The following is a 72,089-nucleotide window of genomic DNA, read 5'->3' as shown; positions in this document are numbered from 1 at the left end:
ATACAGTTCAGCGGCACATCTCCAATACATAGTAATAGTGAATGTAACTTCGAGAAAAAATACTATGTTAATAAATAGCGAATCGCGTACTTTTTATACTATGGATAGGTATAATTATGGTATGAGGGAGTAGCGAAAGTTACCATTCATAGTATTCATATCTAGTATAGCCACGATTGTTTGTTTAATGGCAGGAGATATTTCGTCTTGCCCTAGTTCACCACCAGATGCATTTGCTTTGCTTGCTTATCCAGTCTGGAGAAAGCAGAACCTTTGCGTGCTGTCAAAAGCAGCTTGAAAATCGACATACATAGAGTTGGTGCATGTCGATTCTCTTTTCACGAGTATTTTCCAAGATTTGGCGCATGATGAATATTTGGTTAGTTGCTAATTTGCGGGGCCTAAAGCCACACTGATAAGGTCGAATCAGTTTATTGATGGTGGAATTTAATCTTTCATACAATATGCTTGATAAAACCTTATACGCGATTTTGAGGAGACTTATCTCACGATAGTTGCCGCATATTGTGGGGTCCCCGTTTTTGTGGAGTGGGCAGGGCACACTTAAATTCCAATCGTTGGACATGCTTTCATCCAATCATATTCTACAAAGAAGTTGATACATGCTCTTTATCAGTTCTTCGGCAACCGCCGCCTTTTTGTTTTTCAGACGGGTAACTGATATTCAAACTTCGTCATGGTCAAGCAATGAACCGTCTGCTCCAATCGTCATCGGGAATAGGGTTTGCCATCTCCTGATGTTATGCCTTCCCTACCATTGAGTAGGTAGAGAAGTGTTTCCTCTATAATTTTAGTTTGATCTGCGGATCGGGTACAAGGTCACCTGTGGGGGTTCTACAAGTATATGCTGCGGTCTTGAAACCTTCTGTTTGTCACTGTCAGCAGTACGTAAGGACTTATAGACTTAGTTGCTGATGAATGCTCTCAGGGAGTAGGAGTGCAAGTCGAGTAGAAAACCGTTCGGCTGTGTATTGTAATTGCAGCTTCTCGAAGTCGAACCTTCCTTGTGTTTGTTGACGTGCGCTTTTTCCGCACAAAGTCGGGTGCGTTTCTTGGCTGCAACAAGACAGTGGTCCGAGTCGATGTTAGAATCTCGGAGCTTACGCACGTCTATAACACCAGAAACGTGTCTTTCGTCCATCTCAACATGTACGATTTGGTTGGTGGGTTTTCGATCTGGGGACAGTAAGGTAGCTTGATGAACTTTTTTATGCCGGAATCTTGTACTACAGATAATCATATTTCGGGCCCCGGCGAAGTAGATCAGCCTCAACCCATATGGGGATGTTTCACCGTGAAGGCTGAATTTACCGACCGTGGTTCCAAAGGTACTTTCTTTGCCTACCCTGGCGTTAAAGTCTCCAAGCACGATTTTGATATCGTGGCGAGGCAGCTCTCATAGCTGCGCTCCAAGCGCTCATAATCAGCGATATGTTCGCCTTGATGCGGATTGTGGCTTGAAGTTAATCCACCGGTGACAGTACTCTTCGACGGAGCATCTATCCCACCACGAGTCCCACACCAAATTCGCCCTCCTTTATATGGACATTCCAAGTGCATGCGCTCAAATCGTTATTTTTAATTTTTAATTCGTTTGAATTGGTCGTAATCAAGAGAGACCCCTCATCCAAGGCTGGTTGTTCTTTTTCATTGGGTTCATTTGTTTACGTCACGGGTCCCAAGCCCATCGCACAACTCTGCGACTTCTCAATTTAACTCGCTTCAAACGGATGTTCTTAGGCTACCCAGAGAATACTTGGTTAAAGACCGTGAGTTGTATGAGCCATATGTAAAAGAATCTTTTTTGACCACTCCCAAGTGAATGGCGATCAGAGAACTTTGCTCACTTGCGTGGAATGGATTAGACATTATCAAACCCTTTTTTTCAAGGTGGCTTTCAAAGTAAACAAGACCTTTTGAATCTAGTGCTTCCTGGTGGCGCCATCTATATGTCGACTGGTGCGTTAGAATCGGTTGTCCAGTAAGAATGTCATAACAATTCATGGAAGTTGAGTTATTGCGTTTTAAGTGTCAGTATGTTTGTGTTATCGGTGCGAAAATGAGCTTCGAACAAAGAGTCAACATTAAATTTTGTTTTAAAATTGGGAAAACTTTTACCGAAACGTTTCAATTGATTAAACAAGTTTGTGGCGATGATTGCCTATCCCGTAGCAGGGCACACGAGTGGTTTCAACGTTTTCAAAGTGGTCGTGAAGACATAAATAACGATCAACATGTGGGCCAATCAAAATTTGTGATCACCTTAAATTCCATCGAAAATGTGCGTGCATTCATCAAAAGCCAGCCGAAGTCATCATTGAAACTCATGGAAATGGAATTGAACATCTCCAAAACATCGATTTATCGCATTTTGACCGAACATTTGGTCTTACGAAAGATGTGTGCACGGTTTGTTCTGCACAAAATGACTGACGACCAAAAATTGCTCAGAATCCAACATTCGAAGGACATCATTAAAGAGGTCAAAAAGGACAAAAACTTCCTTCACAATATGATGACTGGTGACAGAACGTGGTGTTTCCAAAATGATCCCGAAACGAAACGCCAGAGTGCTGAATGGAAGGCACCGGACGAGCCGCAACCAAATCGCGTATGAAGAAGTCAAAAGTGAAGACAACGCTGATTTGTTTTTATGATTCCAAGAGTATTGTCCACAAAGAATTTGTTCCACCCGGCCAAAACGTTAATGGGGTATTCTACCTTTGAGTTTTGAAGCGTTTGGTGCGCCGCATTCGACGTGTTCGGCCCGAATATCGTGAAGATGGAAGTTGGCGCTTGTTGCACGATAATAGGCCGTCTCATCGATCGACGCTTGTGACCGATTATTTGACCAAAAATCACATTTTAACCCTTAACCACTCCCCGTATTCACCTGATATGGCACTGTGCGACTTCTTCCTTTTTGGAAAAATGCATTCGCATTAAAAGACTCGTTTGACATGCTTTTGGACCGTGCAATAAGCTGTATTAAAGTAGAAGGAAACTATTTTGAATAAAACAAATTGATTTTGCCGAAAAATCCATTCGTTCAGTTTTTTTTTAAGTCCTGTTTGTTTTGGAACACACTTTGTAGAAGATTTATTGCAACCGTGATTTGTTGCAGCACTCTCCACTTCATTTTCGCACATTTTTTTAACTAAATTTTGGCCCAATTAAAGAGTATTAAATACCATCACTATGTGTGACATAGTGATGAGAAGAAGCATAGATCAGCATGTAAATTGTCAAGAAAAACGTCAAGCGAGAGTTTTTTTTATTTGAATTTATAACACTGTCTGCTAAACAGTAATATTTTTATCTATTTTGAGTTAGGGTAACATATTTCCTATGGTGTAAAGAAAAATGTTGACTGTTTAAGTTCAAAACTAACGCAACTGCGATGTTAGGCACGCCAAATTTTAAAAAGCCAGAAATTCTTGATGGCAACAGATTTGCCTTAATGAGTAAAGAGCTTAACGACGATGCAAAGGGTACCACCACAGTCGTGAATGCCAAACCCCTTCCAATCTGTTTGGGTGAGCGTAACTCAAAATACGCGTACACAATTTTCACATTGTGCCCTTGAAAAAAGGTAACATAAATGAAACAAAACTAAAAATTTTAACAAAAATTACTACTCTTACCAACTGAAGAGCTTTAAAGGCCTAGTTATTGTTATAAATGGGATAGAGTCTTCAGTAGAATCTAACGATGTTAATGAAGCATTGGAAGAATGTGGTTTTAATATTAAATCAGCAGTAAATATTTTTAATAGAAATAAAGTCCCACAACCAATGTTTAAAGTAGAATTGATGTCAAATTCTAATCATCCAAAGAAAAACGAAACACATCCGATTTACAATCTTAAATATATGCTCCATCGCAGAATATCAGTTGAGGAACTACATAAAAGAAATGGTCCAGTACAATGCACAAACTGCTGTAACGTGGCTTTTACCACCTTACAATAATTTACTTCAACACTGTACATCATTTACCCTCACCATACCTCAACATAGAGCTTTCCACCATACTAGAACTATCCTACACGTACTAAACTTCACCTCACCGCATTGACCAAAGCTACGCACACAACTTACCTCACTATGCTGACGAAAGCTGCGCTATGCTGCTATATAAGCAAGCTCTTCACACCGAAGGCGATCATTTCTTCCAGCTCGCCAGCGAGGACGGTCGCCCAGCATTCAGCAGCAATAGGCAGTGAGGAGCCGGGAAAATACTGCCCTGTATTCTACAGTCAACCGCGTCTGGGAGTAACTACTCCTCACCAGAAGCCAAAGGACCATCTCCGCCGTGTAAATCACCGTGCCAACTTCAACTTCCATCTGACTCGCCGTATAAATACAAGCTGGTCTGGCTGTCCACATAAGGGGGTGTGGATACATCTTTACGAGAGTAAACACTTTTCTTTGCTAAGGGTTCGTGGGTCCCAAGGCTGACCCTGAAGCAGCTGAGCATACCTCAGCTATGGACGAAACCCCATTACACTGCCAAGAGTATGGACACACGACATCATACTGCACCCGAGGCAGTGTCTGCGTGGTGTGTTGTGATTTACATCCCACATCCAAATGTACTATCAAAAAAGAGGATTTAAATTAAAAACGTAGCAATAGTGGAGGAAATCACACTGCAAACTATAGGGGTTGCCCTGTATATAAAGACTTAAAATCGAAACTGTCTGTCGGAATTCAAGCAAACCAAATGTTAAATATTCCTCCTAATGAAAATATTGAAATCCCCGTTCATATTATGAAACCAGTAAATCTTAAAGACAATGCTACACAAGGGAGCCATGCAAACGTGGTGAAAGGCAACACTGTACAAATGCAATTTCCCCAAAACCAACAAAAGGGAAGCGTTGAAACTATGATTTTCAACCTTACCCAATGTATGACACATTTATGTCTACAATGCAAAATATGATACAAGAGATAATCAAAGCACAGAACAAAATGTTACAAACTTTTTTAAGAAAAAAATGACCGTATTAAATACTTGTTTATGGATTGCTAACGGTGTTAACCAACATAAATTAAAACTTACTAAATTTCTGGATGGAAATAATATTGATGTAATAGCATTACGAGGTTAAAGAGAGGGCGACTCCCTATCGAGCGACTTCTTCAACCTGCTTCTGGAGAAAATAGTTCGAGCTGCAGAACTAAATAGAGATGGTACCATCTTCTATAAGAGTGTACAGCTGCTGGCGTATGCCGATGATATTGATATCATCAACGCAGGATTGCTCTTGCCAACAGGTGCTACTTCGGACTGAGTAGGCAATTGAAAAGTAAAGTCCTCTCCCGACGAACAAAAGCCAAACTCTATAAGTCGCTCATAATTCCCGTTCTGCTATATGGTGCTGTACGAGATATACGACGACATTGACATAGTTCAGCGAATTAAAAGACAGCGGCTACGCTGGCTAGGCCATGTTGTCCGGATGGATGAAAACACTCCAGCTCTGAAAGTATTCGACGCTGTACACGCCGGGGGAAGCAGAGGAAGAGGAAGACCTCCACTCCGTTGGAAGGACCAAGTGGAGAAGGACCTGGCTTCGCTTGGAATATCCAATTGTTGCCACGTAGCGAAAAGAAGAAACGACTGGCGCGCTGTTGTTAACTCGGCTATAATCGCGTAAGCGGTGTCTACGCCAATTAAGAAGAAGAAGAATAGCATTACGTCAGAAACTCATCTTACGAATAAAAATAATTTCACTATACCGCGTCTTAGACTCTATGTTACAAACCACGTAGATGGAAAGGCATATGGTGGAACAGCAATGTTGATTAAAAAACGATTAAATCACCACGCTTTAGAATATCATGCTACAGCGCAGTTCCAATATGATGACGGCCATATACTGCTCACCTCGATTTAAAATTGCAGACATTAAATTTAAAGACTTTTTTTGGAACACTGGGTCATAGATTTCTAGCAGGCGGAGACTACAATGAAAAACACACGCATTGGGGCTCACGACTAATTGATCCGAAAGGACGACAGCTGTATCACACTATTATAAATAGACACAATACCCTTGACATAATATCTCCTGGTATTGGCCTAGTGATGGTAACAAAATACCGGATTTAATTGATTTTGCTGTAATCAAAAATGTTGATATATCGCACATAACAGTTGATACATGTATTGACCTATCATCTGATCACTCTCCTGTACAAATAAAGATCAGTTGTCTTGGCAACACCAAACAAGAGTTATAAGCCGCTTGGTTTCAGAAAAATCACTAATAGTGAAATAGAAAGGCTTGTAAATGAAAAAAAGGCGTGAAAGACGAGAATGGCAGATAAATCGCTCCCCTTTCACTCAGCTTTAATTGAAATCTGCTATACGTAAATTAAAACAAGCGCTAAAGCGCGAGGAAGAATTCAACGCTGAAATGTATGTAAATAAGTTACATATGTCCAAATTCAAGCAAGCGAAATTCCCTTTGGAAAGCTTAAAAGTCCACGAAGCCACTAATTGACTCCAACATGTCTATACGAGACTTGGGTGGAAATTGGGCTCGAAACGAAAAGGCTAATTGTTTTGCAAATAACCTAGAAAAGGTATTTCAACCTAATTGTCCAATGTCCTAATTTTAGCTGTCCAGCTTACCCAACACAGCTAACGAGTCACTCGAGTCTTTTAAGACTCACCTTCTAAAATTATTAGAATCATAAATGAACTTAACCCAAACAAGTCACCAAGATATGACAATTTTACACTAAAAATGCTAACTGAGTTACCAAATATGACTGTAGAGGTGCTCTCTTTGCCCTTCAATGCAATTCTGAGTTTCGGATACTATCCAACTTCATGCAAAAAGTCGCAGATTAGGTAAGCCTGGGAAAGACTTAGCACAGTCGTCTTCATACAGACCAATCAGTCTTCTACCCTGTATTTCTAAAATATTTGAAAAAGTATTACTATTAAAGATGTCTCCTTTACTCCACGGAAATAACATAATACCAACGCACCTATTCGGGTTTCGTGAAAAACGTAGCACGGTAGGGCAGGTAAATAGAATTACTAACGAAATAAGTAAATCATTTGAGCACAGAGAGTACTGTTCAGATATTTTTCTAGAAGTGGCTCAGGCATTTGATAAGGTCTGGCATAGAGGCCTTTTATATAAGACATTCTAACTTTATAAAACAATTGAGTCTTATTTAAAATAGACAATTTATGGTAAAAGTGGGAGATTTCATATCTGATGAACGATAGATAAGGGCTGGTGTACCACAGGGCACTGTTTTAGGCCCAACTTATTGACTTCAAATTTGCGGATGACACAGCTTTAGTGTGCCGTAAGAAACGCAACATTATGGTATCAAAAATATTAGCGGAGCACTTGAGTTCTGTCGAGGAATGTTTAGCCAACAGGCGTCTAAATGTGAATGAACAAAAGTGTAAGCATGTTACATTTTCGCTAAGACCAAAAATGTGCTCGGTATTAAAAATTAACAATATTTTAGTACCCCAAGCGAATAAAGTAACATATCTTCGTATTCACTTTGTAGAAGACTTACGTAGAGAAAACACATAGCGAGTAAAATAACTTGCATGAAGATAAGAGCTGCAAATTTAAATTGGCTTTTAAATAAAAACTCCAAACTTAGCCCAGACAACAAAGTGCTTTTATATAATGCGGTCATAAAACCGATTTGGATATATGGCATTCAACTTTGGGGTACGACCTGTGCAACCAATATTGATATAATTTAAAGGTTCCAATCAATATTGCTTAGGACAATCACGTGTTCACCATGGCACATGTGGATTGAAAATATCCATCTTGGTTTTTCTATGGTAAAGACAGAAGTAGAGGACAGTAGAATTAAATCGAAATCGAGATCACCCAAAGCCTTTGGCTAATGCTTTGGTACATTTCTGCGATCAAAGAAGAGATATGCCTGCGTACTAAAGAGCAAAGTATCACCAAAACAGCTTGCTTGAGTTTGTCTCGTTTTTAAAAAGATTTAAGATTTTATAAATAATTGTTAGGCTTTTAAAACAAAAAGCAAATTTAATAAATAAAAAAATATTGTAAAACAAAATTTCTTTTTTATTTTGGTTGGCTTGTAGTTGCAGTTATCGAATTTCTGCAAAATTTATGGATTTCAGCCGGTTGACAGCGAGGAATATTGTACATAAGCTGTTATATGAATTTGTGAAACTACAGAACTTGTTGAAACATGCTTCTTTTGACAGCACTCCTCGTCGTACCAGCTGTTCTTTTGCAGTTTCCGAAAGCCAATGGTTTCGGTTGCAGCTGTAGGAAAGGAGCTTGAAATACCGCACACAGTTCCCTTATAAGTAGAAATTCGTTTCGCTGCTTGTTGTGATTGCAGCTTCTCGATGTTGAACTTTCCTTGTGTTTGTTGACGTGCGTTTGTTTCTGCACAGAGGCGGGCGCGAATCTTGGCTGCAACAATATAGTAGTCCGGGTCGATGTTAAGACTTTGGAGCGCACATACCTCTAAAACATTGGAGAAGTGTCTTCCGTCTATCGCAACATGATCGATCTGGTTGGTGGTTCCGGCGAAGTCGATCAGCCTCAACCTATTAGGGGATGTTTCATCGTGAAGGCTGAATTTACCGACCGTAGTTCCAAAGGTACATTCTTTGCCTAACTTGGCGTTAAAGTCGCCAAGCACGACTTTGACATCGTTGTGGGGCAACTCTCATAGGTGCGCTCCAAGCGCTCATAAAAGGTATCTTTGGTCATATCATCCTTCTATTCCGTCGGGGCGTGGGTCAGCGATATGTTCGCCTTGATGCGGATTGTGGCTAGATGTTAATCCACCGGGGTGAATGACAGTACTCGGCGACTGATTCTCTCTCCCACCACGAATCCCACACTAAATTTGCGCTCCTTTATATGGCCACCGTAGTAAATGGCACAAGGACCTACTTGCATTTCTTGGACGGCGGTGATTTCTAACAACGAGTGAAACCAGCTGGGCAGCGTCACCTTCCCAACTAAGGGACGGACATTCGTTTGCCATGGTCGTAATCAAAAGGAGGTCTCTCATCCAAGGCCGGCATACCACCCTGCACCTTCTCAATTTAGCTCGCCTTCAAACGGATGTTCTTAGGCTACTCAGAGGATACTTGGTCAAAGACCGTGAGCTGTTTGAGCCATATGTAAAATAATCTTTTCTGACCACTCCCAAGTGAATGGCGATATGAGAGCTTTCCTCTCTTGCGTGAACTTCAACACATAACTCCATCCAACAACTACATATATACTTGTTTGTACATAAACACAAAATCAAAACAAGTAAGGAAGGGCTAAGTTCGGGTGTCACCGAACATTTTATACTCTCGCAATATAAAGTGATAATCGAGATTTCATTATACGTCATTTACATATTTTTCAAATACCGTATTTTTGTAAAGTTTTATTCCGCTATCATCATTGGTTCCTAATGTACTATATATTATACAGAGAAGGCATCAGATGGAATTCAAAATAGCGTTATATTGGAAGAAGGCGTGGTTGTGAACCGATTTCACCTATATTTCCTACATGTCATCAGGGTGTTAAGAAAATATTATATACCGAATTTCATTGAAATCGGTTGAGTAGTTCCTGAGATATGGTTTTTGGTCCATAAGTGGGCGAGGCCACTCCCATTTTCAATTCTTAAAAAAAACCTGGGTGCAGCTTCCTTCTGAAATTTCTTCCGAAAAATTTTGTGTTTCTGACGTTTTTTGTTAGTCCGTTAACGCACTTTTAGTGATTTTCAACATAACCTTTGTATGGGAGGTGGGCGTGGTTATTATCCGATTTCTTCCATTTTTGAACTGTATATGGAAATGCCTGAAGAAAACGACTCTGTAGAGTTTGGTTGACATAGCTATAGTAGTTTCCGAGATATGTACGAAAAACTTAGTAGGGGGCGGGGCCACCCCCACTTTTCCAAAAAAATTGCGTCCAAATATGCCCCTCCCTAATGCGATCCCTTGTGCCAAATTTCACTTTAATATCTTTATTTATGGCTTAGTTAAGACACTTTATAGGTTTTCGGTTTCCGCCATTTTGTGGGCGTGGCAGTGGGCCGATTTTGCCCATCTTCGAACTTAACCTTCTTTTGGAGCCAAGGAATACGTGTACCAAGTTTCATCATGATATCTCAATTTTTACTCAAGTTACAGCTTGCACGGACGGACGGACGGACAGACGGACGGACGGACAGACAGACATCCGGATTTCGACTCTACTCGTCACCCGGATCACTTTGGTATATATAACCCTATATCTGACTCTTTTAGTTTTAGGACTTACAAACAACCGTTATGAGAACAAAACTATAATACTCTCCTTAGCAACATTGTTGCGAGAGTATAATAATACTACACACCACACAATTATATCTATGTGGGTGGTCCATCTCCCAGCTAGGCTTCGCATTGCCCTGCCTCTTTGTGTTTTCAAGCTTCCACAGACGTTCGTTCGTGCTGGATTGTTTTCTAGACAGGTATCCTGTTCCTTATTAGCAGGAGTCTCTCTGAATTATTCCTTTTACATTGGAAAAATAATCGTATAAATTAATTAATAACACTGGTAAACAAGAATTTACTCGGTTTTTGTGACATGAACAGAACAAAGTGTTTACAAGTATTATATAAAAATTACCACTAATTCAGAAAATAGCTACAGCTTTCTTCTATCACCTATAGTTTTTTTGATAAGAGGATTTTTGTTAAAAAAACAGCTATACACATATTATTGATATATTATTTTATTAACCAAAGAGTACCTTAAAATGTTACTGGCGATTTTTTCGGCGATATTTTGTTTTTGGATTATTCCTTAACAATGTCCAGCAGTAATCGAGAGGCAAACTGACACTACACTTGCCTTGGTATCGTTTCTCTATAGCATGTCTTGGTGGAACCGTTCCCCACGTTCGTCACTTGCGGCCCCTAAATTTTCGAGGAAAAAATCCAGATGGAAGTTCAGAAAGTGAATTTTAAGGGATATGCTGCAACCCATTTTTTTTACCTTTGTAATTATCAGCTTTCACATTTCTAAAAAAAAGCATTCCAGGCTCGTTTTTCAGTTCGTTGAGCATTTCCTCAAATATTTTATCCTACATTAGTTCGCTTATTAGCGGACCCACAAATATGTCCTCCTTAATTTTTGCTTTACTGACTCTTGGAAATTTTTGTTTCAGACACAAGAACCAGCTTCCATTTCTGTCCATTGCCTTAACAAAATCAACTAGAGGTTCACTGGTAACGTTTTTTTCTCCCGGAGTGAATGCCTGACATACTGGCCATACATACGAATGTACATACTACTGTGATCAAAATGAATTTTGTCCATCACGCATTTTTCGATTCGGTTTTTATATCCTCAATTGAGTCACAAAGGGGTCCTCGGAGTGGTCATGTGAATTTGCTGAATAGTCAGAAGTTACACGAAGGTAAATCAGGCGAATGCGGTGGTTGCGGCACGATATTAGTTGAAGGTGTGACGAAATGACCACGAACAACCAATGCAGTATGAGATGGTGCATTATCGCACTTCTTTGTTCAATAAATTCAGGCATAGTGAAAATCGAAGAATTCACTTTTAAAGCCTCACAAAACGACGCGTAAATTAAATACTAATGAATATTTTGTTGTGAAATTTAACATTTTGTATGTATGTCACTAACAGTACTACCAACTTACAGAAAGAAATTTACCGATTCGGAAAATACGAGAAGTAAAAATTAATTCAAATTAATTCACCTTTCTACTTGATCACAGTAGTATTGTAAAATCGAAAGCCGCAGTTTACAGAATATCTGTGGGGGATTGAAAAATTCTGTTTTGAGATTTGAATTCAGGGTATCAAACTGCATTAGAAACATCTAAGAATTTTCATGTCACATGAAAAGAGTGTAATTAAAAATATTTATAATTTTAGAACTTAACAATTACGTAAATTCTTTCTCTTAAATTCGATTTTATATGCGCAACAGTTCTTTTCAAAGAGACTGCTTACCTCGCAACGTTACGATCGACCACAACACGTGCAGGATGGGATAGATACCGAGAGTTGAAGAGGGAAGCGAGACGCATTTGCAGGCAGAAAAAGAAAGATGCCGAAATGCATGAGTACGAAGAGCTTGATAAGCTGGCCGACAGGGGTAATACTCGAAAATTCTACGAAAAGATGCGGCAGCTAACATAAGGTTTCAAGATCGGAGCATAATCTTGTAGAACCCCCAAAGGTGATCTAGTGACCGATACCCAGAGCATACTTAAATTATGGAGGGAACACTTCTCCAGCCTGCTGAATGGCAGTGAATGCATAACGGCTGGATCGGGAAGAACCTTTTGGAGCCGTTCGATACCAAACGAGGTTTCAGACAAGGTGACTCTCTTTCATGTGACTTCTTCAACCTTCTTTTGGAGAAAATAATTCTAGCTGCAGAATTAAACTGATAAGGTACAATCTTCTATAAGAGTGTACAACTGCTGGCGTATGCCGATGATATTGATATCATTGGCCTTAACAACCGCGCCGTTAGTTCTATTTTCTCCAGAATGGATGAGCTAGCGAAGAAAATGGGTCTGGTGGTGAACGAGGGCAAGACGAAATATCTCCTGTCATCAAACAAACAGTTGTCGCACTCGCGACCAGGCACCCACGTCACTATTGACAGTCATAAGTTCGAAGTTGTAGATAATTTCGTCTATCTTGGAACCGGCATCAACACCAACAACAACGTCAGCCTCAAGATCCAACACAGGATATCTCTTGCCAACAGGTGCTACATCGGACTATGTAGGCAATTGAGAATTAAAATCTTCTCTCGACAAACAAAAAAAAAACTCAGTAAGTCACTCATTATTCCCGTCCTGCTATATGGTGAAGAGCTGGTGGACGATGACAACATCAGATAAGTCTACGTTGCGAGTTTTCGAGAAAAAGGTTCTGAGAAAGATTGATGGTCCTTTGCTCGTTGGCCACGGCGAATATCGCATGCGATGGAACGATAAGCTGTATGAGATATACGACGACATTGATATAGTTCAGCGAATTAAAAGACAGCGTCTGAGCTGGCTAGGTCATGTCTTCCGAATGTACGAAAACACTCCAGCTCTGAAAGTATTCGACGCAGTACCCACCGGGGGAAGCAGAGGAAGAGGAAGATCTCCACTCCGTTGGAAGAACCAGATGGAGAAGGACCTGGCTTGGAATCTCGAATTGGTGCCACCCTGGGAAAAGAAGAACGACTGGCGCGCTGTTGTTTACTCAGCTATAACCGAGTAAGCGGTTTCTCCGCCAGTAAAGAAGAAGAATAATAATAATTTGTATGTATGTTTACACATTCATAGTTATCATTATTTTATCTAGTTTATAAGCTGAGTAAAATGCTGATATTCGTATCCACCACGAAAAAACAATTAAAAGCGACTTTTTCAGTTTTCTTTTAGATAATAAAGTTGCCAAAAAATCGGTAATTTTTTGTAGGCGATTAATTTTTAATAATTATAATTTCGGAATGTTTTCACTAAAATACCATTTAAGGGGCTATACCAGTGTAACGCATGAAAAATTAGGAGATTTTCTTGAATTAAAAAAAAAGTACTCTATCGAATGTTTTGAACTTCTTTGGACGTAATAAGGTACATTTTCAGCTATACATATTTAAAATTTTTTTTTTACAAAAATATTGAAAAATAACGGAGTTATGTGCTGTGTTCCAACTTCTGGCATGATTCCGGTCGAATGAATACCTGAAACAAAAAGAATCAAACAGTTTATTAAACTTAAAGATATTTCCTATACAGGACGTAGAAGTATTGAAAAATATGAAAAATTAACAAAATGGCGTAATTTTGAAAAAAAAATCGTTTTTTAGGTAAAAATGGTCGTTTTATTAATGCCACATTGACAATTTTCAGGCAATCAAAAAGATCATAGGTCATTGTATAGCAAATGTATCCAACAATACCCAGTTTTAATTTGAAGTCGATCGGTCAATTTTTCGTTGAGTTATAATGTCAGCAGTTTTGAAAAATGTCGTTTCGAGAAAAACGCGTTCAAAGCTTGATTTATATACTTTATTCTTGTACCTGCGAGCGGTCGCTCTTTAGAACGCTGTCATTCAAAAACTACTCAAGATTCGACCTTGCCGATTTCACAGGATATTTTCGGAAATATAAGCTATCGAAAAAGTAAAAATTAAAAAAAAAAAAATTTTTTTGAAATTGCCACACTGCTATACATCAGAACCGTGAATGTATATTTGTGTATAATAAAAGAAACTATTGCTGGATACATCGCATTTACAACCCCTTCCAATCATTCACTAAAGATAAATGTACTATTTATAAGAAAATTACCCAAATATTTTTTCGCAACATTATTCTGTTAATTTCACTATAAGCTTTCTATTATAAACTTATAAATTTCACGAATTAACAAAAACGTTTTTTCTAATGCTTCTTCTTCCCATCATAAAAGAATTGCGTTAGAAGATTGCGGTAGGCGTAATCTTGTATTCTGTCATTCTTGATTATGGGTCAATATAGGTGCAATATCATAACCATATAAAACAGCTGATCAAACCAACTTTACGGGCAACATTGTTTTCAATTAGTGGTACCCTATCATAACACCATGACCATAACTATGGTTATTATGGGTATGGCGTTATGGTTTGTACCCGCTTTTTGAACCTTTATACCATGTCACGCAACGAGCAATTGGGGAGCTGCGACTGTGTGGGTGAACGCGAAATTAAAAAAAAAACCCTCTGTGAAACTACAATTTTCTTCCACCTCGACTATACTTTGGATCGGGCGCACTCCGACTGGATTCGGTGGAGGGCGTTCCTAGCTAACGAACGAGCGGCTAGTCAGTTATCCCTGAGCACCTGGAGAGTAATGACAAACATTTTCGCGCGACGTGTTTTTGTGAGTGGTGCAAGCCAAAAATGCAGCGTTCGTTACTGCAGTGGTACGCGATTAAATTCCGTGCAAAACTCGGTAAATCTGCGACAGAGACGTTTTGGCTTAGCCAAAAAATACTTTAGAAAGAAGTGGTGTGTTTCGGTGGCACCAGGACTTTTTGGAGGGCCGGGAAGAGGTCGCTAATGAAGAGCGTTCTGGGAGACCTGCGATTTCACCAAACACCGACAATGTGACTCGTATGCGCAAAGTTTTTAACTCAGACCATCGACTGAGTATTCGTTTAATTGCCAAGATGTTAAATTTATCAAGATCTGTGGTTCATGGCATTGTGACGGAGCACTTGAACATGTGCAAGGAGTGCGCGAAGATGGTCCCAAAAGTACTCACTGACCTGATGATCCTGAGACAAAGAGGCAATCTTCCGCAAGCATTTTGAGACAAAAGAGGGGATGCAAACAGCATGCAGCTCGGGTCTCAAGGCTATTTCGGAGAATGCCTTTCGTGACGCCTTAATTGCTTGGAAATCGCTCTGGCAGCGCTGCATCGACGTAGAAGGGGCGTATTTTGAAAGCTTTTAAAGAACGACTGAAGGATAGCACGTCAGTTCACGTGTGTAGTAAGCTAGCTGATAATTGTGCTAAGAAATGCCGACCATTGCTGATATGCGACATACTCCAAATAGCCGGAAAATTTTGTAACGATACATAAACCGTTTCACTTTCAAAATATGTTCCTTCTAGAAATATATGTTTACCAATGCATTTAGGTGTTACAATTTTAATTGCTTAATTGTTGGTGGATTACCTGCAGACTATGAAAAAGAGCAAGGCATGATGTAATCCCACTGGATAAAGCGATGCGGTTAACTGGTAATTAGGAATCAAAGAGCTTTAATAGTGACGAGCGAAGGCAACTCTAAAACTGTACACTGGGTGTACTTCATCCTAAACGAATTTGAAATCATAGTTACCAGAAAACGCAAAACACGCGCCGGCGACTTGCAACAAACATGCATTAAACTAGGATGAAGTTTCTACTTAACCGAACACATCTGCATGTGTTTATATACAATGCGTTTAAAAAAATATTTTTTCTGTAAAGCATTTCATCTGACTTCAGTGCTTCTGCGAAGCATTTCAAAACCCCAAATCCATGAGTAGAGAGCATTCCATAGACACGAAAACTTTGGGGGTGCTTAAAATTCCTTACTGTGTTTGCTTTTTCTCAATAAGGGGAACAAAAGCTTTGATCTCACTTTTAGAAGTCATGTGATTCCTCTCTCATCTAGCTTGTCATCCATCACAAATGCGCAAAAGTAATCCTCCTATCAGAAGATGCTATAAATATTGCAATTGACCTCTAATGTCAGTTCTGTTTTGACATTTGTGTAGTAAACACATGCGAAATACACGTAAATAAACAATGGTACGCTACACTACTCCAGAACGCGGGTTATTGGTGACTATTTATTTGACCACTAATCGGTCGGTGACTTTGGCACAATGTGAATTTCGTCGCAGATTTCCTGGCCGTCCGACGCCTACTGGTGAAACACTGCGACGTTTAGCCGCTCACCTCGAAAAGACTGGCACAACACGAGATGCTGCCAGGCGTGGCAGACCCCGGAGTAGCCGTTCTGCAGAGAATAATGTTGCTGTTGCGGAGGATGTCATGGAAGCGCCGTCGACATCGACCAGACGACGTGCCACGTAAATGGGTATCAGTCGACGGTGTTTACAGCGAATTTTGATACAAGATTTGAAGATGTTTCCGTACAAAGTCTAGACGGTGCATCAGCTGTTAGCTGCTGACCGCCAATCACGTCTAACATACGTTCAAGCCATCCTTAATCACCACCAAGAGGAAGATGATTTTTCATCAAAAATAATTATGAGTGATGAGGCCCATTTCCATCTTGGCGGGTACGTAAATAAGCAAAATTTACGCTTTTGTGGCACTAAAAATCCGCGTGTAACCCACAAAGAGCCATTGCATCTGCTCAAAGTGACTGAATGGTGTGCTGTTTACACTGGAAGAGTCGTCGAAACTTTTTTCTTCGAAGACGTCACCTGCGAAACGATTATTGTGAGTGGTGAGCGCTACATAGCAATGATCAACGAGTTCTTTTTGCCGCAACTTGATGAATTGGGATTGGAAAACATGTGGTTCCAACAGGACGGTGCAACGGCACACACTGCACGTGCCACAACCGATATGCTGAAGAATGCATTTCCCCGGCGCCTAATCTCCCGTTTTGGCGATTTGCACTGGTCAGCAGATCGCCTGATTTGATGCGCTCCAGACTTCTTTTTGTGGGGTTTTTTAAAGTCGCGGGTTTATGTCAACAAGCCTCAGGCTCTTGCAGCTCTTAAAGACAATACCGGTCAAGAATGTGAGGACCTATCGCCGGAAGTTCTGGCCAAAGTGATGGAAAATGCTATAAAAAGGGCTCAAATCAACTGTGGTGGCGGCCTTTTACATGATATCATATTCTCGACTTGTTGTAAAAAAATTTAAAATACCAAATAAAAATAATCCACAAGCAGAACCGAAGTTTTTCATTTCTTAAAAAAATTACAGCCAAAAAACATCGGAAGGTTATTTTCATAAATACCTTGCGTTTTTAATAGTCCATTTGGGACCCTTAGGATACCTTGTTAGAAAGACTGCTTTAAAAGGTTTCTCTTACTAAACACTCATTTTTCTTATTTCACAGTACAACGTGTCAAATTAAGAGGGTGGAAAAAATTGATAGAATTGTACGGATGATTGCAATTGAACATTTTTTTTAAGGGACTGTATGTATTTAGATGTATACGAGAATCTTTAGTCACATTGACACATCTGTTCTAATTAATTTTTTTTAATTATAAATTTTGTAAATTCTAATATACTATAGGCTTAAAACATGCATATGCATAGATGAATAGAACTGTTTTTATACTCCAGAGTTTGACCCAAAAGAGGAGTTGATCAGGTCCTAGCGTATGCAACATTACAAAGTGCTAAAGCAGATACACTAATACAACAAAGGAGAGTTAAAGTTGAATGGATCAGCTGCAGGCTACAGTTAAAGGAAAATATTAAAAAATGCTTCCACTGCTTCGGACCTTGAGACTTATCTTGGGATTGTAAGGGACCAGATAGAAAACTTAAAGAGTGCAACAAGCCTCCAATCTACTGTCTATGCATAGAAGGCAGGCACGGCCAACTTGGTCAATTACCCGGGTGAAGCAAATGCACATACACACATATCTTTAACTGCGAATGCACTCGTTAGGAGGATATGACAACGGAGCGTTATTACGATGTGGTCATTATACGCGAGCAGTACGAAAGGAATCTGTTTCCATTAAACATGATTAGAAGACAGTAGATGCACTGCCGCGATTCGTCTTGCCCTAATTAATTTTTATATGTGTTCCGCTATTTATACAGTAATGATACACATATTTCCTATGTGGTAAATCTACAATGTTTCTTTAGCGTTGTCGTCATCTGTTTGTGCATGAGTTGGGCACCTGATTGTGAGGTGATGCCTTTGATCAGGAATGTTTGGTGAGCTATATTAACTCCCTCAACAACAAAACAGTCATCACAGCAAGGGTTCGTCTAGGCCAAATGTGATTTCTGTGCCATAATAAGCTGCTATTTAACACCCAGCACAGTGAGTTATTGACTACCGTACAGTAAACAAGTTTTTAGTGGTTGTTTTTCTCCTATTTCGTTCGCTCTCAACAATTTTGTTGTTGTCAAGTGTAAATTTTAAAAGATAGTGACTTTCTCTTAATAATCAGTGTAAACTAAAATAAAGTGAATTTTGTTTAATTTAAAAAAATATTTTGCGTTGTGAATCAAACATGGCCTCCGACCCTGGAGGTGGTAACCAAAACTACTTTGCAGTCTTGGGAGCGGAGCCATCACCCAAACGGAAAATTCCTAACCTCAATAATCCACATGACTTCCCACATTTAAAGAAAAACAACAAAACATTGAACCTATCCCCTTCCTCTTGTCCCAAATTCCTTATAATTAAAAACAAAGACAGTCAAAAACCTTTAAAATCCATTAACATATTCGTTCTCCAAAAAGCCCTGGAATCAATTACATATGAACAACCCAGTTCTGTCTCATTTACCAGAGACGGAGATCTCCTCATTCTGACCAAAAATAATCAACAAACCAACAAGTTCCTTAAAGCTACAAAACTATCAAACATTTGTGAAATTTCCGTTAATTTACACCCAACACGAAACACGGTGAAATGCGTTATATATGCAAGCTGTCTTGCTAGTCTTACTGAAAATGAAATAGTGGACGGTCTACGCCAACAGGGTGCAACAGAGTGTAAAAATATTACAAAAATTATAGATGGTAAAACTGTAAACACCCCTCTTCACATAATTTCCTTTAACGCATATGAATTACCCAAAGAAGTTAATGTCGCTTGGCTTAAAGTTAAAGCTGAACCTTATATCCCATCCCCAATGCAGAGTAAAAACTGCTTTGTTTTGGGCCATACAACCAAACATTGCAAATCCGATCCGAAGTGTAACGTTTGCTCTTCTTCAACCCATAACCCCACTCCATGTAGTAAAGTAGAATGCATTAACTGTAGGCAACAACATAGATCGGACCACAAACTATGGCCCCCTACTTAAAAGGACAGACATTCTAACATACAGAACACTAAATAAATGTAGTTACAAAGAAGCAACTGAAAAAATAAACAACGAACCCAAAAAAATACGTTTCACCAACAGAAAATTTAGAAGAAGCAATAAATAAAAAAATCAGAAAACCAAGAAATTCTACTCGAGAATCGAGTTTTCTCGTAGAATATTCGATTTTTCGGAATCGATCTTCAGTAGTCGAAGTCGATTAAGAATCGATTCTTGACATTTGACTTTACTATTAATTAAGTGACTAGTTTCAAGTTATACATACTACATACGAGCACAAGAAAACTCGCGATTCTTAATTCTTCACGATAAATTTATTAAAATGGCGCCTAGCGCTGTATGGATTTACTTTAAAAAAATAAACAACGGGTCCAGTGTCACCAATGTGAAAAGCAACTAAAATATAATAATAGTACGTCTAGCTTAATCAAATATTTTAAATTTATTTAAAAACTTATTTTATTAAACTTGTTTAAACAACTTGAATTAATTAAAGAAATTTTATATGAAATGTAATGTTATTGGTACATTATTTATAGACAAAAAAATATAATTGTTTTTAACTATTTTTGTGTTTTATTTAATCGATTTGAATTATTCATTCAATTTATGCCTTTTGATTTAATAAATAAATTTTTGTCTTTTTAATTCAAAATCGATTAAAATCGAAAGAATCGATTCTTGCGCTCAATTAATCGATTCTTAGAATCGAAAGATATAAAAAAATAATCGGAATAGAGAATCGATTCTGTAAACAATCTATCCATCTCTGATTCAAATAAACACTCACATAACATATCCTCTTCCAATCTTTCTTTACCAAACAACAACAATAACCCAATCTCCCTTTTAAACGCACGTACTCTTCTCACACAACTCTTAAACAATAATACAGTACTACAAAACACCGAAGACAGAACTGTTATTCAAAATACTCTTCTTCTACAGATTCTCTTAGCTCAGAAATCGTTGACGATATAGTATTATAAAAAACTCTTACTACTAAATATTTCTTTAATAGTGAAGTTTCTTCTCACCTAACACTCATTGATTCTCTATGGTACTTAAGACTCTGCAGTGGAATCTTAATGGTTATTACAACAATTACAATGAGCTCACTTTACTTCTATAAGAAAATATGGTTCATATAGTTCCTCTCCAAGAAACTCATTTATCTAATAACCCAACAAACAGTATGATACCGCCTAACTTTTCTATTTACATAAATAACGACATAGCGCGATACACTTGCTAAAAGGGGAGTAGCTCTATTAATCCATAACTCACTTGAACATTCCAATCTTAACATAAATACTAATATCGTTTCAGTGGCTGCTAATATTAAATCCAACATTACTTTCACAATAATTAACGCTTATACATATATCGCCAACCGACAATTTAACAGAAGCCGATTTATCAAATCTTATCAACACTTCATCACATCCTACTTTACTTCTTAGCGACTGTAACGGGTGGAGTTCTCTATGGATTACCCCTAATTATAACAAAAGAGGTAAAATCATTTCCATCTTCATACAAAACAATAATCTAATACTACATAACGACAAATCCCCTACCCATTATTATATGGATATTATATTAAAAAACTATGGAGAAACTTTTAGCCGACTTAACCTTCAACATTAACATTAGTAACCAGGCAGCAGCAGCTATGCTAAGAACCAGTTAACAAGCCCAGGTTTTGCAAACGTTCAACTTACTGGTGGAATGAGCAACTTACTTCCCTAAGGCTTCAAACAGTGGATTTATGGAAAATTACCAAGCGTAATCCCACAAATGAAAATGTTTTAAATTATAAAAAAAGCCAATGCAAAGTTTAAAAGAGAAGTTAAAATCTCAAAATGAGAGGATATTAATTACCAAACCAGCTCCCAAATTCTCTGGAGCAAAATAAATATCATCCATGGAACTTCCCTTCAAAAAATATCCACGTACTATAATTCAAAACTCTGAAAATTTAAGCACTTCCACTCCAGTAGAAATAGCACAGGTTTTTGCCAAAACCTGGTCAAACTATTCAAAAAATAGCAATTTTAGCGATAAATACGTAATTAGCAAAAGTCAATATATTAATTCTGTCCATATTAATGACCGCTTAAGTCAAAAAGCAAAGCAAATAGATCTTTCTTTCTCTACATTTGAACTTAATTCTTGCCTCTCTACACTGAAAGGTAAAACTCCAGGCCTAGACAAAATCCAGCCGCTTATTAAAAACCTTTCCCCCCATTGGTAAAACTAAACTATGCCAACTATACAACATAATATTTACAAATAGCGTAGTTCCTCAATTTTGGAAAACAAGTCTCACTATCCCCATAACAAAACCCAATAAACCAAAAACACCACTAAAGGTTATCGCCCAATCTCACCTATTCCATGTTTATCAAAAGGAATGGAAAAAATTAGATTAATGTGGTACCTCCTAAATAATAATCTACTTTCTCTCTTCTTACCTTCTTCTTCTTAATTGGCGTAGACACCGCTTAAGCGATTATAGCCGAGTTAACAACAGCGCGCCAGTCGTTTCTTCTTTTCACTATATGGCGCCAATTGGATATTCCATGCGAAGCCAGGTCCTTCTCCACTTGGTCCTTTCAACGGAGTGGAGGTCTTCCTCTTCCTCTGCTTCCCCCAGCGGGTACTGCGTCGAATAATTTCAGAGCTGGAGTGTCTTCGTCCATTTGGACAACATGACCTAGCCAGCGTAGCTGCTGTCTTTTAATTCGCTGAACTATGTCAATGTCGTCGTATATCTCGTACAGCTCATCGTTCCATCGAATGCGATATTCGCCGTGGCCAACGCGCAAAGAACCATAAATCTTTCGCAGAACTTTTCTCTCGAAAACTCGTAACGTCGACTCATCGGTTGCTGTCATCGTCCAAGCCTCTGCACCATATAGCAGGACGGGAATGATGAGCGACTTATAGAGTTTGGCTTTTGTTCGTCGAGAGAGGACTTTACTTTTCAATTGCCTACTCAGTCCGAAGTAGCACCTGTTGGCAAGAGAAATTATGCGTTGGATTTCCAGGCTGCTGTTGGTGGTGTTAATACTGGTTCCAAGATAGACGAAATTATCTACAACTTCAAAGTTATGACTGTCAACAGTGACGTGAGAGCCAAGTCGCGAGTGCGACGACTGTTTGTTTGATGACAGGAGATATTTCGTCTTGCCCTCGTTCACTGCCAGACCCATTTTCTGTGCTTCCTGGTCCAGCCTGGAGAAAGCAGAACTAACGGTGCGGGTGTTGAGGCCGATGATATCAATATCATCGGAATACGCCAGCAGCTGTACACTCTTATAGAAGATGGTACCTTCTCTATTTAGTTCTGCAGCTCGAACTATTTTCTCCATAAGCAGGTTGAAGAAGTCGCACGGTAGGGAACCGCCTTGTGTGAAACCTCGTTTGGTATCGCACGGCTCGGAGAGGTCCTTCCCGATCCTCACGGAGCTTTTCGTGATGCTCAACGTCAGTTAACACAGCCGTATTAGTTTTTCGTGGATACCAAATTCAGACATCGCGGATGCTCTGGGCATCGGTGACTAGATCACCTTTGCGGGTTCTACAAGAGCATGCTCTAGTTTTGAAACCTTGTGTTAGCTGCCGCATTTGTTCGTAGAATTTTCGAGCATTACCCCTGTCGGCCAGCTTATCAAGCTTTTCGTACTGACGCATTTCGGGGTCTTTCTTCTTCTGTCTGCAAAAGCGTCTCGCTTCCCTCTTCAACTCTCGGTATCTATCCCATCCCGGACGTGTTGTGGTCGATCGTAACGTTGCAAGGAAGGCAGTTTGTTTTTTCTCTGCTGCGACACGGCATTCCTTGTCGTACCAGCTGTTCTTTTGCACTTTCCAAAAATTAATGGTTTCGGTTGCAGCTGTACGTAAGGAGTTTGAAATGCCGTCCCACAGTTCCCTTATACCGAGTTGTTGACGAGTGCTCTCAGAGAGCAGGAGTGCAAGACGAGTAGAAAATCATTCGGCTGTCTGTTGTGATTGCAGCTTCTCGACGTCGAACCTTCCTTGTGTTTGTTGGCGTGCGTTTTTTGCTGCACAGAGGCGGGCGCGAATCTTTGCTGCAAGAAGATAGTGGTCCGAGTCGATGTTAGGACCTCGGAGCGTGCGCACATCTAAAACACTGAAGACGTGTCTTCCGTCTATCACAACCTGATCGATCTGGTTGTTGGCTTTTTGATCCGGAGACAGCCAGGTAGCTTGATGTATCTTCTTGTGCTGGAATCTAATACTACAGATAACCATATTTCGGGCCCAGGCGAAGTGGATCAGCCTCAACCTATTTGGGGATGTTTCGTCGTGGAGGCTGAATTTACCGACCGGAGTGCCAAAGATACCTTTTTTGCCCACCCTGGCGTTAAAGTCGCCAAGCACGATTTTGACATCGTGGCGGGGGCAGCCCCCTCATAAGTGCGCTCCAACCACTCATAGAAGGCATCTTTGGTCACATCGTCCTTCTCTTCCATCGGGGCGTGGGCGCAAATCACCGATATATTGAAGAACATCGTTTTGATGCGGATTGTGGCTAGACGTTCATTCCTCGGAGTATATGATATTACTCGGCGACGGAGTCTCTCTCCCACCACAAATCCAACACCAAACTTGCGCTCCTTTATATGGCCACTGTAGTAAATGTCACAAGGACCTACTCGTCTCTGTCCTTGTCCCGTCCATCGCATTTCTTGGACGGCGGTGATGTCAGCCTTTTTTTTCACGAGGACATCAACCAGCTGGGCAGCGGCACCTTCCCAATTAAGGGACCGGACATTCCAGGTGCATGCCCTTAAATCGTAGTCCTTATTTCGTTTGCCGTGGTCGTCATCAAAAGGGAGGTCTCTCATCCGAGGCTGGTTGTTACTGTTCATTGGGGTAGGCTTTTTACGTGGCGGGTCCCAAACCCAGCGCACAACCCTATGCAGCCCTACACATTTAGCAGTCGATATTGAGTTGCTTTAAATCATTAATTTAACATATTTAAGTTAATTAACCTTCTTCATCTTACTGAAGTTGACATAAAGCCGTAACGGCAGTGCATTTAGAACAACATTTACACATCTAGCAGTCGATATTGAGTTGCTTTAAATCATTAATTTAACATATTTAAGTTAATTAACCTTCTTCATCTTACTGAAGTTGACATAAAGCCGTAACGGTAGTGCATTTAGAACAACATTTACACATCTTCTTCTTCTTCTTTATTGGCATAGACACAGCTTACGCGATTACATCCCAGTTAACAACACCGCGCCAGTCGTTTCTTCTTTTCGCTACGTGGCGCCAATTGGATATTCCAAGCGAACCAGGTCCTTCTCCACTTGGTCCTTCCAACGGAGTGGAGGTCTTCCTCTTCCTCTGCTTTCCCCGGCGGGTACTGCGTCGAATATTTTCAGAGCTGGAGTGTTTTCGTCCACCCGGACAACATGATCTAGCCAGCGTAGCCGCTGTCTTTTAATTCGCTGAACTATGTCGATGTCGTCGTATATCTCGTACAGCTCATCGTTCCATCGAATGCGGTATTCGCCGTGGCTAACACGCAAAGGACCATAAATCTTTCGCAGAACTTTTCTCTCGAAAACTCGCAACGTCGACTCATCAGTTGTTATCATCGTCCATGCCTCTGCATCATATAGCAGGACGGGAATTATGAGTGACTTATAGAGTTTGGTTTTTGTTTGTCGAGAGAGGACTTTGCTTCTCAATTGCCTACTCAGTCCGAAGTAGCACCTGTTGGCAAGAGTTATCCTGCGTTGGATTTCAAGGCTGACATTGTTGGTGGTGTTTACGCTGGTTCCAAGATAGACGAAATTATCTACGACTTCAAAGTTATGACTGTCAACAATGACGTGAGAGCCAAGTCGCGAATGCGACGACTGTTCGTTTGATGACAGGAGATATTTCGTCTTGCCCTCGTTCACTGCCAGACCCATTTTCTGTGCTTCCTTGTCCAGCCTGGAGAAAGCAGAACTAACGGCGCGGGTGTTGAGGCCGATGATATCAATATCATCGGCATACGCCAACAGCTGTACACTCTTATAGAAGATGGTACCTTCTCTATTTAGTTCTGCGGCTCGAACTATTTTCTCCAAAAGCAGGTTGAAAAAGTCGCACGATAGGGAATCGCCTTGTCTGAAACCTCGTTTGGTATCGAACGGCTCGGAGAGGTCCTTCCCGATCCTGACGGAGCTTTTGGTGTTGCTCAACGTCAGTTTACACAGCCGTATTAGTTTTGCGGGGATACCAAATTCAGACATCGCGGCATAAAGGCAGCTCCTTTTCGTGCTGTCGAAAGCAGCTTTGAAATCGACGAAGAGGTGGTGTGTGTCGATTCTCCTTTCACGGGTCTTTTCCAAGATTTGGCGCATGGTGAATATCTGGTCGGTTGTTGATTTGCCAGGTCTGAAGCCACACTGATAAGGTCCAATCAGTTTGTTGACGGTGGGCTTTAATCTTTCACACAGTACGCTCGATAGAACCTTATATGCGATGTTGAGGAGGCTAATCCCACGGTAGTTGGCGCAGATTGTGGGGTCTCCTTTTTTATGGATTGGGCATAGCACACTTAAATTCCAATCGTTGGGCATGCTTTCGTCCGACCATATTTTACAAAGAAGCTGATGCATGCAGCTTATCAGTTCTTCGCCGCCGTGTTTGAATAGCTCGGCCGGCAATCCGTCGGCTCCTGCCGCTTTGTTGTTCTTCAGGCGGGCAATTGCTATTCGAACTTCTTCATGGTCGGGTAATGGAACGTCTGCTCCATCGTCATCGATTGGGGAATCGGGTTCTCCTTCTCCTGGTGTTGTGCGTTCACTGCCATTCAGCAGGCTGGAGAAGTGTTCCCTCCATAATTTAAGTATGCTCTGGGCATCAGTGACTAGATCACCTTTGGGGGTTCTACAGGAATACGCTCCGGTCTTGAAACCTTCCGTAAGCCGCCGCATTTTTTCGTAGAATTTTCGAGCATTACCCCTGTCGGCCAGCTTATCAAGCTCTTCGTACTCACGCATTTCAGCCTCTTTCTTCTTCTGTCTACAAATGCGTCTCGCTTCCCTCTTCAACTCTCGGTATCTATCCCATCCCGCACGTGTAGTGGTCGATCGTAACGTTGCGAGGTAGGCAGCCTGTTTTCTCTCCGCTGCGACACGGCACTCCTCGTCGTACCAGCTGTTCTTTTGCACTTTCCGAAAACCAATGGTTTCGGTTGCAGCTGTACGTAAGGAGTTTGAAATGCCGTCCCACAGTTCCCTTATACCGAGTTGTTGACGAGTGCTCTCAGGGAGCAGGAGTGCAAGCCGAGTAGAAAATCGTTCAGCTGTCTGTTGTGATTGCAGCTTCTCGACGTCGAACCTTCCTTGTGTTTGGTGGCGCGCGTTTTTTGCTGCACAGAGGCGGGTGCGAATCTTAGCTGCAACAAGATAGTGGTCCGAGTCGATGTTAGGACCTCGGAGCGCACGCACATCTAAAACACTGGAGACGTGTCTTCCGTCTATCACAACATGATCGATCTGGTTGGTAGTTTTTCGATCCGGAGACAGCCAGGTAGCTTGATGAATCTTCTTATGCTGGAATCTAGTACTACAGATAACCATATTTCAAAAAAATTGTACATGCCAAGTACAAAATGCCATTCAATCTCAACATTGGGCTAATGTTCAAGCGACGTTGCACCCTTTCGTTATTTACTACATGGAAAATTCCGTTTTGAAAAATGTGAATTACGTCATCATTTCAGAACATTTACTTCACAATGCAAATGCAGTGCATTTTTTTATTTCGAAACTGATAGCTCATTTAAAAAATGAATTTGGTTCTAACAAAATAAAAAAAAATTCGTATTTCTCGGACGGCGCTGCTTCGCAATATAAGAACAAATTTAATTTGATCAATTTGATAAAGCACGAAGAAAACTTTGGTGTCAAAGCTGAATGGCATTTTTTCGCCACTTCCCATGGTAAAAGCGCATGCGACGGCATTGGTGGTACCGTAAAAAGGCATGCCTACAGGTCCAGTTTGCAAGATGAGGACATCACTTCCCCAAAACTCTTATATCAATGGGCAAAAAAGTTTTTCAAGAAAATCGAGTTCAGTTATTCCACAATAGAAGAGCACACGACGCATAACAAGATTTTGGAAGCAAGATATCAAATGGCAAAAACTGCAAAAGACACTCGATCTTATCATTGTTTCTATCCACTTAATGCCGAACTTGCATGCAAAATATATTCTGCTTCAGAAAAATTTGTAACTGCAAGTGTTTTCAAAAAAAGGCTTAATAAAAAATAATGTGGATTATATTATTGAAATAATCATATACACTTTATGTATATTTCAATATAAGCAATAAATAAGAACATGTGTCCGACTTATAACTCGTTTCCAAAGATTATTTTTCAGCGTAACATTGCGCTTACAAAGCTCGTGACACGCGCTTCACGCATTACACATCAGGAGCAAAAACAATATAACTTCGGTTGCTTTGCAAGTTTTTATGTTTTTCTTTTTGTCAACAACGTGTTATAAAATGTACAACAATATTAAATTGAAGCGATATTGTAAATTGATTGAGAAGTTATTTCAATTTGTTTTTAACAATTGTTTATAACTTTTTTAAATAACGTTTTCCTAAAAAATTGAAATAGGAAGAGAAAGTCATTAACGATAGCTGTTTTAAAAATGAGCAAGATCGATGCTATCCATCCTGAGAAAATAAATAAATTGTAAACTCATGCAAAGAAAAGTTTATAACAATAACTTGAAAAATACTTGAAATTTTGGAAAATTGTTCAAATTGTATTTTTTATTTATTGTTGTGAACTGAAAAACGTTTATTCAACGTTAAAAGCTCGACCGTCAAAAAAATGTTGGTACACTTGAGAAATTTTGACTCATATCATATGCACATAAATAAGCACATAGCGTGCGCATATACATATGTTGAAAGGTTATTGACGCCGTATACCGCCTTTACGAGTACTTATGTATATACAAGGACACACGGATAAATCCGTAATAGAAAATAAATATAAAATCGCAACTACTTAAATACAATAGTGCGGTTAACAAAAACTATTAAAGCGTATCTTAGTACATTTACGGGAATAACAACTCTTATTTACTTAAAAGAGTTTTCGGTTTATCATATTTCATCAAATTTTAATCTAAATTCTATTTATTCTAAATGAGCACAGATTCAAAAGAATCTAAATCAGGCCAGCTTCTTACCATTCCAAAAATGGCTGACGACGATAAACAAAGCACACCTGCAGAAGCTACACGCTCAAAGCAGAGTATAAAACAAAAAAGATCAAAAGATCAGACAATATCTAGATTTATCACTGAAAGTGACAGTTTTATAAGATATTGTACAAGACTTCAAGCTTCCCCTATTACTGACATCACAGAATCAGTTTTGAATATAAAACTAGAAACTGTGAACAATCTCTGGGCTCGCCTTCTGGCAGCGTACGATACAGTACTAGATACTGACGACGCGGAACTCCCAGAAAACACAAAAGCTTCGGCAACTGCCAAGTGTGATAACTGCCATGATCAGTACGAGTTAACAAAGGGAATGATAACTGAACAAATAAGTTTAGTAAGGCCAAGTAGAGCCACTCCCCCTCCCAGAGTGGTTACAACACAAAAAGAAGGCATGTATCTAAAAGTACCAGCTTGTGATACTGAAGTTTTCAATGGATGTTATGACCAGTTGCCGTCCTTCCGGGACATATTCACTGCCGTTTATATAAACCATCCTAAACTTTCACAAGCACAAAAGCTATACCATCTCAGGTATAAAACAAAAGGGGAAGCAGGCAGTATCGTCAAGCGATTCGGTTTAAATTACGAAAATTTTAAACTGGCTTGGGAAGCACGTGTCGAAAGGTACGAAAATGAAAGGGTTATGATAGAAAACCCAATAAAAACTTAATTGCATTTGCCAAAAATCCAACAAGAAACTAGCCAGGAATTTCAAAACTTACACTCCACAGTGACCAATTGTTTATCAGTGTTAAAAACACAAAATATCTCCACAGAATCGTGGGACCCTATGATAGTAACCATTTGCGCAGAAACACTGCCTGATGTTGCGTTACTACGATGGGAACAATCTCTAGTGGAAAGGAAAATAATGCCCACCTGGCAACACATGAAAACATTCCTCACTGCTCAATACGAGATAGCTGAACGAATAGACAAAAAAACTATAAAGCCAAAAAGTCATAACAATGACTCAAGTAAAAACTTATTACCCAAGCCAGTAATAACATACAATATAATATACACGTTAATAAAAGTCACACATTCGTGTCAAATCAAAGTAGTCAATGGCAATCATTGTGTGAACTCTGTATGGGAGGTCATAAATTAAGATCTTCCGAGAGATTCAAAAAATTATCCGTTTCAGATAAAAACAATCTGGTCCGTTAACACAAACTTTGCATAAACTGTCTGTCGAATTCTCATATGACAAAAGACTGTGAAAGCAAATTCAATTGCGTATACTGTCACCGAAGACATCACTCAATGCTTCATGTTACCAATTTTCAAAATGTGAAGACAAATCCATTTCAAAAAACCACGGGGTTAGTCGCTACAACTAAATTAAGTAATCCCGAAAAAAGGGAAGAACAACCATTTTGCTCTAAAGCAGCAAAAATTCAAGCGCTTCATTCAGAAAATGAAAGCAAAATTCTTTTACCCACTGCGGTCATCACCATTGAACATAAAGGTGATTTTTTCAAACTAAGAGCGTTAATAGATCAAGGCTCTCAAAGATCCTTTATATCATCAAAGGTTCGAAATCGGCTAAAATTGCCAATAAAACATTCCAATTTTAAAATTTCGGGAATGGGCGGAAGAATTGTTCAAAATTCTAATAAAATATGCCCAATCACCATAGTTTCTCCAAATGCGGATATACGAATAGATGCACAAGCCATCGTTCTACCGCAACTTACAAATTTGCTTCCAAGCTATGAAGTAAATAAAATACACTGGGAAAAATGCTCACATCTCAAATTAGCAGATCCCAACTGTCATACCCCATCACAAATCAACATATTATTAGGCAGTGACTTAATACTTCAAATAATTCTTGAAGGTATAGAGAAAATCTCCAATAAATTGTTAGCCCAAAATACAATCTTTGGGTGGATTATAAGTGGCCAAGTCACAGAAAAAATAAATTGTTTCACAACACAAGTGGAAGATATCACAAACGAATATTTAAACAATGAACTTAAAAAATTCTGGGAAGTAGAAGAATTACCTCAGACTACTCAACTTTCAGAAGTAGATCAGGCATGCGAAGCCTATTACAAGTCCACAACAACAAGAAACGAACATGGTCGTTATGTTGTGCGATTACCATTCAAACCAACTTTCCCTGAAACCATAGCTCTAGGCCACTCTAGAATCTCAGCAGTCCAGCAATTTCTAAGCCTGGAAAAAAGCCTGATAAAGAAAAGTGAGCTTAAATCGGCATACGATAATGTGATGGACGAATATCTTGACCTCAATCATATGGAAGAAGCTGTACCATATGAAAACGTATTTAAAGGTAGATATTTATCTTTTTATCTGCCACATCATGGGGTAATAAGACCTGATAAAATTACAACGAAAGTACGAGTGGTTTTCAATGCCTCAAAGTGTACGAGCTCAGGCAAATCACTCAATGATGTACTATACACAGGGCCAACCTTACAACCTGATCTCATGCTGTTAATATTAAATTGGCGCATGTTTAAATACGTTTTTAAAGGGGATGTAGAAAAAATGTACAGGCAAATTCTGGTACATGAAGATGACCAAGATTTCCAACGCATAGTCTTCCGCAATTTTATTAATAGTCCAATCAGCGACTATAAACTTAAAACCGTCACCTTTGGCATCAATTGTGCACCCTATTTGGCGATCAGGACACTACATGAAGTGGCAAAAACCAATGCAACAAATTTGCCTTTAGCATCTTCTGTGTTGCAAACACAAACATACGTGGACGACATACTATCAGGTAGCCACAGTATCACATTAGCATGCGAATCACTATCGCAAGTGATCAAAGCATTAAACTCTGCAGGTTTTCCTCTAAAGAAAATTACTTCAAATCACCCTGAAATAATAAAATACATTAAAAAAGTAGACTTATTAGATACAGACTTCCTTAAATTTGAAAAAGCTAGTACAACCAAAACTCTAGGTATTCAATGGCGATAACAGATCAATTCTCATATACAATTGAGCCAATATCTGCTATGTCCGCCATTACAAAACGTCAAATACTTTCCTCGGTGGCAAAACTTTTCGACCCCGCAGGATGGCTTTCGCCAATAATGATTCAAGCAAAAATCCTCATTCAAGAATTGTGGCAAGATGGCACTGAATGGGATGAACAGATAAAACCTGTACGTTTAACAAAATGGGTTCAATTTGCGAACAACCTACATACTATACCAGAAATTCGAATCCCTCGATGGGTAAATTGCACCCCTAACATTAACGCAGAATTACATGGTTTCTGTGATGCCTCTGAAAAGGCTTATTGCGCAACACTTAACGTACGCACTCAGTACGATAACAAAATATCTTCACACCTCTTGGTAGCCAAAGCCAAAGTTGCACCCTTGAAGACACTCAGTCTACCACGGCTTGAACTGAATGGTACTCTTCTGTTAGAAAAATTAATTTCGATAGTTCAAACCGATCTAAAATTAAACGATCACAAAATGTATCTCTGGTCAGACTCAGAAATAGTTCTAGCATGGTTGGAAAAACCACGACATACTTGGAAGACATATGTATCGAATCGCATATCACAAATCTTAGACTTGGCTCAGCAAAATGGCAACATGTTGCAAGTGCAGATAACCCAGCGGATCTTGGGACAAGAGGTTGCGAACCACTTCACCTCACCAGCACTACACTCTGGTGGAACGTTCCTACATGGCTAACAGAATCACAAGAATTCTGGCCAAAATCTCCTGCTCGGAATATCATACCTCCGGAAAGTCGGATTGTAGAAAATTTTCATATCACTCCAGAAGAGGATGATATTCTCCACAGATTTTCATCATTTCCTCGAGCACTAAGGGTAGTCGCTTATATGCACAAATTCATTCATAAACTTAAACAAAGGGCGAAAAGAATATCAAACAATTCTTACATGCAACTAACATATTCCGACTTGTAACATGCCAAGATCAGTCTAATTTTGTATATACAAACTCGCTATTTCAGCAAAGAGAAATCAAAGTTGCTTGAAAAGCTACCTCTCGAGAAGGGAAGCTCACTTTTCGTTTTAAACCCATTCCTGGGCGCTAAGGGATTACTACGGGCAAATGGAAGACTAGCCAACTCCACCCTTAGTTACAATGAGCGACATCCCATCATTATCCCAGAGAAATCCCGTTTTACTTACTTATTTCTAATATATCTCCACCAGCTTACACTGCATGGTGAGCATCGCTTGGTACAAGAAATTGCCCGACAAGAATTCTATATACCGCGATAAAAGCCACAAATTAAAAGAACCATTTTCATGTGTAAACGGTGTACTATGTACAAGCACAAGATGGGTACGCAGATCATGGCAGCCCTACCACCTGAACGCCGCAACTATGCTTTACCCTTTACAATCACTGGGGTTGAAACCTCGAGCTATGTTCGGATCTGACTACTGTGGCTTTTCTTGCAGCATTTGCCCGCTTTGTCGGACGACGCGGATTTCCTTTAAAAATTATGAGCGACAATGGAAAAAACTTTGTCGGAGCTCAAAGAGCCACGGAAAAGGAGTTTTTACAATTCATGAAAGAAGTATCCCCCGAAGTTGTCAAAAAATATTCACCCCAAGGGATCGATTGGCAATTCATACCCCCATGTTCTCCTCACATGGGCGGACTCTGGGAATCAGCAGTAAAGAGTTTTAAATCCCATTTAAAGAAAACGGCTGGTAACCATAAATTCAATTATGAGGAGTTTACTACATTACTCGCTCGTATCGAAGCCGTACTAAACTCTAGACCTATCTCACCACTCTCGCAAGATCCCTCCGACTTCACAGCCTTAACCCCAGGGCATTTTCTAAAAGGAACACCCATTCTGGCCATACCTGAGCCAGGCGTGGAGTCGCTATCCGATGGAAGGAAGACTACATAAAGGACCTTCACAAGAGATACCGGTGGAAAACTCAAGAAAAGGCACCAAAGCTTGGAGACTGCGTCCTTATACAAGATGATTGTCTCTCTCCTACGGAATGGCGACTTGGCCGCGTAAAACAACTTCATTATGATTCCGACGGTCACGTTCGAGTAGTTGAGCTCCGTACTCAAATCGGAACGCCAACCAGACCGCTCGTCAAATTATGCTTTCTACCAACCGCCGAAGATAAAAAAACGTAAAACCGAAACCGCAATGTTAATAAATCAATAAATCTATAAAACATATAAACCGCTTACCAAATCGAAACCTCGAATAACATAAACGACACAAAAGACTTAACATAAATGTCTGATAAAAAAATGACACTCTATTCATGCCACATATCGTGGCACAAAACTCCATATTATTTCACAATATATTACTAATATCATCATTTCTCTCACAGAGTAATATGGACGTGGATATGGCATCATCGTCACCGCAACCATGCGTTCGGCAGTTTCCGCCCCTCGCTCTAAAACTGACCCAATAGCAGCACCCCGGACCAACCCTGCACCGGCAGCGCCTCGAGCAACGAACGGCTCCACCGCGACAACGGCTCCGCGTCAAGGCACGCCTGCATTACCAGCGAATCGGCAACGAATTCGTTGTCCACTCTGTCGCCGCCCGCATCGGCTATCGCACTGCGGTATCTTCAAAGGCATGCCGCCGATGCAACGCCAGCAGGTGGCACAGGCGCACGGGTATTGCCTGAATTGTCTGGCAATTTCCCACGAAACTCAGGAGGGCCCATCACATAATCGTTGCCAAATCTGTGTACGGGCTCATCATACGCTGCTGCACCGTACTATCAGACGTGACTCCGGGCGCCCACCGGCTCCTCGCACCAGTAGTAACGTCAGGCGTTCTCAAATGACTCCTGCGACACCATACCGCCGGCGCGGACCTTCTCCAGCAGAATCCCGTCCCTGGCGCCAAAACCGGGCAACATCAACACGACGCCATCATCTTAGGCCGCAATCCCGCCGGTCAACAGGTCTCAGCAGCGTTGTAGCTACGCTACAGCAGCTACAGCGGCTTCTAGGCTAAATACTCGCCTAGGGGGGCCGGGATGGCTAAATGAGTAGCGACGTCGCATCACATCTGCATCAATTCACCACACCGAATCAACCATGCACCTCATCACGCGAGAGAGCACCACACATTAACACACATACACGCACATGCACCCAAACGTGATGACATTCTAAGTAGAACAAAAGGAAAAGAGAAAGGATCTCGCGCAACTTTTGTCGATACGACGTCGAGCAACCAGCATCTTCGCTTTCCGCATCATCCCGGTTCCGATCCGCTTATCCGTCTGTGTACATACATATATATTAGGGTGTGCCATTTTGAGGCAACCTTTTTTTTCAACTGGAAAACAGGCTCAAAACTTTCGAAATGTGTAAAAAACAAGTGACTCAAAAGATGAGGTCTTAATATTAATATTAAGAGGTGCCTCTTTCAAATTTTCTGTTTTCCATATAAATTACATGGAAAAAAATCATTTTTTTTGTGGTGGTTATTGTGCGGAGGTCATTATGTGTGCACGCGATGGCTGCCAGTAGGGATGGTAAACTCGATTCCGATTCTACTCGAAAATCGAGTTTTCTCGTAAAATGATCGATTTTTCAGAATCGATCTTCAGTAGTCGAAGTCGATTATGAATCGATTCTTGACATTCGTCTTTTCCGTTTCTATAGAATCCATTGTCGGATTGGGTCACTGGAATGGGTTCAGTTAGATTTCCTACTGCTTTCAAAGATTTATATCTATGAGTGAGAAACCCGTCGAAAATTTTCCAGGAAGGTATTTCCGAGTTATCTTCTAGGGTGTCCTCAAATTGATGAAGTAGGGCCTTCGGTAGTTTCAATCCACATAAGAAGATTAAGATGGGGTCCCAGCTACTCGTGTCTATGTACACGTTGTGCAGATTAGTGAGACAATTGTTGACGGTCCTCCGAAGGTGTTTAATGGCGCTTCCACTTTCTTGGGTTGCTTGGGGTAGGTTGAATAAAATTTTCAACTACGCGTTGACCTGAACTCGTTTGTTTTCTCATTGGATTTCCAGGTCCCTCCATGCCATCAGGAAACCATCATTTGTTAAGGGTGCGTTTTTAACATTACTCTTGCTTATCCTCGGGTTTTTTTGAATTAAATGGAACAGTCTTTCCACGTTGCTGATCTTGTGATTGTATACATACATATATAGCCGTAAACATGTCTCTGAATGAAGGCCAGGTTGCGAAATCTTCATAAAATATGTCCGTTTCACAAGGGGGTAGATGAATTTAGTCCTATGTCCCGCAATGTATATTCCTCTGAAACTCGTTCCTTTATTATTGGGGTTCGGGTCTTGAGATCATCAATAGCTTGATTAATGGATCCTAATCAAGTATAATTGATGATCTTATTTTTTTTTTTTTTGATTTTTGCAAAGTCAATAGTTTCACCGGATTTTGGTGGGCATACCTCGTTGAGTTCAACTCTTTTTATTTCCAGAGTATAAATTGACTCATCTTCGGGTTAGGTGTAGTAATGTTCCTCAATGTGTTCAAATAAATCTGAAATACAAATTTTTAACTCTACCATTATTGATAAAAATTCACTTAACTGGTCGTAACAATTAATTAAACTGAAATGAAATAAATAATAAATTTGAAAAAATACTTATTTATTTAAGTTTGAATTTAAATAAGTGAATAAGCAACGAATTTATTTCTTTGTTTTATGTATATATTTTGTACCGCAAAATATGATAGGTGAAATTCCGACGAACGAAAAATTTCCTATAGTGTGGCTGATTGGGTTGTTGAATTTGTGTAAGTCCTGATGATCCAAATAATGATTAATTGGGTGGGTTTATTTTATCAAACACGTTGTGTTTCCCGGTGTGCGAAATAAAATAAAATTATTAAGATTGCATAACAATGTAGAAGTATATTTAAGTGAGTGTAATATATAATATGGGTCTGTTAGTAGATACAATTATATATTTATGTATGGGCTTATATAATTATACAACTTAAGGGTTATTTACAAATATATATATAAATTTTAAATAAAACGTGATGTGGTTAATTTTTCCCGCGTTGATATGCTGATGCTGCTACCGTTGTTCTTGTTGTTGTTGTTGGCGCTGATACCGCTGCTTTGGGTTTTTGCGACTGTATGTCTGTCCGCTGTGGTATTTCTTTTTATTGTGTCTTCATGTTCTTCGTCGTTATGTTGGCGCAGTTGAGTGTTTTTGGCATTGTCCTGTAGTTCGTATTTAGACGAGTTAGGAGGACAATGCAGGGATGTGTTCATTTGGTATGAACAACAATAAAAAAAACTTAAAATTAAATTTAAAAAATTTACTTTTAAACTACTACTAAACTAACATGATTCTTAATAGCTATTTATGAATGTGAATACTTGCAAAGGAGTATGGAGTCATGTGTAGAAGTTCAAGCAAGTGAGGAAAGTTCTCTGATCGCCATTCACTTGGAAGTGGTCAGAAACGATTATTTTACTCAAGCAGCTCACGACTTCCGGTCTTCGACCAAGCATCCTCTGGGTAGCCTAAGAACATCGGTTTGAAAGCGAGGGTTTGGGACCCACCACGTAAAAACGCACCCAATGAAAATAGACAAGACTCGAATGAGAAACCCCCTCTTTGATGACGACCATGTCAACCGAATTAAGAATTATGATTGGGGGCATGCACCTGAAATGTCCGGTCCTTTAATTGGGAAGATGCCGCTGCCCAGCTGGTTGATGACCTCGTGAAAATAAAGGCTGACATCACCGCCGTCCACGAAATGCGATGGACGGGACAAGGACTGAGACGAAAAGGTCCTTGTGGCATTTATTACAGTGACCATATAAAGGTGTGCAAATTTAGTGTGAAATCCGTGGTGGGAGAGAGACTCCGTCGCCGAGTACTCTCATTCACTCCTGTGGGTGAACGTCTAGCCACAGTCCGCATCAAAGCGAGGCTCTTCACCATATCGCTGATTTGCGTCCACGCCTCGATGAAAGAGAAGAACAATGCGACGATGAGCGCCTGGAGCGCACCTATGAGAGCAGCACCCGCCAAGATATCAAAATGGTGCTTGGCGACTTTAACGGCAGGGGGGGGCAAAAAAAGTATCTTTGGCACTACGGTCGGTAAATTCAGCCTCCACGACGAAACAACTCCAAATGGATCGAGGCTAATCGACTTCACCGAGGCCCGAAATATGGTTATCTCTAGTACTAGATTCCAGCATAAGAAAGATCTGGCTGTCCCGAATCGAAAAACCACCAACCAGATCGATCATGTTGTGATAAATGGAAGACACGTATCTAGTGTTTTAGATGTGCGTGCGCTCCGAGGTCCTAAAATTTACTCGGACCACTATCTTGTTGCAGCACCCGCCTCTGTGCAGCAAAAAACGCACGTCAACAAACACAAGGAAGGCTCGACATCGAGAAGTTGCAATCACAACAGACAGTAGAACGATTTTCTACTCGACTTGCACTCCTGCTCTCTGAGAGTACTCGTCAACAACTCGGTATAAGGGAACTTTGGGACGGCATTTTAAGCTCCATACGTACAGCTGCAACCGTAACGATTGCATTTCGGAAAATGCTAAAGAACAGCTGGTACAACGAGGAGTGCCGTGCTGCAGCGGAGAGAAACAGGCAGCCTATCTCGCAACGTTACGATCGACCACAACACGTGCGGGATGGGGTAGATACCGAGAGTTGAAGAGGGAAGCATACGCATTTGCAGACAGAAAAAGAAAGAGGCCGAAATGCGTTAGTACGAAAAGCTTGATAAGCTGGCCGAAAGGGGTAATGCTTGAAAGTTTTACGAAAAAATTAGGCGGCTATCAGAAGGTTTCAAGACCGGAGCATACTCTTGTAGAACCCCCAAAGGTGATCTAGTGACCAATGCCCAGAGAATGCTTAGATAATGGAGGGAATACTTCTCCAGCCTGCTGAATGGCAGTGATAGTACAACGCCAGGAGAAGGCGAACCCGATTCTCCAATCGATGACCATGGAGCAGACGTTCCATTACCCGACCATAAAAAAGTTCGAATAGCAATTACCCTCCTGAAGAGCAACAAAGCGGCGGGGGCCGATGGATTGCCGGCCGAGCAATTCAAACATGGCGGCGAAGAATTGATAAGGAGCATGCATCAGCTTCTTTGTAAAATATGGTCGAACGAAATCATGCGCAAAGATTGGAATTTAAGTGTGCTATGCCCAATCCATAAAAAAGGAGACCCCACAATCTGCGCCAACTACCGTGGGATAAGCCCCTCTATATCGCATATAAGGTGCTATCGAGCTTATTGTGTGAAAGATTAAAGCCCACCGTCAAAAAACTGATTGGACCTTATCAATGTGGCTTTAGATCTGGCAAATCAACCGCCGACCGGATATTCACCATGCGCCAAATCTTGGAAAAGACCCGTGAAAAGAGAATCGACACACACCACCTCTTCGTCGATTTCAAAGCTGGGGTACATTTTAGAATAGCATCCCCCGCCTTCGGGCTTAAAATGGGTATGTATGGATAGAGGAGGGCCTTCAGATAAAGAAAAAAAATATGTACTAATGAAATTAATTATGACGTCATAATCTTTCTTTTTTCTTATTGTTATTCCATTACAAAATATGGTGATACTAATTTTTTGCTTGTTTGCAACCATTTTCTTATTTTATGAATAAATGGATTTAAACAAAAGTTTGATATGGAATTAAAGTTATTTTTGCACTATTTAATCTAAAATAAATGATTTAAAACGAATTATTGAAGTGGTAGTGAATATAAAAGTATAAAATATAAGTGCAATTTGCATTATAAATCGGAGAAACACGCATTTTAAATAGTAGATTTTTTGAATTTTAAACGCAAATATCTCAAAAACCATAAGTCAGCGGCAACTATATGTATATATATTCTTGATTTGGAGGACCTCGTCTATCCGTACATACCCATTTTAACCCCGAAATCGGGGGATGCTATTCTAAATCTCAGCCCAAAGCTTCTTTCGACAGCACCAAAAGGAGCTGCCTTTATGCCACGATGTCTGAATTTGGTATCCCCCCAAAACTAAAAAGGCTATGTAAACTGAAGTTGAGCAACACCGAAAGCTCCGTCAGAATCGGGAAGGACCTCTATGAACCGTTCGTCATTGTTGACAGTCATAACTTTGAAGTCGCAGCAAATTTCGTCTATATTGGAATCAATGTAAACACCACCAACAATGTCAGCCTGAAAATCCAACGCAGGACGACTCTTGCCAACAGGTGCTACTTCGGACTAAGTAGGCAATTGAGAAGTAAAGACCTCTCTCGACGAACAAAAACCAAACTCTATAAGTCACTCATATCTTATTACCGTCCTGCTATATGATGCAGAGGCATGGACGATGATAACAACTGATGAGTCGACGTTGCGAGTTTTCGAGAGAAAAGTTCTGCGAAAGATTTATGGTCCTTTGCGCGTTGGCCACGGCGAATATCGCATTCGATGGAACGATGAGCTGTACGAGATATACGACGACATTGACATAGTTCAGCGAATTAAAAGACAGCGGCTACGCTGGCTAGGTCATGTTGTCCAAATGGACGAAAACACTCCAGCTCTGAAAGTATTCGACGCAGTACCCGCCGGGGGAAGCAGAGGAAGAGGAAGACCTCCACTCCGTTGGAAGGACCAAGTGGAGAAGGACCTGGCTACGCTTGGAATATCCAATTGGCGTCACGTAGCGAAAAGGAGAAACGACTGGCGCGCTGTTGTTAACTCGGCTATAATCGCGTAAGCGGTGTCTACGCCAATTAAGAAGAAGAAAACAATAATAATTAAATAAGTGAATCTATCTTAACATTTTCATATTTACTGAGAGTGAGATCCACTGTTTTTAATTTTATTAATGCCTTTTTGCACACTTTTTCATCGCAGTTATACAGCCACACCAACTTGTCGCTTAATAGTGACTGCACACTTTTTCAATCAACCCCTTGATAGATTTTATGTTGAAGATGATGGCCACTTAAAAGTGTAGAATTATCTATATATATTCATAACGCTGTTTGTTTTTTTTTTAACTATTCATGTTTTCAATCCTATTATGAAATTACCTTGGAAATACGCGAAAAAGAATTCCCTGAAAATTTGAGCCCTTAATATTAATATTAAGCACTAAACCAAAGCATGTAAAAATTTTGAAAATACACGACAATCGTGATTTTTTATTTTTAAACTTCTATAGCTCCGAGGCATTTTATGGCATCGTTTTGACTTTAGACCCATATTCCTCAGAATTGAATACTCTACAAAAGCGCCCATTGTAACAAAGTTGAAATTCACACCGGCGAGGTAGTACCTTAAATACAAAGCCGAATATCTCGAGAAGTATTAGTGATAGCGATTTTGACCTCCAACCTTTTTTATCTTATATACGTATTTAAAAATGAATCGCCAAAATGTGTTGCTAAGCGCATAACTCAACAACACCTGCACCAATTTGGCCAATTCTTTTTGCTAAGTGTTCGTTGAGGCTCAAAGATGGTTTTTACGGCGAGAATTTGAATAATTGCCGGAAAACCCCTAAAAACATTCCTTTACTATTTCCTATACAAACGAATGAATGTTTGTTTGTTAATAACGGCTCGAGAACGGCTGAACCAATCTTCATGAAAGTTTCAGAGGTTTTTCACTGTGGATCGGGGAAGGTTTAGAAATAAAAAATCCGTATGCCTTTCGTAAGGAAAAGTTGGAAAATTGGACAATTCCAAAAGTAACTTTTTTCACATAAAATTTTTTTTCAATACTTTTGTTTTAGTTTTTATTTATTTGAGTCGTTCAAATTTGTCGTTTGCTTTCTTTATTCCGGATATTCAAAAAAAAAAATTATGGAAAATTATTCAGTGAAAACTTTATGTGTGTTTCACTCAAAGTGATCAATTACAGATTGAAATTTGTTACGATGCCATAAAGAAGTCGCTCTAATATCGGTCGGCGTTCTTTTTGGCATCAACATACATTGGCAGCCCAGGGCACATGATCGAGTACTCCCAGGATGCGGTAAATCAGCAAGCGATCGTCACGATGTCAGAGCACGACTTTTCAAACAACAGTTACAGTTACAGTAGAGGTTTGCCGCACGCACACATTCTTCTTTGGATAGTGGATGGTGTTACACCAGATCAAATTGATGAAATCATTTCTGCGGAAATTCCTGATGCAGGGAAAGATTCAGTATTATACGAAGTGATGAAAACCAATATGGTCCATAGACCTTGCGGACTCCACAATCCCACTTCGGTTTGGATTTCTGAGAATAAATGAAACACTATCCAAGTTTTCTTTCGGAAACGCAAACTGGAAATGATGGATGTTCACTGTATCGGTGTAGCTCACCAGACGACAATGGCAGAGCATTTAGCATTCAACTTAGAGGTGTGAATAACGGAGTTGACAAGTCGACATTATTGTCTAACTCACATTCAAAACTCATATCAATGTTGAGTATTGCAGTTTGGTGAAATCGATCGAATACGTTTGCAAAGACGTCATCAAAGAAAGCAACATGGCGGTTATTGGCCTTAAACGATACGGTTGATATGTGAACTGCAATAAAGCGCTTTGTAGGATCTTTACTTTTGCAATTCATGAACGTTATCTGACTATTGTGCGTCTCGCAGTTAATTTGAAGAATGCAGTATAGCCAGTGGAAACACCGCCAGCAACAAAATTAACATTTACGAGTTTTTTCTTAACTTTCGTGTGATCCGTTTGCGAAAACAATGCTCTATTCGGAAATACCTTGATACTATACATGGAATGCATCGACGAAGAAATAGTTACGCAAAAAGCAAGGCCAATCAGTAGATGGACATCCAGGTGTGTTCTTCAACTAATGCATTAGGACGAATTTACACAATCCACCCGAAAAACGACAACTGCTTCTACCTTCGGTTGCTATTGATTAATGTACGCGGTTCCTCTTCATTTGAGTTTTTGCGTATTGTGAAGGGTACGGTGTGTGCAAGTTTTGGAGAAGCAAACCAGCAATTACAATTGCGAGAACATAATAATCACTGAAATCAAACGACGTGCGATGCGATAGCTACTCGAATGCAAATGAAAGTCGCACACTTTTCACGATGAGCATTTTGACATATCAGCCTTCAAACCCGCTTCAATTATGGGTTACCCACAAAAATGGCATTGCCGAAGACATTTTATATCGTATTCCGTTTCCAATGAATATGTCATTTGAGATGACAATCAACAGGACACAAGGATAGTCACATAGTACGTGGCATAAATTTGGAAATGCTATGTTTTTCACACGGCCAGATATACGTGACGTGAGTCCGAGTTGGAAAACCATCTTCTCTGTGCTCCGGAACAAAAACCAAAAAATGTTCTTTATCAAGCTGCGTTACATTGACAAAAAAAATGAAATGATTTAACTTTGTTTTCAATTCAAAACACATAATTTCACGCAGGGCAATGGCTGCGGGATCAGCTTCTTCTTCTTCTTTACTGGCATAGACACCGCTTACGCGATTACAGCCCAGTTAACAACACCGCACCAGTAGTTTCTTCTTTTCGCTTCGTGGCGCCAATTGGATATTCCAAGTCCTTCTCCACTTGGTCCTTTCAACGGAGTGGAGGTCTTCCTCTTCCTCTGCTTTCCCCGGCGGGTACTGCGTTGAATGATTTCAGAGCTGGAATGTTTTCGTCCATTTGGACAACATGACCTAGCCACCGTAGCCGCTGTCTTTTAATTCGCTGAACTATGTCAATGTCGTCGTATATCCCGTACAGCTCATCGTTCCATTGAATGCGATATTCGCCGTGGCCAACGCGCAAAGGACCATAAATCTTTCGCAGAACTTTTCTCTCGAAAATTCGCAACGTCGAGTCATCAGTTGTTGTCATCGTCCATGCTTCTGCACCATATAGCAGGACGGGAATTATGAGTGACTTATAGAGTTTGGTTTTTGTTTGTCGAGAGAGGGCTTTACTCCTCAATTGTCTACTCAGTCCGAAGTAGCACCTGTTGGCAGGGGTTATCCTGCGTGAGATTTCTAGGCTGACATTGTTGGCGGTGTTTACGCTGGTTCCAAGATAGACGAAATTATCTACGACTTCAAAGCTATGACTGTCAACAATGACGTGAGACCCAAGTCGCGAGTGCGACGACTGTTTGTTTGATAACAGGAGATATTTCGTCTTGCCTTTTCATGAAAATGGGTCTGGCATTCATTGTCCAGTCTGGAGAAAGCAGAACTAACCGCGCGGGTGTTGAGGCCGATGTTATTGATCAATATCATCGGCATATGTTGGCATGCTTTCGTCCGTGTTTGAATAGCTCGGCCTGCAATCCGTCGGCCCTCGCCGCTTTGTTGTTCTTCAAGCGGGTAATTGCTATTCGAACTTCTTCATGGTCGGGCAATGGAGCGTCTGCTCCATCGTCAGCGATTGGGGAATCGGGTTCGCCTTCTCCTGGTGCTGTACGTTCACTGCCATTCAGCAGGCTGGAGAAGTGTTCCCTCCATAATTTGAGTATGCTCTGGGCATCGGTGACTAGATCACCTTTGGGGGTTCTACAAGAGTATGCTCCGGTCTTGAAAGTGCTGTAAGCCGCCGCATTTTTTCGTAGAATTTTCGAGCATTACTCCTGTCGGCCAACTTATCAAGCTCTTCCTACTTACGCTTTTCGGCCTTTTTCTTTTTCTGTCTGCAAAGGTGTCTCGCTAGTTTTTCGATCCGGAGACAGCCAGGTAGCTTGATGAATCTTGTTATGCATCTCTGATTTTGGCATCGTGGCGGGGGAAGCTCTCATAGGTGTGCTCCAAGCGCTCATAGAAGGCGCCTTTGGTAATATCGTCCTTCTCTTCCGTCGGGGCGTGGGCGCAAATCAGCGATATGTTGAAGAACCTCGCTTTGATGCGGATTGTGGATAAACGTTCATTCACCGGAGTGAATGATAGGACTCGGAGACGGAGTCTCTCTCCTACCACGAATCCAACACCAAACTTGCGCTCCTTTATATGGCCACTGTAGTAAAGGCCAGAAGGACCTACTCGTCTCTGTCCTTGCCCGTCCATCGCATTTCTTGGACGGCGGAGATGTCAGCCTTTATTTTCACGAGGACATCAACCAGCTGGGTAGCGGCACCTTCCCAATTAAGGGACCGGACATTCCAGGTACATGCCTTTATTTCGTAGTCCTTATTTCGTTTGCCATGGTCGTCATCAAAAGGGGGGTCGTTTCAAAGGAACATATTTAGTAACAGTACTTAATGTTAATATCAAGGGCTCAAATTTTCATAAAATTTTCTTAGGGTATTTCCAAGGTAATTTCATGATGGGATTGAAAAAAATGAATAGTTCAAAAAAAAAAAAACAAAACACCCTAATCTATATAAATAAAAATGAATCGCCAAAATGTATGTACGCTCATAACTCAATAACGCCTGGACCAATGTAGCCAATTCTTTGTCTTAAATGTTCGTTGAAGTCCAAAGATGGTTTTTACGGCGAGAAAAGTTCGAATAATTTCCGGAAAACCCCTAAAAACAGTCTTTTCCTTTTCCCCATACAAACGTTACATACATACATATGTACATATATAAAAATGAATGTTTGTTTGTTAGTAACACTAAGAGAACGGTTTATGAAATTTTTAAAGGTTGTTTGTTGTGGATCGGGAAAGGTTTAGAAACAAATACCTTATACTTTTCATGAGGAGAAGTCGGAAAATTGGACAATTCCAAAAAGTAACATTTTTCATACACATTTTTTTCAATGTTTGTTTGTTTTGTTTTTCAGTATTTTGATTTGTAAATTATTTGAATCGTTCACGTTCGGTCGCTTGCTTCTTTATTCCGGCTATCCAAAGGAAAAATTATTGAAAATTATTCGGTGAAAACTTTATGTGTGTTTCAGACGAAGTTACTGATTGAAATTTGTTACGAAGCCACGAAGAGGTCGCGCTAATATTTGTCGGCGTTCTTTTTGCCATCAAGCGATGACATACGTGCGGAATTATGGATCGCGGTCAATCAGCTAGCGATCGTAACGATATCACAGCACGAATTTTTAAACAATAGCTGCGATGTTTGACGGTCTTTATCTTGAAGCAACCTATGGTATATATGGTGCTGTTAGATGCTGAATGTATTCTGTTGCGTGTTGCCGCACGCACACATTCATCTTTGGATGCGGATGGTGATTCCACCAGATCAAATTGATGAAATCATTTCAGCGCAAATTCTTGATTCAAAGAATCCAGAATTCTACGAAGTGGTGAAAAACAATATGGTTCATGGACTTTGGGAACCTTACAATCCCACTTTGGTTTGTATGTCTGACAATACATGCACGAAACACTACTCATGTGCTTTTGTTTCGGAAACGGAAATGAGAAATGATGGATATTCACTGTATCGGCGTCGCTCACCAGACGACAATGGCAGAACATTTAGCATTTAGAGTCGTGAATATCGACGTTAACAACACATCGAAGTAGAAAACAAATGGATCGTACCATATTCGCCACTTTTGTCTAATTCACATTCAAAACTCATGTCAATGTTGAATATTGTAGATTGGTGAAATCGATCAAATACGTTTGCAAGTACGTCACCAAAGAAAGTAACATAGCGGTTATTGGCCTTGAACAATATGAGATCAGTAGTATCAAATGAGTCGATATGTAAACCGCAATAAAGCGCTTTGTAGGATGTTTACTTTTGCAGTTCATGAAAGTTTTCCGACTGTTGTGCGTCTCGCGGTTCAACTTCATTTAAGTCATTGCGTATTGTGAATGGTACAGTGTGTGCAACTTTTTGAGAATCATGCCAGCAGTTGCGTTTGCTGGAACATGCTAATCGCTGGAAACAGACGAAGGACAATGCAATAGTTACTTCGCATGCCACTGAAGTTCGCATAGTTTTCGCGAAGATCATTTCGACATATCAGCCTTCGAATTCGCGTTAATTATGGGATACGAAAAAATGACATTGCCGATGACATTTTACATTATATTCGCTAAGAATTGGAAATGGGAAAATCTCGGTTGATACTTCCAGTGGTTTGATATAAATTTCACCTCCCTTTTGTCAATTCACTTCAGCGGAAGATGAACTCATCACGAATGTTTATCCGAACATTGGCAAAATTATCGTAACTGCAATTGCTTGAGTGCACGCGCAATTTTAGTTGCCAAAAATACCGATGTTAATGACTTAAACTGGAAGATTCAAAGTCAAATTTCGGGAGGTTTGCGCTCATATAAATCGATCGATCGTCTTGACAAGAAAGACGAAACCGTAAATTATCCAGTGGAATTTCCAAATTCTTTGGAGAGCCTTGGTATGCCCCAACATCATTTGCGTCTCAAAGTTGGATCTGTCATTATTAGGTTTCACAATCTTCATGCGTCGAAACTGTGTAATGGAACCCGACTGATTATGACGCAGTTATCGAATACAAGGGACAGTCACTTCATTTCAAACGTATTCAATTTCCAGAGAAAATTGGCCAGATATATGTGGCGTGTTGACGAGTTGAAAACCCATCTTCTTTGTATATTTACGCACCAGAACAGAAATCAAAAAAATTATGATTATTAAGCTGCGCTACATTAAAAAAATTTAGAAAAATCGAAAATAAATCATTTTCGACACAATATAATTTCAACTTTTTTTCATTTCAAAGCATATAATTTCACGCAGGACAACGGCTGCGGGGTCAGCTAGTATACATATATATTGAAAGAAAGACAAACTTACCATGGCGTCAGCGTGATCTTTATGTGTAAGGTGCTCCTCCATCTTCAACACTGTTTCGTCTGACGACATGGGGAGAAAGTTTTTTAATAGAACCTGCTTTTCACTCACAACGTCGCCAGTGATGCAGCTTACACTGCGGTAAGTTTTTGCTGAGAGCACCTTACACTCCCGCAACAATTATATTTGCGCTTGCATCTCAGCACGTTCGGGCATCTGATATTTAAAATAATTATTAAATAATTTTAAAATACGGTAACTGTATTTCAATAAATACCTTATAAGCAAGATCACTTTCCACAGCAGAAAGCCGTTTTATTAATTCCTCTTGCCGAGATTCCATCCAACCAATGGTCCCAAAATTTGTTGCAGTACCATCGCAGAATCCGGGTGTTTGCTTCGGCGATGCAAAAACGGCTAATTTCTTTTTCTATAAAGAAAGTTACATTTATTAGAATGAAAAACATATATGTAAAATAAAGTCGTTTTACTATCTCGCTGTTTTGCTTCCGAAGAGGAGGAGTCCACCATAAATGAAATATCCATTTATTTATATAAAATTTAAAAAAAAATTGTGAAACAGAGGAATTAAAATAAATGTATTCCCTATTGATTTGGATTTGGTTTTCGGAAAGTGCAAAAGAACAGCTGGCACGACGAGGAGTGCCGTGTCGCAGCGGAGAGAAAACAGGCTGCCTACCTCGCAACGTTACGATCGACCACTACACGTGCGAGATGGGATAGATACCGAGAGTTGAAAAGGGAAGCGAGACGCATTTGTAGACAGAAGAAGAAAGAGGCCGAAATGCGTGAGTACGAAGAGCTTGAAAATTCTTCGAAAAAATGCGGCGGCTTACAGAAGGTTTCAAGAGCGAAGCATACTCTTGTAGAACCCCCCAAGGTGATCTAGTGACCGATGCCCAGAGCATACTTAAATTATGGAGGGAACACTTCTCCAGCCTGCTGAATGGCAGTGAACGCACAACGCCAGGAGAAGGCGAACCCGATTCCCCAATCGATGACGATGAAGCAGACGTTCCATTACCCGACCCTGAAGAAGTTCGAATAGCAATTGCCCGCCTGAAGAACAAAAAAGCGGCAGAGGCCGACGGATTGTCGGCCGAGCTATTCAAACACGGCGGCGAAGAACTGATAAGGAGCATGCATCAGCTTCTTTGTAAAATATGGTCGAACGAAAGCATGCCCAACGATTGGAATTTAAGTGTGCTATTTCCAATCCATAAAAAAGGAGACCCCACAATCTGCGCCAACTACCGTGGGATCAGCCTCCTCAACATCGCATATAAGGTTCTATCGAGCGTATTGTGTGAAAGATTAAAGCCCACCGTCAACAAACTGATTGGACCTTATCAGTGTGGCTTTAGACCTGGCAAATCAACAACCGACCAGATATTCACCATGCGCCAAATCTTGGAAAAGACCCGTGAAAGGAGAATCGACACACACCACCTCTTCGTCAATTTCAAAGCTGCTTTCGACAGCACGAAAAGGAGCTGTCTTTTTGCCGCGATATCTGAATTTTTATCCCCGCAAAACTAATACGGCTGTGTAAACTGACGTTGAGTAACACGCACAGCTCCGTCAGGATCGGGAAGGACCTCTCCGAGCCGTTCGATACCAAACGAGCTTTCAGACAAGGCGATTCCCTATCGTGCGACTTTTTCAACCTGCTTTTGGAGAAAATAGTTCGAGCCGCAGAACTAAATAGAGAAGGTACCATCTTCTATAAGAGTGTACAGCCGCTGGCGTATGCCGATGATATTGATATCATCGGCCTCAACACCCGCGCCGTTAGTTCTGCTTTCTCCAGGCTGGACAAGGAAGCAAAAGAAATGGGTCTGGCAGTGAACGAGGGCAAGACGAAATATCACCTGTCATCAAACAAAGAGCCGTCGCGCTCGTGACTTGGCACTCATGTCACTGTTGACAGTCAAAACTTTGAAATTATAGATAATTTCGTCTATTTAGGAACCAGCATTAACACCACCAACAATGTCAGTCTAGAAATCCAACGCAGGATAACTCTTGCCAACAGGTGCTACTTCGGACTGAGTAGGCAAGTGAAGAGTAAAGTCCTCTCTCGACGAACAAAAGCTAAACTCTATAAGTCGCTCATAATTCCCGTCCTGCTGTATGGTGCAGAGGCTTGGGCGATGACAACAACCGATGAGTCGACGTTGCGAGTTTTCGAGAGAAAAGTTCTGCGAAAGATTTATGGTGCTTTTCGCGTTAGCCACGGCGAATACCGTATTCGATGGAACGATGAGCTGTACGAGATATACGACGACATCGACATAATTCAGCGAATTAAAAGACAGCGGCTACGCTGGCTAGGTCGTGTTGTCAGGATGGACGAAAACACTCCAGCTCTGAAAGTATTCGACGAAGTACCCGCCGGGGAAGCAGAGGAAGAGGAAGACCTCCACTCCGTTGGAAGAACCAAGTGGAGAAGGACCTGGCTTTGCTTGGAATATCCAATTGGCGCTACGTAGCGAAAAGAAGGAACGACTTGCGTGCTGTTGACAACTCGGCTATAATCGCGTAAGCGGTGTCTACGCCAATAAAGAAGAAGAAGAAGAAGGTATACATGTATGTATGATGACATTATCATATGGTGCGCGTTCCAAAACTTAACCGAGTTCAACTCGCGCAAGAATTTTATACCGAAAAAAAACCTGCGCGAGTTGAACTCGGGCGAGATTTACGCGTGGCGCGCAAATTCAAAAAGCCCAATTAGGCTAAAACGCTGTGATGCTCACTTTTTTTCACGCACTCGCTCAAAAAAAATAATAATTAAAAAAAATCCCTGATTCAGGAGGAAACCAGGGAATCAGTGCATTTCTCACGAAAATCAGGAAAACCAGTGCCGATGGTCAAAATCAGGGTGACTCTACCCATATGACCGGTTTTACACCTTATAATACTTCCCTGGCTTTCTTTCTTGCAATTTGCAAAAGTATAAAATGTTCAGTTTCACCTTAACTTAGCCCTTCCTTACTTGCTTTATTATAATTTGTACCTGTTCTTTTTGTAAATTTCGATATATTATCTTCAATCTAAACTTTTGCTGCCATAATTGCTTCTTTACGAGGGAAGTGTTTAATTAGTCTTTGCTCAAAGCGTTCCCTCTCTGAGTTTGTAGTTTGGAAAGAATCTTTTATTCGGATAATTATTTAGACGTGGACAATCCATCTTGGTTTTGATTTTTTTACTTGTCTGTCATTATTATATGGATTTGGTTTTATATGCTGGCTACCTTTTTGTTCATTTGCCAAGCGCTGCTTGAAAAAATATTGGTTGCGTTTCTCTATGATGCACGCGTAAATACTTGTAATTTTTGACTCTCTTTATGAATTTTCTCAGACAGTTCTGCAAGTAACTTTCTTTTGGTACCTTTATAATTTTGATCTGATTCGTGTGTCTGAATATAGTCAGATAGTGCGATTTGGATGATTTTTGCCATACGGAGCTTTTTCCGCTCCCGAATGCTTTCTATAAAACAATACACTAATATTTAAGTAGAAACAAATTTTTTGATTTTTTTTATTGTGAAGTACAATAGAGTTTGGAATATATTATTTATTCAAATGGCCGTCACGACTTCTTTCGAAGCAAAAAATTCGATGAGCCCCATTTTTGAGCGTTTTTCCATGAAATTAAGTCATATGTCATGAAAATCAAGTTTAATATTGATTTCTAAAAGGTCAAACCACGTCAAGTGGTAAATGAAAATTTCGCAAAATCACCGATTTTGAAAATTAGCAGTTCATTAGGAAGGGAACCAGACGCACACCCCGTGATATAAATACTTCGTCAAAATTACTTTTTCATTTAAGTTACTAGCTGGCCCCGCAGCCGTTGTCCTGCGTGAAATTATGTCTTTTGCAATGAAAAGAAAGTGGAATATATCATACATTTTTTTTCCAATGTAACGCAGCTTGATAAACAACATTTTTGGTTTCTGTTCCGGTGTACAGAAAAGAGGGTTTCCAACTCTTGAGCACGCCACGTATATCTGGCTGTGTGAAAAACATAGCATTTCCGAATTTATGCCACACGCTAAGCGACTATCCTTGTGTCCTGTTGATTGTCACCTCAAATGCAATTTTCACTGGAAACGGAATACGTTTGAACTGAAATGGCAAATCGTTAGAACTCAAAGGAATTGGTAGAATCAAGCATTCTGCCTCCTTGTATTCGATAGCTGCGTCACAATCTGTCGGGTTTCATTACACAGTTTTGGCACATGAAGGACACCTGGATGTCCATCTACTGATTGCCCTTGCTTTCTGCCTAACTATTTCTTCGACGACGCATTCCATGTATAATATCAAGGTATTTCCGAATAGAACAATGTTCTCGCAAACGGATCACTGACGAAACTTGAGAAAAACTCGTCAATGTTAATTTTGTTGATGGCGGTGTTTCACTGGCTGTATTTTATTCTCTGGGTTGAAATACACTCTATCACTATTCTCCAAATTAACTGCGAGATGCACAACAGTCGGAAAACGCTCATGATTTGCAAAAGTAAATATCCTACAAAGAGCTTATTGCAGTTCACGTATCGACCGTATCGTTCAAGACCAATAACCGCAATATTGCTTCCTTTGGTGACGAAAATTGATATGAGTTTTGAATGTGAACTAAGCAATAGTGGGGAATATAGTACAATTCATGTGTTGTCAACTTCTATATTCACTCTTCTAAATTGAATGCTGAATGTTCTGTGGGATTGTAGCGTCCGCAAGGTCCATGAACCGTATTGGTTTTCGCCATCCAAAGAACAATGTGTGCGTGCGGCAAACCTCTCTTTTGCCATTCAACAAAGTACTTCTAGCATCTAACAGCACCACATATACTTACGTTGCTTCAAGATAAAGTCCATCAAACATCGTAACTGTTGTTTGAAAAGTCGTGCTGTGACATCGTGTCGATCGCTTGCTCTTTGACCGCGATCTATAACTCCGCACGTATGTCACCCCATCCTGGGAGTACTTCTTGCCTTACCTAGCCTTGGGCTGCCATACGTTGATGGCAAAACGAACGCCGACCGTAACAAATTTCAATCTGCAATTGATCTCTTTGTGTGAAACACACGTAAAGTTTTCACGGAATAATTTTCAATATTTTTTCTTTTGCATAACTGGAATAAAAAAGCAAGCGACCGAAATAGAACGATTCAAATAATTTACGAATCAAAATATTGAAAAACAAAACAAACAAATTGAAAAAAATCTGTATGGAAAAAAGTTACTTTTTGAAACAATCCAATTTTCCGACTTTTCCTCAGGAAAAGCATACGGTATATCTATTTCTAAACCTTCCCCGATCCACAGCAAACAACCTCTGAAAATTTCATCAAGATTGGTGCAGCCGTTATCTTAGCATTAGTAACAAACGAACATTCATTCGTTAGTATGGGAAAAAGAAAAGGACTGTTTTTAGGGTTTTTCCGGCTGTTTAAATGAGTTAAGCATCCACCCCCCCTACCCGGTAAAATTGGCGCACCCTAATGCTACAGTGCAATTCACCACAGCTGATGACACTAAAGCACAACTCAACACACCTGTACGCCAAACCACTCAACAAAAAGATGGGCAACGGGAAAGCAGATTCAATTCGTCTCATACAATTCGCACGTCAACATTCGTTTTCCGACACCCATCCCGCGCGCCGCAATTTTCGCTAACAACGTCACCATACGGTTACTGCTCGCGGCCAGTCCCTTGCGCTACGGATATATTTCGAATCTCAGCGGTCCTGCGTGATATGGTCGCCGTTAACATGCGCAATCATTTTTACATATCTGGTTTCAATAAAGTTAACCCTAAAGTGTTTAATACCATTTAAATTAATGTGTTTTCCTTTGCCGAAATGCTGGGTGCTTATTGAACTGAAAATAAAGTGGTGGATGCTTCCCACTAAATTGGGCATCCATTTATTCATGGTCCTTCGAGCCTCACAGAGAGGCACTATTGGAGAAACAAACAACATTCTGCCACATCTACTAGTTTGGTGGCAAAATAAACAAAAAAAAAAAAACCGAATAAACTACATAAGTGCAGTGACTCAAGCAGAACAAAAAAAAAAAACAAAACAAAGTGACAAAAAACAAACCAATTTCGGTAACAAAGTGAATCATAATCACAATCAGGAAAATATTAGAAAACACAGTTCCGAAACATTACAAAACCAAACCTACGGTGAAAAAACAAAATTATAAAAACAAAATATACAAAATTGCACAAGTACAAGCACGAAAAGTAAAAGCACCAAAGCAATAACAAAAAACCAAAAAAAAAATGAGAACAGAAAATAAAAACAAAAAACATACACAGGCAATCGGACACGCGATACCTAAGGACAAAACATTAATCGAGAGCGAAGTCTAAAAGCGCCTAAACAATAAAATATACACAAAAACAAAACAATCGGGCGCGAACAAAAAAAAAATACCTAAAAAATATGAAAAACAAGTAAGGAAGGGCTAAGTTCGGGTGTCACCGAACATTTTATACTCTCGCATGATAAAGTGATAATCGAGATTTCATTCGTCATTTACATATTTTTCAAATACCGTATTTTTGTAAAGTTTTATTCCGCTATCATCATTGGTTCCTAATGTACTATATATTATACAGAGAAGGCATCAGATGGAATTCAAAATAGCGTTATATTGGAAGAAGGCGTGGTTGTAAACCGATTTCACCTATATTTCGTACATGTCATCAGGGCGTTAAGAAAATATTATATACCGAATTTCATTGAAATCGGTATAGTAGTTCCTGAGATATGGTTTTTGGTCCATAAGTGGGCGAGGCCACGCCCATTTTAAATTTAAAAAAAAGGCCTGGGTGCAGCTTCTTTCTGCCACTTTTTCCGTAAAATTTAGTATTTCTGACGTTTTTTGTTAGTCCGTTAACGCACTTTTAGTGATTTTCAACATAACCTTTGTATGGGAGGTGGGCGTGGTTATTATCCGATTTCTTCCATTTTTGAACTGTATATGGAAATGCCTGAAGAAAACGACTCCATAGAGCTATAGTAGTTTCCGAGATACGTAGAAAAAACTTAGTAGGGGGCGGGGCCACGCTCACTTTTCCAAAAAAATTACGTCCAAATATGCCCCTCCCTAATGCGATCCTTTGTGCCAAATTTCACGTTAATATCTTTATTTATGGCTTAGTTATGACACTTTATAGGTTTTCGGTTTCCGCCATTTTGTGGGCGTGGCAGTTGGCCGATTTTGTTTCTTCGAACTTAACCTTCTTATGGAGCCAAGCAATACGTGTACCAAGTTTCATCATGATATCTCAATTTTTACTCAAGTTACAGCTTGCACAGACGGACGGACAGACAGACATCCGGATTTCGACTCTACTCGTCACCCTGATCACTTTGGTATATATGTATAACCCTATATCTGACTCTTTTAGTTTTAGGACTTACAAACAACCGTTGTGTGAACAAAACTATAATACTCTCCTTAGCAACATTGTTGCGAGAGTATAAAAAAAAAACAAAAATAAAAGGTGTACCTGGAAGCGGCTACAAACCTCAAGGAGAAAAAGTGGAGAAAGGAAGAGGAACAAAACGCAGACGGCATTAAGGCAACACATGCACATACATACATATATGTAAAGACCTACAAAGCTCTTTAAGTAACCAAGTGAGCGTATTTAATCCATTTTACATTTGCATTTTACACATATATGTACATATGTTTATATCTGTATTGCATATTAGACGGCGGGTCTAATACATAAGAGCACAACGAAAAAAAAACGGTTTCATCTCTCACTCATCTCTCACATTTTCAAAAAAATATAATAACATTTATACGAGTATACAAACATACGGCAAAGAATCTGCCTGTGACACATATTAGTACAAATAAATATTCAAAGTCCTTATCCGGCAATACCTCTTGTTCTTTGGCAAACAAAAACAAGCAGGATTGCATACAAAAAGCGAATTGATCTTTCTAACGAGCTCTCAATCGCTTAAGAACATAACTCAGAAAATCATACAAAGAATTTGTGCATGCTAATGTAAAAAGCGAATTGATCTCTTCAACGAGCTCTCAATTGCACAAGATATAAGTACATATGTACGTATATTTGTACATATGTATATACAAGTCCGAGTATTAGGGTGTGCCAAATACAAAATATTCGGACATCAAACATTTTGTTTATGCGACTTCATGGCATCTCGCTTGTTAATAAAGTATTGCAGTTCTGCGCCACTTATTCCTTACCTCGGGTGGGGGGCAATAAGTGATTGCTAACGGCTCCTTTATTTGAAATTTTTATTTTTAAGTTTTCTTTTACCCCTTACCACTGGTGGGGGGAAGTAAAATATGTAAATAAAAATAATCTTTTCAGTTGAGATTGTCTTTCAATTCTGATTTTTATTTAGTATTTTTCTTGCTTATATACAAATTTTAAAACTATCTTAAATAACTAAATATATGTATGTGTACGTGTGTATGTTTATATGTATTGCAGCATATTGTTTATTGCTGCTTCACATGGGGTTGTTTTTGATACCTATGTGTGTGTGTGTGATAATCTTATCTCTTCTCTAAATTTATGACATGTGTCTGCATGCATTTTTATTTTTATTGAATGCGCATTGCATGTAAATGCATGGCTGTGTTTATGTCAATACATACATATGTATGTTTATTAATATGTAAATAGATATTTATATTTAGTAGAATTTCGGCTTTGCATATAAATAAGCATGTTCAATGATATTTGAACATATTGCCGAGGGAAAGAAATGATTATTAGTGGACTGTATACGTTTTTATGATCTTAAGTATTACAAATTTCTTAACTTATCTTATTTAAGAAAATAAACATGTTCAATTTTGAACATCGCTCCTCCACACAACATAACATTCATCACACAACTCACACTCATCACACGCCACAAACCAACCACACTACACACACACCATACGTTATCGTTTTCACCACCTAACTGATCAAAAAGGATCGATTTCTACGCCAATCAACGGTTGATCCGCATTCATTTCTTTTGTAATCCAGAACTGAAAAAAACCCTTTCTGTCGTGTGTGTGGTTGTGCACTAGCAGCAGTGTGTATACTTATATACAAAATTATATTTGAAACCATTTCAAATTGTGAATAAAAATAAAAAATTAATTATCTTAACATAAAGAATATAAAATATTGTGAACACATTTAAAATTTAATTAATTTATTTTGTTGAAAGTGGTGCCCGGATACAAATAAAATACAATTTGTTCAATTTTACCTTTTTATTGCCAAATTATAAATCTTTCACTTAAAGACGAACAAAAAGGGATACATCATCAAAGCCTAAAGGGTAAGTATTCCCCACACATAATCGGTGAAACTAAGTGCACGAACAAATGGTCCTTCGAGCCTCTTAGACAGGCACCTATGATTTTAAAAGAACCCACCAAGTGGTGGAAAAGTGAAAAACCAAGTGCAGGTGAAACAATACTATAGAACAATTAAAATTACACAAAAGAAAAATAATAATAAATAAATATGTACTTAAACATATATTAAAGTGATCAAATATACAAAACGGGCCCGAAACCAACTAAAACAAAACAATTACAAAAAAAAGAAACTAAAAATCAAATACGGGCGCGGTAAAAAAACCAAATAAGCAAAATAAACGGGGGAAACAACACCAAAACATACGGCAGAGCAGTTGAGGATTGTAAGCAACGTGGGAAGAGAACAAAAACTCAACACGGAAGACATCAAACAAGGGAAATAAACAAAGAAGGCAAAACCAGAAGAACCAAGAGAAATAACGAAGAGAGACACATACATAAGTATCGCTACCCATAAACCCTTGGCGGAGGAAAAAGTGAGTCCTTTCCGATTAAAATTTTAAAAGAATTATTTATGCACTTATGTATGTATGTTAATATACAGTTTGAGCTGTAATACGACATACAGCCACTTATAAAAAAACCCAACTGTTCTATACGAAAAACCAGTTAGACAGTTCGGTATATAGAGTAACTAGCTGACCTCGCAGTCGTTGTCCTGCGTGAAATTATGTGTTTAGAAATGAAAAAGTTGAATTTATCATTTCACTTTTTTTTCAATGTATCGCAGCTTGATAAAGCTTGGTTTCTGTTCCGGTGTATTATAGAAAAGATGGTTTTCCAACTCGTGAGCAGGCCACGTATATCTGGCCGAGTGAAAAACATAGCATTTCCAAATGTATACCATACACTTTGCGACTATCCTTGTGTCTCAAATGCAATTTTCATTGGAAACTGAATACGTTTGAACTGAAATGGCAAATCGTTAGAACTCAGAGGAATTCGTAGAATCAAGCATTCTGCCCCTTTGTATTCGATAGCTGCGTCACAATCAGTCAGGTTCCATTACACAGTTTCGTGGCATGATGATTGCGAAACATAATAACGACAGATCCAACTTTGAGACGCAAATTATGCGGTGGCATACCAAGCCTATTCAAAGAATTTAGAAATTCCACGATCGATCAATTTGTATGAGGGCAAGTCTCCCGGAATTTGACTTTGAATCTTCCAGTTTAAGTCAACAACATCGGTATTTTTGGCAGCTAACATTGCGCGTGCACTTAACGAATCGTAGTTACGATAATTTGGCCAATGTCCGAACATCGGTGATGAGTTCATCTTTCGTGAATTGACAAAGGTAAGATGGAATTGATATCAAACCACCGGAAGTATCAACCGGAATTTACCCATTTCCAATTCTTAGCGAATACGATGTAAAATGTCTTCGGCAATGTCATTTTTGTTCGTATTCCATAATTGACGCTAATTTGATGGCTGATCATCGCGAAAAGTGTGCGAACTTCATTCCAGTGATTATCATGTTCCAGCAATTGTAATTGTAATTGTATGTATAATATCAAGATATTTCCGAATAGAGCAAGTTCTCGCAAACGGTTCACTGACGAAAGTTGAGAAAAAATTCGTAAATGTCAATTTTGTTGCTGGGGGTGTTTTCTCTGTCTGTACTGTATTCTCTGTGTTGAAATAGACTATTTGGTCATTCTCCAAATTAACTGCGAGACGCACAACGGTCGGAAAACGTTCATGAATTGCAAAATTAAATATCATACAAAGCGCTTTATTGCAGTTCACGTATCGACCGTATCGTTCAAGATCAGTAACCGCCATGTTGCTTCCTTTGGTGACGTATTTACACACGTATTTTTTCGATTACACCAAACTGCAATACGCAACATTGACATGACTTTTGAATGTGAATTAGACAACAGTGGCGAATATGGTACGATCCATATGTTGTCCACTTCGAAGTGTTGTTTACTTTGATATTCACGCCTCTAAATTGAATGCTAAATGCTCTGCCATTGTTATCTGGTGAGCGACGCTGATACATTGGATATCCATCATTTTTAGTTTGTGTTTCCGAAAGAAAAGCACCTGGATAGTGTTTCGTACATTTATTGTCAGACATACAAACCGAAGTGGTATTGTGATGTCCGTAAGGTACATTAATCATATTGATTTCGTATAATTCTGCTTCTATCTCTGGATCAGGAATTTCCGCAGAAATGATTACATCAATTTGATTGGGTGTAATCACCATCCACCATCCAAAGAAGAATATGTACGTGCGGCAAACCTCTCTTTTGCCACTCAACAGAGTACATCCAGCATCTAACAGCACCACATATACGTTGCTTTAAGATAAAGTTTACAAAACATCGCTACTGTTGTTTGAAAAGTTGTCCTCTGACATCGTGACGATCGCTTGCTGATTGCCCGCGATCCATAATTTCATTCGTATGTCATCGCATCCTGGGAATACTCGGTCATGTGCCATGGGCTGTCAATTTACCTATGTTGATGCCAAAATGAACGCGACCTGTTCGTGGCATCGTAACAAATTTCAATCTGTAATTGAGCACTTTGTGTGAAGCACACATAACGGTTTCACGGAATAAGTTTCAATAATTTTTTTTTGAATAACCGGAATAAAGAAAGCAAACGACAAATTTGACAATTGAAAAACAAAAGAAAAAAAGTTGAAAAAAAATTTTTGTATGAAAAAAAGTTATATTTTTTGAAATTGTCCAACTTTCCGACTTTTCCTCACGAAAAGCATACGGTTTTTTTATTTTTAAACTTTCCTCGATCCACAGCGAACAACCTCTGAAAATTTCATCAAGATTGGTTCAGCTGTTCCCGAGCATTAGCGTTACTAACAGCATTCATTCGTTTGTATGGGAAAAAGAAAAGGGCTCTTTTTAGGGGTTTTCCGGCAATTATTCGATTTTTTTCGCCATAAAAACCATCCTTGAGCCTAAACGAACATTTTAAAAAAAGAATTGACAAAATTGGTCCAGGCGTTTTTGAGTTATGCGCCAGCATTTAAAATCATGTTCGTTTTTATTTCCTTTTTAAAATCGTATTTGAAAATTTATTTTCTTCATAATTTTTTTTCGGAAAATTTTCCAGAATTTTGTTAAGTATTCTCCTTGTTTGCGCGGAGACCTGTCCGAATTGGTGGTAATCACCGAAATCGGTCCAGCCGTTCTCCAGTTATAAGCGTAGTAACTAACGTCACTTTCTTTTATATATGTAGATTTAGGTATTGTGATATAGGCAAACTTTTTTCGATGACTAATCAACATTTTGAAGAGGAAACTAGTATAATTTCTATTAATGCGATAGGTTCAGGCATCTTCCAACATATTCCGAAATAGTATTGCATTTTGTTCAGTTTTGAGGAAGATATTTGTTTAAAACTATAAAAAGTAGAAAACGTCGGTTTGTAAAAATGGGGTGGTAATGTGATATACCCCATCGGCTAATATGATATACCATACCAATTTACCCAAACCATTCCCAAAAAATTATGGTTTTTATTTAATTAAATTATTTCATTTATTTAAAGCAAAATTAATATATTATATTTTATACAAAAAAATAAACAAAACAAAATGATATTTTACTGCACTGGACCTTACTTCCGGATTCCACCAAATCAGGATGAAGGAAAAGGACATAGAAAAGACAGCTTTTTCTACAGCCATTCGGTCTTAAAAATGCCTCTTCCATTTTTCAGAGAATGATCAATGATGTTCTCAAAACGCTTATAGGAAAAGCCTGCTACGTTTATATCGATGACATTATAATAATAGGAAAAACTAAAGAGGAACACTTACGAAATATTGAAGATGTGTTCATGCTTTTGTACAAGTCAAATTTAAAAGTCAATCTGGAAAAATCTAAATTTTTTAGAACGGAAGTAAATTTTCTAGGTCATATCGTTACCGGCGAAGGTATTTTGCCAGATCCTGACAAAATATCCGCTATTAAAAAAATTCCCGCACCTGCTAACCTTAAGGAATTAAAAGGCTTCCTGGGCTTAGCATCGTATTATAGGAGATTTATAAAGACTTTGCAAAAATTGTCAAGCCACATACCAATTTAACTAGAGGTGTGCTCCAAATAAAAGCAAGTCAATCCAAACGGATACAAATCTCACTAACAGAGAGGCTTGGAAATCATTTAATGACATAAAATATTTGCTTACATCCTCTGACAATTCTGGTATTCCCAGACTTCAACAAACCCCTTTATTCTGACGACAGATGCTTCCAATACTACCAATCAGAGCAGTCCTTTCACAAAGGGATAATCTGTCAAGACAGACCCACCAACTTACATCTCTAGATCACTCAACAAAACCGAAGAGAATTACTCGACAATAGAGAAAAGAAATGCTCGCCATAGTATAGTCCCCTCGACAAATTAAGGACTTACCTGTATGGAGCTAAAGAAATAAAAATTCTTACTGATCACCAGCCACTGACGTTTGCACTAAGCAACAGTAATAACAATGCCAAGTTAAAAAGGTGGAAAGCAAGGATAGAAGAATATAATTATAAACACAAACAGGAAAAACAAACGTAGCGCATGCGTTATCACGGCTGCCAATAGAAGTTAATACGCTAACATCCACAGATGAAAATACACAACATAGCGCAGAAGAGGATTCAAAGCTCACTCACTGTGAAGCTCCACTAACGTATTTAAAAATCAAGTTATATTTACAGAAGGAAAGGAGGAGATTACACACGAAGAACCTCATCCAAGCTTCCACAGACACCTCATTAAATGTGAAGTTTACGATAAAGAAAACCTAAGTAAAATCTTGAAAAGCGTCCTAAACCCAAACATAATCAATGGAATTAAAATCCAAGAAAAATACATTTCATTACTACAGCAAATATATCAAGAAAATTTCTCACAATTTCGTATCAGGATAACACAGAAAGTAGTTACCGATAGCGCAGACGAAGATGTCAAATTTAAAATAATAGAACAAGAACACAAAAGAGCCCATCGCAATGGTAAAGAAAATAAAGACCAGATATTGGAAAAATACTATTTTCCACAAATGACTAAACTTATTAAAAAATAGACTAAATCATGTGAAATTTGCGGTTGTAATAAGTACGACCGGCATCCACAAAAACTCAAGTTACAGGCAACACCCATACCTTCGTATCCAACAGAAATACTGCATATCAACATTATAGAAATGTCTGGCGAAAAATATATCTCGTGCGTTGACAAATTCACTAAATTTGTAAAATTTTTCAGGATAAAAAATAAATCAGTACTGCATATCAGGGATAAATTGATAAAGTTTCTACACTATTTCACTGTACCAAAGACTTTGGTCATGGACAATGATGGCCCTATTTAGAAGGGTTAGGAATTGAAATCTATCCAGCACCACCTCAGAAAAGCGAAGTCAATGGTGTGATAAATCGTGTGCATTCCACTATTATTGAAATAATCAGATGCCTTCAAGTGAAATATCCTGATTGCTCTGTCAAAGAAATTGACAACATTGCAGTTGACAGATATACGTATAATAACAAGATACACTCAGTTACAAAAAGGAAACCAGCTATTTTCTGTGGAAGAACACAGAGAATTAATTACCAAGACTTAACAAATTTCAGAGAATAATTTGAATTGAAATAGCCAGAAACCAAAAAAATACGCTAAATTATCACAACAAAAATAGATCAAAATTAAAGAATTACGAACCAGGTGATATTATATTCAAAAAGAACAAACAAATTAAAGGTAATACCAAACCCATTTTTAAGAAAGAAACTGTCGCTAAAGACAATACCGTCGCAATAACTACTAAAGATAACAAAAAGATTCATAAATTACATTTAAAAAACTGACTAACATTTATTCTTTAAACTCTTACCGTACTGGACAACTGCAACAGTAGATACCTACGACATCCCGCTCGTAACAATCAAACAAGGACTAGGAAAGATTACAAAAGGGACGTATAAAATTATACACACTATCGATTACCAACTATGGCAGGCTTACTATACACCACGAAACTAGAAAAAAAAGTATTTATTTCGCCAATTAAAACATCAACTTTCCGAAATAGGAAACTTATTAAGCCAACTGCGAAGAAAAATGCATCCACTCAAAAGAGATCAATTAACTGGATAGGATCAGCTTGGGAATGGTTAGCAGGAAATCCCGATGACACTGACTGGGACCAAATACTTTCCACAACACATGATCTGACTGAAAACAGTAACGTACAGTACACCAAAAACCAATACCTTATTAAGACAAATAATAAAATATTAGATAGTTATAACATGATTGTGGATGAAATAAGTAAGGATAACAGAGAATTGTTCGAACAGACATTATATAATAGGTTAGGTATAGTAAAAGATGAAATTGCGAAAATTATAATGGCAACCCAGCTAGCAAAACAAGGAATTATCCATTCCCAAATTTTAAATAAGGAAGATATCGCTAATGTTCTTTCTCAAACTGAGACATTACCTTTTAAAAATGAACTGCAAGCACTCAAATATGCAGAACCTTCTATGATTATTAAAGACTCACTTCTTTTATATGTAATTTCACTTCCCAAAACCGAAGATACCCTTTACAATAATATTATCATACGTTCGACATTAAAACACCTTAAACGAGTATACTTAGAATTCACCAATATTTTCATATCCCAAAACGACAAATATGGCATACTTGGAAATTGCATTGAAGTAGATGATACTACTATATGCAAGAGAAACCAACTTAAAAAACTAAACAAAACCCATTGCATTTCACAGATCCTTAGCGGAGAAAAAGCGCTCTGCGATTACCAATATGTAAACCAAGCTATAATTGAACTAATTAGTGAAGGAACAATATTTCTTTCAAATTTTATTGGAAATATTACTTATAATAATACTAAATGGTACTTTTCTCATAAACTTCTTTAACGAAACTATAACTTTGAATAACGTTAGTTACACAAACTGGCAAACAAGTTCCTACCAAATCCTACCCGCAATACTTCAGAATAACCTAACAGAAAATGAAATTAAATTAGACTTAAACTATTTACATAAACTACATTTAAGTAATGTAAATGAACTAGAACGAATAACATCAAAAAACATTATTTCAATTAGCTCAAGCTTCTTAGCAATTCTTGTTGCAGTAACACTATCATTTGTTTTATATATCATACTCAAACCAAAAACCAGGAATTCATTTCTTATCCCACCAATAATAGATTACCCACAGCTTTCAGTAGCCAATAATTCTTAATCAGCGAGACGCTGATGCTTAAGAAGGGGGGAGTTATCACAGCTAATAGTACAACAACAAAGTTGTCGTACTCGTAGCTAGCAAATATACTGATATTACCCAATTCAGCAATATTTTGTAAAAATACAATATCATTGCTCAATTTCCAAAATTTACAACGACAGCACATTTCGTCGGCACTAAACCAGAACGGAAGTCGTGCCGCCGCAATGTGAGCCGTTTCTCGACCGAACTGAGGTTTGCTGTTTGGCTATAATTATTGCTTACGTTAGTATATAGAAATAAGTACTAGTAAGTAAGAATTAGTACATATGTAAGTTTATAGTATATAAGGAAAATTCTGTATAAAAGAAACGTTTTTAATAAAGAAATTCGAGTTCGACTTTACCCTTCAAACCAGCGTGTTGTTAATCATCTGGTGGCAAGCATTAACTTGCATATATATGCAGCACATATACATATGTACATACATACATGAGGCACGTATGCATTTAAATGTAATACGCATGTACTCAAGATATGTTATATATACATATTTACTTAGGTTTGGGCAATTGATTACAAATGCACTTGTGCACTTGAAAACAGCCCAAACCATACAACATAAATTGTATGACCACACACGCACACATGTATGGCATTGTATGGTTGAAAACAACCCCATGTGGTGTGCTGTAACATACATACACATACATATATTTAATTGGATAAAATAGTTTTAAAAATTTGTATATAAGCAAAGAAAAATACCTAATAAAATCAGAATGAAATGAAATGAAATGAAATGAATGAATCACTCGACGAAAGACGGTTTCATTTCCCCCTACCAGAGGTAAGGAATGATTAATCTTTGTTGTTTTTTAAACATTTTTGGTCCTTCGAGCCGGATGAAGAGCTCGGCCAAAATTAAAAAGTCCTGTATTTAAAAAACAGGCAACATACAAAAAAGCCCTGTTTAAAATACAGGCAACATAAAAAAAATAATTGTAAGACGGGTGTATATTCCCGCATATTAGAACCTTTATAACATTTTTTGGTCCTATCGAGCCTAAAACAAAAAAAAAAATAAGAGCTCAGCCAAATTTAAATCAGGCAACATACAAAAAAGCCCTGTTTAAAATACAGGCAACATAGAAAAAACAATTGTAAGACGGGTGTATATTCCCGCATATTAGAACCTTTAATAACATTTTTTGGTCCTATCGAGCATAAAACAAAAAAAAAAGAGCTCAGCCAAATTTAAAAAAGCCCTGTTATTAATACAAATACAGGCAAAATTAAATTGTAAGACGGGTGTATATTCCCGCATATTGACAAAAAAAAAATATATGTAAGATGGGTGTATATTCCCGCATTAAAACCGATCGCATAAGCCGTTTTAGCAGAGACTAAACGCAGTGATCTAACTGCTATCCAAGAAATATTCAGCGGCTGTGAGTCGAGGCACAGCAAGGTCAACTAGGCGACCAAATCAAATACCTCCAACGATTTCTTTGGAGAAAAACAAGCAGCAGCATGACAAATAAATACAAGTCACATACATTTGATTTGGATCTTGGAATCTTCATATTCAAGAGGAAAATTCAACTCCTCAGAGAAGTAATGGAAGATCTCCACCAAATCACTACAATAAAAAGTGATCATATTAAACATTTGAAAATTGTGTTTCTTCAAATGCACAATTTTCACATAAATTATTTTTCAAAAATTTTTCCTGAAGTTGAAAATTTATATTTTGAAATAACGGCGGAGTATTTCCAAAATCTCAAACTTTGTATAGTGAGATTACAAAAAGGACAGCCCGAAATTAGTTATATTTCTCTTCAGCGTGATGTCCTGTTTGAAGATTTTGCAATAGAAGAACAACCTGAAATTTTGTACCGTTTTGACTCGGATTTAAAATGTACAAAAGTTCTAATCTTTTATCTACCTTGTATATATCTGTCTTCTGCTGAGGAAGAAACAGCAGAAGTAATAGAGGAAGACAAAAACATATATGAAGTTGAAGTTGAAGAAGAATCACTTGAAGAACTTCATAAAGCTTCAAAAACTGAGGAAAAACCAACTAAATTGGTAACTTGTCATCCATCTCTTCCGACAGGCTCACATTTTGGAAAAATGTGGGAAAGTGAAGTCCAGGTTAAATCGTTTTAAGACGAAACTGAAGTAGCTGATCATATTTTAGAAGATGATGCTAAAACACAGAAGGAAGATTTTACTACTTCACTAAAATACATAAAGGAAAAATGCACCGATGCAGAAGGTGATAATACCGGCAGGAATTCAGCGCAAAAGAGTACAAAAATGGTTGCAGCTTTGAAGGACATAGGAACATCCAAGGGTGGATCCAGCAGCAGTAAGGACGAACGCCAATGCAGCAAGCCCGATGACGATAAGTCAAAGAGAAAAGATGAGAAATCCGGCGACAAAAAGGATAAAGACATTAGTGAACAAAAATCATCTTCAAACAAGACTTCGCAGAAGGATGACAAAGTGAATACATCTACAAAATTGTCGTCCACAGGAAAGCAGACAAAACCTTCACGTAATGTTTTGGGGTTATTTTCATTAACGAGAGCCAGTGATCTGAAAACTATATTTTCTACATATGGCAAAGTTACCGGAGCCAAGGTGGTCACCAACTCCCGAACTCCGGGTACACGTTGTTATGGCTACGCAACAATGTCATCATCGTCGGATACCAGTCGAAGTGTCGCCAAAACACGTGTGGTTACAACAAAAAAAGATGAAGACAAGAAGATACGAGACACAACTTTTAAGACGAGAGACGACAAACAAACTATTGAAACAAAGGACGATGCATCAAAGAAACCTGAAGTGGAGAAGGATAAGCAACGCGATAAAGAAATCCTTTTCCAGGACCATAATAAAAAAGACGTAAGTAAAACTATCGAAATAGCCGAAATAGATCCAGTTGGAAAAGCGGATGTAGTAACAACCATTTGGGAGTTACTAATACCATGGCAGCTTGCGTTAACAAACGAAACGTCGATTACAATCTGCGGTTAGAAGTCACTTTTGTCGCCCGGGAGAATGTTCAAAAATGAACATGTACATTCAGTACGCATTGTTATTCTTTATAATCGGCGTACTAGTAGCAGTCTTCATTTACTATCGATTGAAGGCCGGGCGACGACTACAAGCTGCAATCACCTTCCCAGAAGTCACTTTTGCCGCCCGGGAGAATGTTCAAAATTGAACAGGATCATTACTTCAAAAAAGGCGGAATAATTAATATATTTATATTTAGACAATTTTATATTATTTACAAATAAGATATGAAACAGTGTAATTGTAGCTATTGTAATACATACAGTTCCACTAATAATCATTTCTTTCCCTCGGCAATATGTTCAAATATATTGAACAGTAACATTTAAACGTCGCCGCATCCGTTCTATCATGCTTGAACACAGCAGAACTGCAGGCACATTAAGTTATGTTAAGAATTATAAAATTTGTTAAGTTTAGAGTTAAGCGAGCGGTTGAACAATAAAGGTCGTAAGACCGGAAAAATTCATAACTTACATACATGAGGCACGTATGCATTTAAATGTAATACGCATGTACTCAAGATATGTTATATAAACATATTTACTTAGGTTTGGGCAATTGATTACAAATGCACTTGTGCACTTGAAAACAGCCCAAACCATAGAACATAAATTGTATGACCACACACGCACACATGTATGGCATTGTATGGTTGAAAACAACCCCATGTGGTGTGCTGTAACATACATACACATATATATATTTAATTAGATAAGATAGTTTTAAAAATTTGTATATAAGCAAAGAAAAATACCAAATAAAATCAGAATGAAGTATTTCTCACTCAATGAAGGTAGTTTTATTTCCCCCCACCAGAGGTAAGGAATAAAATCTTTTTTGAGTTTTTACAACGACTCTATAGAGTTTGGTTGACATAGCTATAGTAGTTTCCGAGATATGTACAAAAAACTTAGTAGGGGGCGGGGCCACGCCCGCTTTTCCAAAAAAATTACGTCCAAATATGCCCCTCTCTAATGCGATCCTTTGTGCCAAATTTCACTTTAATATCTTTATTTGTGGCTTAGTTATGACACCATTTTGTGGGCTTGGCAGAGGGCCAATTTTGCCCATCTTCGAACTTAACCTTCATATGGAGCCAAGAAATACGTGTACCAAGTTTCATCATGATATCTCAAATTTTACTCAAGTTACAGCTTGCACGGACGGACGGACGGACAGACAGACATCCGGATTTCAACTCTACTCGTCACCCTGATCACTTGAAATACATAACGCTATATCTGACTCTTTTAGTTTTAGGACTTACAAACAACCGTTATGTGAACAAAACTATCTATATGTAATAGTTGAATTTTGTGATAGTCGGCCCGCTCCACTTCGGAAAAAAGACCAACATTGCCCATGGCAATATGTCTTCGGAAAATATTTTTCAATATGTTCTCCGTGTCAATAGGGTTGATCTCGATTACTTTCCTTTCATGTATTATTTGAACTTCAGTTTGGGGACTATATGTTATTATGATTTGGGTCTTTTATGAAGAAATGTTCTAACAGCTCCTCTTCTTCGGAATGTATAGTACCTGACATTTCTAAATTGGATTCTTTGTCATTGCTTTCGTCGATTTTTGGAGAGTTTTCAATCCGACTTAAAAAATCTGCTACTACATTATTTTTTTCCTTCTGATATTCCATTTCATAATTGAACTCTCGCAGTTTCAACAGCCACCTTTGGTGACGTTGTGAAAACTCCCTACCTTTATATTTATTATTTAAAAACACTATCGGGCTATGATCAGTTATAATTTTAGGTTAGGTTATGATGACCTTCTTAGGTTTCCCAAATTTCGTGAAATGTTCAATTATGATGGCCTTCTTTGCTTTCCAATTTCTGCCAGTTATATTGTATGCTGCTGCAATTTTTTTCAGCTTATCAATTACTGTGACAAATGACTGCTTTTTAAAATGAAAAATGTCCACATGTATTATTTCATTTTTATCTGAAGGTGTCTCTGTTAGTTTAAACTTTGGCTTTATCGGTTTCCTGTCATATTTAATTTGCTTGCGTTTTTCGCAATTATCTATAATTAGCTGTACATGTTAATTTTGGATAGTATATTTAATCCTTAAGTGTATTGTAAGTCTCGTTTATTCCGCTATGCATTGACTCATTACTATGGTAAAGTGAAATTTGTTTATGAAGGTCTTCTTTTTGTATAATTTCTGTTGCTCTTTTTGGACATTTTATGAATTGCAGCTTGCTATTGCAAGAAAACATGCTTATATGTAATAGTTGAATTTTGTGATAGTCGGCCCGCTCCACTTCGGAAAAAAGACCAACATTGCCCCTGGCAATATGTCTTCGGAAAATATTTTTCAATATGTTCTCCGTGTCAATAGGGTTGATCTCGATTATTTTCCTTCCATGTATTATTTGAACTTCAGTTTGGGGACTATATTTTATTATAATTTGGGTCTTATTCTTGTTGACAATTTCTTCTTTTATGAAGAAATGTTCTAACAGCTCCTCTTCTGCGGAATGTATTATATCTGGCATTTCTAAATTGGATTATTTATCATTGCTTTCGTCGATTTTTGGAGAGTTTTCAATCCGGCTTCATAAATCTGCTACTACATTATTTTTCTCCTTCTGATATTCCACTTCATAATTGAACTCTTGCAGTTTCAACAGCCACCTTTGGTGACGTTGTGAAAACTCCCTCTCTTTATATTTATTATTTAAAAACACTATCGGGCTATAATAAGTTATAATTTTAGGTTAGGTTATTGAATATATAATGGCTAGAAATTCTTTATTTGTTGTAGCATGTTTCTGTTCATGGTTATTTAAAGTTCTGCTAATGTAGCGCACTGCCTGACCTTGTTGAGAAAGCACTGTGACTATTGCGTAATCACTTGCATCCGTTGTAATAGTAAATTCCTTATCATATTCAGGAAATTTAAAAATCGGATGCGATGAAATTAGTGTTTTAAAATTTTTGAAACTAGCTATGTACTGTGTATCTCTTGAATTTATTTTATAGCCTTTATTTTAATATTTAATCATTGGATATGCAATTTTTGAGTAGTCCCTAATGAACTTTCTATAATAACCAGTGGCTCCCAAGAAACTTTTTAATTGCTTTTCAGTTGTAGGTATTTTCAAATTTTGTATTGCTGCTATCCTGTCCTGATTTGGCTCAATCCCTTCTTTTGTTAGGTATGTCCCAAAAATTTTGTTTCGCTCTTTAGAAAACTACATTTATCGACTTAAATTTTTAAATTATGTTCCTTTAACTTTGAAAAAAATTTCTCTAAGGAGTTTAAATGTTCCTCTTATGACGTTGAAAAGATTAATACGTCGTCCAAATAAACGACACATATCTTATTTATGTATTCTCGTAATATGTCATTCATTAGTCGTTGAAAGGTAGCCGAAGCATTTTTTAGTAATGGGTGAACTATATTTACTCCGACTTTTCCGAATTATACCTTGTTTTTCTAGCTCTCTAATTTGCCTTATGGCTTCTTCCTTATGTATCGGAGGTAACCTATACATACATATATTTTTGAATTTATTTGGGGGTTTGTGGTGGTTCTTATTTAGTGGACCACCGTTTTTGTGTTTGTCAGGGCATCTCCTTCTTTATACATTAATTTTTCATACTTCTTTAGAAATTTTTCAACCTCTTTTCGTTTATTTGATTTTAAATGTTCCTATTTAATGTTTTGCATTTTACTTTCTTCCAATGCATATACTTGCTCTTGGAGAGTTTTTAAATAAAACGGGCTTTTAAAACCATTTTTAAGCTCAATTTCTTTGTTTTCAATATCGATTATATTGAAATTATTAAATAAAAAATCGTTTCATAGTAGAAGATCGTACGGTTTTTCAAAGTCTATTTTCAACCATCTCATCCTTGCATTGTGAGGGTATTTAAATTTTAGCGGACATGGTGTCTTAACTCTTTCGTTAGACGCTCTTATTTCACCATTCAGTGTACTAATTATTGTTTTATTTTTTTCTAGAACCGGTAACTTATAATGTTCGAAGCTTGATTTTTTCATAATACTAATAGTAGAGCCTGGGTCTACCAGTGCACACCATTTTTTATTAAACAAAGTTAATATTTTATTTTGATTTTCCGAGGCTAATTGGTAAAAAATTCCTCGTTGTTATTCGTTTCCTCTGTCCTGCTCACAGCATCAAAATCCATGGGTGTTGGGCCATTTGAACGCCTTGTTTGTCGAGTGCCGTTCTGTATATTTTGTCTTGCTGAATTACCATAGCCGTCATTATTATTATTACGATATTGATTTATATATTGGCCTGAATTTCTTGTCCGATAATTAGTTTGTCTCTGTGGATTATTTGGGTGAAAATTATTTTGCCCTGAAAAGTTTATATTTCTTTGGGAGTATCGTCCCGAATTATTTTGTGCATAATAACGATCATTGTTTTGATCGCCAATATTTTGTCTCCTTAAATTGTTTATTCTTTGATTATTTTGATTTTGGTTACTATTAAAATTTCTTGCCTTCAGAGCAAATTGGTTTGAATTTCTGTTTCTTGCTAAAAAGTTAGGATTTAAATTTCCATCGTCCAGCCCTATGAAATTGTGGATCGTATTTGTCATGTCTGCCCATGTCGTTATATTCCGTATCATATAGGCGAAAGTCC

At 38.7% G+C, this 72,089-nt stretch overlaps 2 pseudogenes; one reads left to right on the top strand and one right to left on the bottom strand.

Annotated features, from left to right (window-relative positions):
* The first annotated feature begins 34,302 nt into the window (after positions 1–34,302).
* On the top strand, positions 34,303–35,039 carry LOC120781383 (annotated as a pseudogene).
* A 5,714-nt stretch (positions 35,040–40,753) lies between these two features.
* LOC120781511 lies at positions 40,754–62,282 on the bottom strand (annotated as a pseudogene).
* Between the last annotated feature and the right edge of the window lie 9,807 nt (positions 62,283–72,089).

Source organism: Bactrocera tryoni, unplaced genomic scaffold (genome assembly GCF_016617805.1).
Source record: "Bactrocera tryoni isolate S06 unplaced genomic scaffold, CSIRO_BtryS06_freeze2 scaffold_7, whole genome shotgun sequence".
Classification (NCBI taxonomy): domain Eukaryota; kingdom Metazoa; phylum Arthropoda; class Insecta; order Diptera; family Tephritidae; genus Bactrocera; species Bactrocera tryoni.
Note: the sequence above shows the minus strand (reverse complement) of the source record. Positions and strands in the feature narration are given on the sequence as shown.